This window comes from Papaver somniferum, unplaced genomic scaffold, assembly GCF_003573695.1.
Source record: "Papaver somniferum cultivar HN1 unplaced genomic scaffold, ASM357369v1 unplaced-scaffold_128, whole genome shotgun sequence".
Lineage (NCBI taxonomy): Eukaryota > Viridiplantae > Streptophyta > Magnoliopsida > Ranunculales > Papaveraceae > Papaver > Papaver somniferum.
Genome location: NW_020621936.1, coordinates 2191553 through 2263641, shown reverse-complemented (window position 1 = coordinate 2263641; position 72089 = coordinate 2191553). Strand labels below are relative to the sequence as shown.

At 36.2% G+C, this 72089-nt stretch overlaps 6 protein-coding genes across 10 annotated transcripts; 2 read left to right on the top strand and 4 right to left on the bottom strand.

Moving 5' to 3' along the window:
* Positions 1 to 15134: 15134 nt before the first annotated feature.
* Positions 15135 to 19610, bottom strand: LOC113332109. The gene is made up of 16 exons (XM_026578783.1): positions 19423 to 19610; positions 19183 to 19236; positions 19006 to 19024; positions 18814 to 18878; positions 18582 to 18588; positions 18407 to 18468; positions 18160 to 18262; positions 17526 to 17579; positions 17310 to 17416; positions 17067 to 17226; positions 16885 to 16944; positions 16088 to 16807; positions 15855 to 15944; positions 15637 to 15756; positions 15272 to 15384; positions 15135 to 15144 (listed from the first exon to the last, which is right to left on the bottom strand). Exons 1-16 carry the CDS (start codon positions 19608 to 19610, stop codon positions 15135 to 15137), a joined length of 1932 nt encoding a protein of 643 aa, XP_026434568.1.
* Positions 19611 to 40905: 21295 nt separating this feature from the next.
* LOC113332108 lies at positions 40906 to 42204 on the top strand. Its single transcript, XM_026578782.1, has one exon. The coding sequence runs from the start codon at positions 40906 to 40908 to the stop codon at positions 42202 to 42204; it is 1299 nt and encodes a 432-aa protein (XP_026434567.1).
* A 12402-nt stretch (positions 42205 to 54606) lies between these two features.
* Positions 54607 to 57806, bottom strand: LOC113332056 (agamous-like MADS-box protein AGL104). Of its 5 annotated transcripts, none has more exons than XM_026578728.1 (11): positions 57573 to 57806; positions 57161 to 57214; positions 57036 to 57054; positions 56865 to 56926; positions 56724 to 56751; positions 56549 to 56610; positions 56363 to 56468; positions 56213 to 56269; positions 55996 to 56123; positions 55319 to 55502; positions 54607 to 55036 (listed from the first exon to the last, which is right to left on the bottom strand). In XM_026578728.1, exons 1-11 carry the CDS (start codon positions 57755 to 57757, stop codon positions 54881 to 54883), a joined length of 1041 nt encoding a protein of 346 aa, XP_026434513.1. In that variant the 5' UTR covers positions 57758 to 57806; the 3' UTR covers positions 54607 to 54880. The 5 variants fall into 5 exon arrangements, with proteins under 5 accessions (XP_026434513.1, XP_026434512.1, XP_026434515.1 ...); XM_026578727.1 differs by having other exon boundaries at positions 55996 to 56129; positions 57573 to 57805; XM_026578730.1 differs by having other exon boundaries at positions 55996 to 56129; positions 57036 to 57079; positions 57573 to 57715.
* A 1867-nt stretch (positions 57807 to 59673) lies between these two features.
* On the bottom strand, positions 59674 to 62499 carry LOC113332121 (protein gamma response 1-like). Its single transcript, XM_026578797.1, has 3 exons — positions 62381 to 62499; positions 60780 to 61652; positions 59674 to 60588 (listed from the first exon to the last, which is right to left on the bottom strand). The coding sequence occupies exons 2-3, from the start codon at positions 61630 to 61632 to the stop codon at positions 59882 to 59884; spliced, it is 1560 nt and encodes a 519-aa protein (XP_026434582.1). The 5' UTR covers positions 61633 to 61652; positions 62381 to 62499; the 3' UTR covers positions 59674 to 59881.
* A 158-nt stretch (positions 62500 to 62657) lies between these two features.
* Positions 62658 to 65664, top strand: LOC113332020 (sm-like protein LSM7). The gene is made up of 6 exons (XM_026578683.1): positions 62658 to 62761; positions 62913 to 62968; positions 63086 to 63167; positions 64066 to 64137; positions 65116 to 65168; positions 65366 to 65664. Exons 2-6 carry the CDS (start codon positions 62966 to 62968, stop codon positions 65453 to 65455), a joined length of 300 nt encoding a protein of 99 aa, XP_026434468.1. The 5' UTR covers positions 62658 to 62761; positions 62913 to 62965; the 3' UTR covers positions 65456 to 65664.
* Positions 65665 to 67033: 1369 nt separating this feature from the next.
* On the bottom strand, positions 67034 to 67948 carry LOC113332039 (heavy metal-associated isoprenylated plant protein 23-like). Its single transcript, XM_026578706.1, has 2 exons — positions 67545 to 67948; positions 67034 to 67449 (listed from the first exon to the last, which is right to left on the bottom strand). The coding sequence occupies exons 1-2, from the start codon at positions 67699 to 67701 to the stop codon at positions 67145 to 67147; spliced, it is 462 nt and encodes a 153-aa protein (XP_026434491.1). The 5' UTR covers positions 67702 to 67948; the 3' UTR covers positions 67034 to 67144.
* Between the last annotated feature and the right edge of the window lie 4141 nt (positions 67949 to 72089).

Sequence of the window (72089 nt, the reverse complement as noted above, 5' to 3'; positions counted from 1 at the left end):
ATGTAACTCGCACAAGTGATAAAAATAAGACAGTTCAAGAAGACAAAGCTAGATAAGAAGCTCAAGCTTCAATATTAATTTCAGTAGCAGGAGATAACAGAAATTCTTCACCAATATTCTCGCAAGCCTCTCCTTCATTTCGGTTTTGATCTTCGCCTTGACTAGCATCTTGATTATCGCCAGCAATTACTTCTTCAGGAGAAATTTCTTTCTCATTTTGATTAACACCAGCAGATGCTTCTTTAGAAGGAATCTCTTCTTCATCTTCCAAGAAATTATCCTCTGCACCGCTTTCGTAATCATAATCACTATCAGCAGGACGAGGAACTTCATCATCATCTACTTCTAAAGGATCAATTGATGTAGGAGGAAGAGATTTGGACAATAAAATGTCATTTACAAGGACTTCATCCCGGAGATGAACTTGACGAAGAAGTGCTCTCTGATGATTCCTATCTTGAATATCCTTAAAATAAGCAAGATAATCAAGTTTTCTTTCTGCTCGGTCGCGAAAACCAGTAAGAGCAGAGACGAGCAATGCATTTTCTTTGTGAATTTTGGCATATTTAGCCTCCAAAACAGAAATGGAAGAATGAAGATTCTTCTCAGACTCTGCGAAAGATAGAATACAAAATTTCATTAAGATGAAGAATTCAGAAAGATATGACAAAGAAAAGATAAATAAGGCAGTCAAACTATTATGACTACCTTCCTTTTGCGAAATAAGGTGTTGAATCAAGGACAGACAACTATTCTCCCAACGGTCCATTGCGTCATCAAATTTATCTCCAACTAAACCTTTAAGTCGAGACTGAAGATTTTTCTCTTTAGAAATAAGAAAGGCATTTTTCTTCGCAAGAGAAGAGTAAGATTCTTATAATTTGGAATATTGTTCTTTAAGCTGATTCGCCTTTACACTTAAAGCTATTCTACCTTGAATGAGTGTATCTCTTTCAGCGATATATGACTCTGTTACTTCTTTAAGTTCATTTCTCAAAGAGCGAAGAGATTGCTCTTGGTCATCACATAATTTTTGAAGAATGCTAAGTTGTTGCGAAGATATCGCCATCTTGTTTAAATAAGTTTGTTTCTCTTGAGATAAGGTTTTATTCTCATCTGATAAAGTTTCCATCCCCAAATTAGCTTTAGTTAAAGAATAAGAAAGACGAGATACTTCATTACTTAATAAATCTTGTCTTTGAACTAATTGGGTATTTTCATTGGTAAGATTATTTATATGATCAAGAGAATATGAATAGAGTTTATCTAATTGGTTATATTGATCCATCAAGATTTCTTTATCAACACGGGCTTCTTCAACGGCAGATTCAAATTGATATCTCTCCATTATTCGTTTCTGGTTTAAAGTTTAACATGTGAAAGAGGGATTTCAAGGATAATTAAATATGGGAAGGATAAAACCATTAAAAAGGCAAATTAAAGACACGGATAAGAAAATCATACCTCTAAATTCATCATTCTTCTTGCGAAGATTATCACGATCCAGCAAAACATTCTGAAGCTTCTGATTTTCGAGACGAAGAGCATTACATTCTTTTTCCAAAGCTGTCTGCGAAGCAGCTCTGTCAGAACCCAAATGCTTGCTCGGAATTTCGCAAACATTAGACTTGATAGGATCAATAGAATACTTCTTGACATCATCGAGAACTTCATATAAAACTTTGAAGGCAATATCTATCTCTTCCACGGTTTCTTTCGAAAGAGGAAGAGACTTAGGTAGAGAACTGGTAGAAATAGAAGGTTGAGAAACATTCTCAATGGGAAGAGAAGAGGTTTCATTCACAGAAGGATCAACAAGGGGGGTTTCAATCATTGAAAGGTCAGCTGAAGAAATGAAGTCTGAGGCAGCTTTTTCGCGAATTGGAGATAAAGGTTTATCTTGCGAAGATGTCGCAGGATATTTAGAAGAGATGAGTAAGTGGTAGAGATGGAAGGTTGAGAAACATTCTCAATGGGAAGAGAAGAGGTTTCATTCACAGAAGGATCAACAAGGGGGGTTTCAATCATTGAAATGTCATCTGAAGAAATGAAGTCTGAGGCAGAACTGGTAGAGATAGAAGGTTGAGAAACATTCTCAATGGGAAGAGAAGAGGTTTCATTCACAGAAGGATCACCAAGGGGGGTTTCAATCATTGAAAGGTCAGCTGAAGAAATGAAGTCTGAGGCAGTTTTTTCGCGAATTGGAGATAAAGGTTTATCTTGCGAAGATGTCGCAGGAGATTTAGAAGAGATGAGTAAGTGGAAGGGAACAGAAGTTGGAACAGTTTTAAGGTGGCGAGATTTCTTGAGAGGTTTATTAACATCTTTATCACCCTGCGAATTACAATCCAGATAAGAAACAGAGGCAACAATATTGTTATTAGAAAAGGATAGTGTTTCTTACTACCTTCTCATTTGCATACTTTCTTTTATGCGCAACAACCTTATGCTGCGATTTGGGAATGTTAGGGTTCTGAACTGTAAATCTAGTGTTGGAGGCGCTTTTGCTGAAATAACAAGAGTATGGGAATCACATAAACAACATCAAATAAGGCAATAAACAAGATCAATTCCAGCAAAACTCATAAAGAAGAAAAAAGAAAACTAACCTTGATGAATCCATGGAAAACAATAGCAGGGAGATTGTTTCGAAGAAAATTACGAACTGTGAAGATCTGCAGAAGAAATAATATGAAGATGAAGAAGAACTTAAAAATATTGAAGAAGAAAGAAGAAAAGTTGCAATAATGGAATTTGCAGAAGAACGATGAAGTTGCAGAGAAAATAAAAAGAAAGAAAAAGAGACTGAGAAGGAATATATATATATAGAGAGGGAATTTCTCCTCGAGAAAATAAACACGGTTAATACGGAAAGATATAAGCGGTTAAAAAGCAACGGTTATAAAATATGTGTCGAGAAATAGATGGAAGAAAGAATACGTGTGATAAATGCAGAATATGAAGAGGGGAACAGCTGCGGCATTTCTCACATCATTCTCTACTTCACAGAAAAGATATGAGAAGAGGCAAGATGTAGGATCAGAATCTCGCAACGACAATATTTCAGCGAAATTATCAACAACACAATACAACAGCGTCGCAGAACAATTTCAAGAAGAATATAATAAATGACGTCAGCTAAGATCACGAGAAAGATGTGATAGTCCTGCGAAAATTAGAGAGCTTGCGAAATTAATATTTGTAAGGTTGCGAGAATGTCGCAGATCATACCCGAAAATAAAGGACAAATTAGCTGTCATCCACTATGTGTTTCCCTATAAATAGTCGTTCAAGTTGTAAAGAAAGGAGAGAGATCTTTTTTGGGTAAGAAACAAGTAAATAGGAGGGAGAAAGTCTAGAGCAGAGATCATTCTTGATTTCTTTATCTTTTCTAGTAAGAATATTCAAAGGTTGATCAATAAAATTAAGAGTGTAAACCTAAAAATGAGTTGATTAATAATGAAATCATATGAGGGGTGTAGTGTAGGATTTCCTGAACTACATATTTAGTCCATATATTTCTCCCCCTTTTTGTCACAAAATGACAAAAAAACGAAAAAATAAAGGACAACATGAAAAGAATCTTACAAATCTCAAAATAGACTTGGAATCTGTAGAGTTAGGCACGAGGGTTCCACACACCATGTTATGATAACCAATATCAAAAACTGAAACTACAAGTAGTTTTCTTTTGATATGTTACCAAGGAAACAATTGTCCGAAACAATTTTTCCATTTTAGTTTAGCAAACCAAAAATCAACTAAGTACCTTAGTCCCTTTGCTAAACCGATTCTACGAAAACAATCGCTTAATTCGATAAGACCAAAATAAAGATAACTCTATTTTTCTCATCAGGTTCTAATTATCCATAAACTTAGACCTTTCAATTTTAAACAAGACAACTACTAGGTTAGTTAACTAGAATTTCTTGTTAAGGCATTTGATTAGACTTGAATAACCGAAACCTCACTTCGATAAGTCTAACTAAGATCAGAATTAACTTAGTTTCTCTTATCCGGAATCGAATTGGACTAAACAACTCATCCCGTAAACCTTTTATTTCGTTAATCCATAAATAATTCATACAAACCAAATAAATCAACTTGCACAATTATTCACCTCAACCGGAAGCAATTGAAACAACATAGACATTAATAGCACCGCAGTTGCACCGAAATTTTGTAAGCCTAAACAATTGATACCACACAATAAAGCAAGATAACAATAGTTTTTCTTAACCGGAACCAATTGAATCACACATACATCCACACACACATCATGGAATAAACATCAATTGAACTGAAAATTTGTTAAGCAAAAGCAATAAATATATATGAAATAAACTCAGGCTTTTCTTAAACAGGAAAACAATTAACTAACAAGATTGTTACCTCAAATTTCGCATCCACTTCTCCAATATGATTGCATCTTCTTCCAGGAGAATTGATATCGAAATATCATCATATTGTCATCCTTATGCAAAAACAAAAGAATAACAACAACCAACCTTTACCAAAGAAAGGTTGAAAATCGGTTTTAACAATTGCAAGCAAAAGTTTAAAACCATCGAAACACATATTCTTTTATGCTAAACCAAAACCGATTCAATATATTGTGACTTTTTCACATATTGTTTCTACTAGAACCCCTCATGATTCTTTGATAAAGCCTACTAACATGGGCTAAAACTTAATCATGCTAAATCAAAAATTCACCCAAACCATAAGGGTTCACAACTTATGAGATCGAATATTAAGGTAGTAAAACCTAAATCAAACATCCCATAAACATACATGGCAATAATATAGGAGCATTCAAGCACAGGCTATGTAAACCGAAAACTGTCACAAGAAAAATTATAAATCAAATAATTTTATTCATAATAGACCAATACAATCAATGAAAGAAATCAAAAATTGATGTCTATTTTTTCTGGATTTCAGAATCCTTCAAAATCTTGAGACCTCTTGCGCTTGATAAGGATGATTCTCCTGATTCCCTGAAGCGATCCTTTTGTTGAAGACTAATTCCTCAACCTTGTGGAAGTTGGGTCCCTCCTCGTTTACTCTTTTGGTGAGTAATCTAGTTGCTTGAGAGTTTGAGCTTGAACTAGTAAGGAATTTTCAAGACTACGTTTTAACATCAGAACTTCCAACTTGGTTTCTGCACAAGTTCGAGCCAACTTGTAAAACTCCTTTTCATAATATCGCCTTTTTTTTTCTTTTTGTTTATGAGGTCTCTCTCCCGGTCTCCAATCTATGAATATGAGTCACTCTGTTCACCAGTTACCGTAGTTGAGCACGTCTTTTCGACAGATCAGACGATGGGCAAAGAGAATGGTATTAAGCCTATCTATCTTTCTTGAGTATGTCTCTGCCTGAAGTGTCTCGTGTCAGATCTCGATCACACAAGATGAAAGATTCATATTCATATAGGAAGCGGATCCGTTTCCATTGAAATTTAGATGACCGAAAGAGTCACTAGCCAGTTTTTCAGCATACCTTTCTGAAACTTTTGAAGAAAGCTTTGCATACAAATCTGATTTTTCCATGATTCCTGGTTTCAGGTAGACGACCGAAACACTCATATATTACCGAAACTTATACACTAATGGTTACTAAAAACTTGTTCATTGATTATGGAAATCAAATATTCTTCCCTTAATAAAAAAATCGAATTTTTTTAATATTAAGGATTTTTTGGAAAGTGCATCCCAGTGAATATTTTCATAATTCTCGTAAGTTTTGAACCATTCGATAATATAAACTAAACTCATCAAATCAAGTTTGAGCACTTTATGAGTCAGTGTATTTTTCCCAGATACTAAGTATCTGAATGGGACAGATTAAGTTTTTCACGGTTATCAGGAAATTTCTTCTTACCTGATTTATTAGGAACATTGATACTTTCTGACGATAAACAGAATTTATCATAGAAATTACTATCATCAAGATATTTAGGAATTACCTTTAGAGTTGATAATCTAGAAACATCCCCAACTTCTTCTTTCTGTAGTTTCATGATCTTCTTTGGCATCCACTTCATGGAATTTGTAGCCTTCCGATCTTTCTTCCCTCTGTGATGCACTGTTGAAGAATTCTTTCGAGAATCCCTTGATCCGAGAAGATCATGTTTGTATATGGCTTATTTAAATGATGTTATCATGTTAAGCCTTGGACTGGAGTTCAATAAACGTTGACAGTCCCTAATTACATGACCTTTGTTTCCACAATAAAAACATCGTCTATGATGTTTAAGATGAAGTGAAGATCTCTGACGAGAGTAGTTCACTTTTTTATTTCCTGGGAATGCCATGTCCTTTTTACAGGAAGGATCCTCCTTTTGAATGCCCTTATGGTTTACATTCTTCTTTCCTCCTGGAGGATGGTACAATCCAGACTTCTTGGATTTTGGGAAGGAAGTATCCAACTGATTATCAGACATTAATGAACACATATCATCCTTTAGCCTGTTGAATGTTTGGTGACAGTCTTTATCTCAGAGTCATATGAGATTTTTAAAGCATTGTATTCATCTTCTGCTGTTTTTCTTAAGAGTTCAGTTTTCTTTACTTGATCAATACATTTCTTTAGCTTGGTTTCTAAGAAATTGATCTTTGAGGAGGAACTGACTTTACAGTATTCTAAGTCAGTTTTACATGATGACAAATCACATTTGAGCTGAACATTTTCAGCTTTCATATGACCTAAGTCTTTAAGAAGTTCTCCTTCTCTTCTTAATGCAAGTGTGAGCTCAGTTGCACAAGAAAAAAATTCTTTCTTTAGTTTATCAAGTCGATATTTTCTTATGTTCACATAATCAACATATTCTTTATCATCAAGTGACTCAGAATCAGACTCATCGACTATGAGTATAGGACTTAACTTAACCTCTTCTTGAGAACATAAAGACATATTTTCTGAAGAGCAAGAGGAGCTTATAGAAGACATCCCTTCTAAGCATTTTCAGAAGTTAAATCCAGGACGAGTTTTTCTCACTTGTGGCACATTAATAGAATCAACCATTGGATTCAATTTTTATAGGTTGGATCGCACCAAACACAGATTGTTAGATCTTTTCGTGTTTTCCTGCTCTGATACCAATTGAAAAGGCGAGGGTACCCAAATATACCTCAAGCTAAAACTTTTCCTACCTATAAGTCCTTTCTCCGGAAGTGATTGTCTATGGACGGAGTCGAGACAATGCAACTATTCGGTTCACACTTCGTGTGATCGTCTATGGATATGAGATCAAGAAAATACAACAACGAAGTATGTTACTTGATAAAAAGGTTCGGACTTAACCAAACACAATAGGATTCACTTATCAAGTAAATAGGAATTAACGTCTGTGTGATTTACTTTAATTATAATAAAACAATTATAATGCGGAAATATAAAGTAAATGACACAAAAAGATTTTGTTAACGAGGAAACCGCAAATGCAGAAAAACCCCGGGACCTTGTCCAGAATTGAATACTCTCAGGATTAAGACGCTACACAAAATTACACCTAACTTCGTATAGTTGAGACCAAGCAACTAAACCGATAGTTCACCTAGTTCCGTCTGTATTCCCACGCCTCCGACCTATGAATAAGTCACGTACTTTGAACAATTCCTTTGGTTCGTATTTCAAACAGTAAAGGAACAACAAATCTGTTTGGTATCAACTCTATTCAACCAAGTGATATGAGTTGGACAAAGGCTCTTCTGTTTATCTTAACATAAACTCCTTCGCCAGGTCCTTAGATCTATCTTATGTTCAATTACCGAAGTAATCGTTTAATATTAAGCCAACAATGCTATTAATCCAAAGAATTGTGTTGATGCCGATCTACTCAATTAATCAATCCAATCTATCACAAGGATAAACCGATTATTAATTGGATCCTCTTTTACCGAAACAAGTATTGTGCACACCAAAGATTATGAACCCATAAATCAGAAATCTTCAATATCTTCTTCGTCTTCAAATCTTCTTATATCTTCAATAAACACATGCACACAATCACTTGAATCTCTTGTCAACAATCACGCACAGAACGGAGTCTGTTAACAATGTATTATCACAAGATCGTCTTTAAAACTAACAACAGTCTAAAGATACCTGTCGAAACTCTAAATTAGTTTGAGTGAATCTTATATCAGAAGAGAAGATTCTCAAGCATAAGCAAACTAGGTGCAATCAAAGTTCAACCACCGTTAGTCAATCAAATCAATGAAACCAAAAGATAAACCACAATTATCTAGTTTCCCACCAACAGTACTCGTAGAGCTTCTCAATCCCAAAGAAGACTTTAAACTGAGCGGTCGTAAGAGATTTCGCCTAATTAGGTTACTCTCCTCTCCGAACAGGCGGCTACACCAGTAACAACACAACAAAGAAGAAGTTTGTTGTTACGAAGGATTAGTTTGCAAGAAAGGCAAACTTCAAGTATTTATAGACAAGGAAGTTTGGACACCAAGGAATTTCCAAAACCGAAAATATTCTTAAGATATTCATTAAAGCACAAATTCGGTTTCCATAATTCCTAGAAATGCTCTGTCCAAAAATAATGATCGAAATCTCTCAGAAAATCTCTAATTAGTAAATGCACATTACTAATTCTTATTTTCCTAAAATGAAGTTAAATACCTGAATTAAAAGAGTCTTAACTTATTTATGTTTCGATCATGGGATTCTCTTCCCTTAGCTATTAAGGAATAACTTTGAACAATTAAATAATAAACATTCATAGTACGTGTTCAAAGTATGTCGACATCTTAACTTTGTAAGTTCTCTTTCACACTTACAACCTTGAAACCGATTTGCCACACTTACGAACAAGTTTAGAATTAGTTCATCTGACTTTCAAGAACTATGCGATTGATCAAATAACATTCAATCACAAATCATGGGTTTAACGGTTCTACCAAAACAAGTTTCGGTCTACCTTTCATGTGAGTAATGTGCATAGTCACACTAGCTTTCCAAAATTCGGTTGACTAGGTACTAGGATCGGTTCCCCACATATATATGGTATCTAACTTATATGTGTTGCACATGTCCATAAGATCGGTTCCCCTTTTCCTAAAAATGTGTTGCACATGTTCATAGGATCGGTTCCCCTTTCTGCTATAAACCTTGTTGCACCTCATACAAGGATCGGTTCCCTTTGTGATGTACTGCACCTCTTACTAGGATCGGTTCCCCTTTCCCATATTTGGTCAGATATAAAATCACAAACCCGATCATACCATCTTAGGTGATTACTTAAGATCGGTTTCACTAATAAAAGTCATACCAATATATAAGTCAGGCCTTTGTGAATAGTTCTACCAAGAACACAAACAAGTCGTGAATGGTTATACTCAATCACACATATTGGTTGTTCATAAGATATGCAATGAATAACAAAACCAATAACGCCTGGCGATTTCCTTTTCGATTCACAAACAAGTTTATGAACTTACTTCCTTAGAACACATGTAAAACATTGCTCCCTAGGATGAAATCCTCACCTCATACCCATACATAATCACAATAGCATTCAAATTATTATGGAGATGTCTTATCTACAAAGTTTAATGATTAAGCAATAAACCTCGTATTGTATTCCTTAATACTATGTCTATCTAGAGTTCAAATATGCTTCGCAGTTTTGTTTTCAATGTGCACGACTTGAAATATACGTTAGGGAATGAAACATTTCAAGTCAAATATCACTAACCTCAAGTGGAAGGATAATTGTTGTCGTTGTAGCTCCTTGCTTCTTCACATCTTCTAGTCTTCGCAATACTTGTAAAGTCTCAAATCCTAATACTTTCAAGCTAACCTATACGAAGTTGACTCTAGTACATAATCAAGCGACTCTTAACATGAGTTTTGATCCTCTAAAATATGACAACCAATCTTGACATACCAACGCTTGGTGGGTTCAACCGAGCTATGCTCTAACAATCTTGTTTCACTACCGTACGATTAAGATTATTGTGAGGTTATTGATATTACTAGGCTATTATTCGGAAATATAAGTCCGGTATATCAATTGGTTCCAATTCACCTTGATTTATCAAAATACGGAACAAAACTCATAGGTATATCTGTGGGAGACAGATTTATCTATTCAATAAACTTTTCTGTGTGAGACAGATTAGTTTATCAAGTCGTCGGCTTTGGGCCGTAGTAACTCTTAGTTGTGGGTGAGATCAGCTAAGGGAATCAAGTGCGCAGAGTCCTTCACGGATTCAGAGGCGTAAGGAACGCGACTATACCTTGATCAGTATGAGATTGGTTAGGGCTCAATTGCATTCCAGTCTGAAGTTAACTTGGAGTAGGCTAGTGTCTGAAGCGGCTTAATACAGTGTGGTGTTCAAATCTGGACTAGGTCCCAGGGTTTTTCTGCATTTGCGGTTTCCTCGTTAACAAAATTTCTGGTGTATGTGTTATTTCTTTTTCGCATTATATTTGTTTATATAATTGAAATATCACAGGTTGTGTGTAAGTTCAATCAATTGTGAATCCAACCTTTGGTTGTTGATTATATTGATTGACACTTGGATATTGGTTTTTGATATCGTCCAAGTTATTTCTTATATTCAATCGGGTTCACAAATCCCTATTTGTTTGATTGCAGATTGAATTGAGAAATAGAGATATAACTCTTGGATGTACTTTTCTTAAGATTGAGTCTAACTGTCTAATTGATTCTCTTGTAAGTATATTGGAGTTAGTCCATACAGATTACTAAGCGAAACATTGGGTGTGGTTGTTAGAACCCCGCTTTTTCAACAAGTAATACTAATAGTAGGCTACAAAAGTGACTGCAAATGAAGTTGTCAGACTTCCTCATAATAAGTTTTAAGAAGAACAAATCTCACTATTTATAGACCAAGGTAGTTTGGAAACCAATGAATTTCCATAATCGAAAATATTCTCATGATATGCAATAAACACCTATTTTCAAGTTTGTCTAATTCCAACCAATATCCAATTGTCATACCAAAATACCTCTTGGATTACAACTTCATATTAGTTAGCATACAAGATACTTAACTAATATATCTTTCCAGAGATATGTTTTGCTTGCTGGAAAAATAAAACATATATATTTGAAAATCTTAACAAAAAGATTCTCAAACATTTCGGCTTGGGAGCTCACCTTGGGTATCAAGGAATATCTTTGAACAATAAAATATAAGATTTGTACACATGTTCAAATTACTCACAATGTTGACATCTTCAACTTTCCTATTGATAAGCACGAAAGTGCGACGCATTTTCACCCATAAAAATACATTAGCTGAGACTCATTTTATCACTAATAAACTTGTTTTAGTTGTTTTTTGGAAGAATAAGCTCTTGTGGAGAATTGACTCGAAAAAATCTTATTTGCACCCGGAGGACACGTGTTATTCGGACTCTCAATGTTGGTTAAGGGACACCTCAATTGCTAAGGGGCACCTCAACAGATAAGGGGCACCTTCCTTACTATTTACACCCCATAAGGCAAGTGATAAAGGGACGCCCGTACAGGATTAGGGGAAGGACATCTTCTTCTCAAATTCAAAATCAGAAAATGGCGGGAAAAATGGTGGCAGAATTAGGGTTTGGATTTTGGAAGTGTTCGAGTAAGACTCAATGGCTGAAACTTAATGGGTATCTTCCTATGGATTAAACAGGCTTGGTGAGGTTGTTGGATTGGACCTAATTTGTCTAGAATGGTCGATTTGAAGCAAAACATAAAACATACTTTTGGCGGGAAATAATTACAGCGGAAGAACATAATTAGGGTTTGCAATTTGAGCTCGTTTCAGTGAGATTAAAGGGATGGAATCAACTAGGTTTATCCCTATGGGCTATACATGGATGGTATATGTGATGGTTTCGATTCAGTTTGGCTGGATACTCAAATTCGAACAAAACAGAGAGTTCAAACAAATTGGTTTCTGCGGTATTTGCTGGATTTGGTTTGCATGAATTCTACATGGATTCGGTTGCTGATTTGGTTTGCTATGATCCTGTTGCACTAAAACTGGACTGGTAAGTGACCTGGAATCGAAAAAAGAAAGAAGATATCGTGTCCAAACGATACAACAGGGAAGGAAAGAATATCGAGTATTATTGGATTTTATTTCATTACAGAAGGATTTCGATATATCTTAAACAACGAAAGATATCTTGAGCCAACTCAGTCAACAGGGCACAAAGAGTTTTCCCATTCCAAACTCGATCCAACGGGGTGTGAGATATTCTCGTGTTTACTGTGTAAATGGCATGTGACTGCTCGTGTTTGACTCACTCTGTGACTTACTGGAGTTTGTTTTCTGCGAGAATAATTCGTGTAGAAGAGATTTGACAGCAGCAGAAGCCGTGCAGAAGTAAAGAAGGAAAGAAAATCTCAAGTTTTCCCAAGAGAAATAATGAGAAGATATTTGAATTTAATCGGAGGATTTGAAGGTGTTTTGAGTATAATTAGGCTTCACAGGATTCGTAGAAGGGTCATCGAGTGATATGAGTGAAGAACAGAGGGTTGCAGAGAAGATTTCTCTGCTGCTGCAGAGAAGAAGAAGAAGAAGAATATTTAACGTCCACTGACTGTCGCAGAGAACTGTCATTTATAAACAGTACTCGTAACAATCAGTTTGGCACGCTTATTTTGAATTTGCAACAACTCTTGTAACGGTGACTTCTGTAACGCCAGCACAGCGTTGCAGATTCATTGTATTATTAGTTTTCTTCAATAAAAACACCATTTGAGCTATGAATTATATTTTTGAGTGTGTTTTCATCATGAGAAGCTAAACCCTGATACTGGGTCGACGGAGGAATCTGGATTTCATACATGGGTGAATTTATTTTATTTTCTATATGACTTTTGCACTAATTAAAATAGAATTATGATTTGAATTAATTAGTTATTATTTTATTTGATGGGTCATGCTTGCTTAGATGTTTGATGTCCCATGCTTACGATTTATAACTAATATTTTGAGAATCTACTTTGGCAAAATAAGAGTCGATGTTATTTTATTTATTGAGCGATAATTGTTGAGAATAAATAATTGAGCCCTATGATATGAACTCGGTGGAATCCTAGTCCTAGTAACTCTCGCTTTTTAAATCCTTAAATTTAATCTTCACAAGTCTTAGAGTCGAATCTTATTTACTACAACAACTTTGAAAACACGATCACCTATTTGCAAACCCAACTTTCAAAATCATATAAGCCTTAAAGTGTACGTGAGTTCGGAAATAGGTTTTTCCATGGGGACCAGTTCTGCTAGAGATCCCTAACTGGTAGGGATCGGTTCTGCTAAAGATCCCTAATGCATAGGGATCAGTCCTTATATAGATCCCCAACAGGAATCGGACCACCAATCCATTAATTTCTTTCAACTATGAAACAAGTTTTGTAAGTCTACTTCCTTAGAATCATGTAATCAAACATAGTTTTCTAGGCATGAAATCAATCATAAGTTCATTACACAATCTAGTAACAAGTTACAAAGAATATGTCTATTTCACAATTACGAAATTCAAAAGATAGACGTTATACTTCGTAATTCAATGTACATAAGTTGTAAAAGAGCTTGTATATTCTTCCGTGGCACTTTGATCACAATAAAACGATCAAGTCTCTAGTACTAGAGTTTCATATATACAACTTTGCATGTTATGTTTTCAATATAAACGAATTGAAAGTAACGTATGTATAAATCAAAACAAGTCAAGTCTTGTATTAATAACCTCAAGTAGAAGGATGATGTCTTTGTTGATATCGATACGTCTTCGGAATCTTCAGGTCTTCAGAGTCATACATGTACGTCTCAACATTTCTAGACATCCTAGTCCAACCTAATTAACGAAGTTGACTCTAGTAATATAATCAAGCGACTTTGAGTTTTGATACTAAAATATGACAACCAACCTTGACATACCAATTCTTGGCGGGTTCAAACGAGCAATGGTCCAACAACAATAATTTAAATTAATTTGATACCAAGGAAGTATGAATCTAAGTTTATACTACGATGTTAGTGATTTCAAGGTGATTATTTTTGCAAAATTAAAAACATAATATGGTAGCCTTACTTTTGAAAGTTATTTACATGTAAGAGTCAAATTTATAAAGTGACTACTATATAGTTAGCATAATCTCTTTTATTTTCAATCTTATGAGTAAATTTTATCAAATAAAATTTGAGTGTAAAATTTATTTTTTGCACGCCTCACCCAGGGTCATCTAAATATCATAGCCAGAGCTGGAAAAACAATAACAAAAACCTTGCTCTAAATACCTAATTGTTCTCTTTGTAAAGGATTAGTTTTACATTAATCAAGATAACCTAATAGTTAAAAAAAAATTCAAAGAGAATAAACTATAGAACATCATATTCATCATTTCCACATTTAGATGTAAATAAATGCTTATAATCACCATCATTGACACAAATATTCAAGTCAAATTAGAAATAACGATCCAAAATTTGGACTTTGTATTGATATGCATGAGTTTTTATTTTCTCATTAGTTATAGCATGCATCACCAAGTAAAATATCCACCAACTAAGGAATTTTATGGATATATTTTCCATATAAATTTAAAAAATATCCCTCCCACACCCGGGATGGAATTGTCATGAACTACTTGGAGTTAATTATCAGATTGTCTGTTGACGCTACTTCTGTCATTAAGTTAGCCTCTTATCTGAATCATTTAGGACCTGTTTCCAAAAATTAATTTATAGTTAACCATATGTTTTATCAAGTAGCTCAACTAATGAAACTATTTGAAAATGGCAAAATTTATTTTTCTACACGCAGGAGGAAAATGTCATCTATAAGTAAATTACCGGATGCGTGATGCATTTGGTGCCGTTGTTTCCTTTATGAAGGAAAACTGTTGTTGCATTATATATGGCTTATTTAGCGTGTCTTATTCTAATAAAAACAATTTTGAATTTAGTTTATGTATTATGTTTAAAATTCAAAGTAGAAAAAAATAAAGTACAAAAGATATGCGTTAACCAATTATCTAACTACCTTCAATAAGGAAAGTTCATTGCTTTTTTGGAACAAATTATTTGAAAAATATGTTTCCGATTCTTCATTTACGTATGCAGCGTCTTGTTGATGAGTATTTGGATCAATTAGTAAGCCCTGTTATGTAAACAAAAATAATTTAAAGTACACTATACAAAACACAAACAAAAAAAAAATCTTTTTTCTATTTTTATTTTATCGAATTTGTGTCTTTGTATTCATACACAGAACAAAAAAAATATACGAAAAAACATGGCTAACATGGACAAATACCTGCAAAAAGGAAAGATCATCATCTGTCGGGAATGAATGACTAGACGGAATTGTGGTTGATGCTCTGTTCGCGTTGCCAGTTTCCTGTTTAATAGCATCTGGATCATTTAGTAGGTCTTATTGCAATTAAAAACATCAGAGAGAATATTTGAGATGGACGATTTGTAGTAATTATTTATTTTAGATTTTCACGATTTGGTAAGGTTGGAATGTCTTTAACTTCGCGAAACCAAATAAGAGTAAAGTATGTTAAATTATATTTTATTTTAATCTATGTATTTCGATTTACATATATGGCCTAAGTTGATAAAAATTATGATTGGAGTAGACATCCACCTGTAGGAAGGAAAGATCATCATCTATTTGGTGCAAATCAATGGACAGACTTTTCGTCGATGCTTCTTCATTCACATAAGTAATCTCTAGCTGACTAATTTTTGAATCATTTAACAAGTCCTGTTATAAAGACAGGAAAAAAAAATCACATTTAATTTAATGAGTTTTGTTTTTCTTTACCCGTTTATATGCATAAAATAAGATTGATATCGAAGTACCTGCATGAATGAAAGCTCATTATCCATTAGGAGAAAATCATCAGAAAAAGTTGGTATCGATGCTTCATTCATGAGGGTCGTAGTTGTACCCTGCTGAATAATTTCAGAATCATTTAACATGCTCTGTAGAAATGATAAAAATAATTTAAAATAGCAATGTGATGGATTGTTTTTTATGAATTCTGCACATTGCGAATACAAGTGCAACGAACATGGTTGATGTGGATGTGTACCTTCGAAATTCCAATGTCATCATCTACATGTTGTAGATCATCAGACGCATTTTCCGGTGATGTTTGATTGTTATAAAGTATAACATCTTGGTTTGATACATCTTCATAATTTTGAATTTGGGACCCACGAATATCTAGTTCTTTTGTTGCATATGCTTGAGGTCGAGGGTTAGACCTCGCGTATTCTTGACTCAGCATATCCATTTGTTTCTCTTTTCCTTTGTTGTTATTGCATAGTAAAAATGGATTAACATACGAACTTGTATCCATGGGGTTGCAGCAATACACTTGACTTGACATGAATCGAACAATCGTTGGAGTCTTTTCTCGGTTATTGTTGTTTTCCATGTACGTTCGACGAAATGCGTCAACATGCAAGCATGTGCCTGTTGGGTTGTGGAAGTATTTTCCATGCAAGCATGTGCATATCGGGTTGTAGTATTCTCCATGCAACATGTTCATTTGATTATCTCCTCCGTTGGTGGTGTTGTTGTTTTTGCTATCCTTTTCTAATTGAAGAAGTGAGTCACCTTGCAAACTCATGCCCACTAGATTATCGAGTTCTTGATTCAGTATGTTCATTTGATATTTTTCTACGTTCTTGTTCTTCTTTTTATTATCCTTGTATAACTGAATAAAGGAGTCAGCATGCATACCCATACCTATTGGGTTATAAAATACTTGATTTTGTTCCCCATCATTGTCATTGTAGTTGTTATCCTTGTATAATCGAAGAAACATGTCAACATTCAATATCATATGCAAAATATTGATTAGTTTTACACTTTTATACGCACCGTAGATGAATTTCCTGTAAATAACACGGTTGGTGCACTGCCTACCATAAGCTTGGAATCCTGGTTCGGTACCAACGACTTAAATGGTTACATCATCAATCACAAATTCATTCACAACTGCCACTATATCATATTCGGAAAAACTAAAAAAGAAACAAAGCACAATGTAATACGTTTTTTACCTGACTCAGTTCAACTTGAGATCTGCATTGGTTGTTCAGAAATGAGGATTTTGAGCCTAATGGCATGTCCATACGTTGAACTTGGTAATTATTAACCCGTAAACCAGTTGACTTCTTAGGTGACAAAACCATGGATGATTTTCCATTATTACTGAAAGAACTATAAATGAATTTTCCATTAAAATGATTTGCACACATTATTGTACATAATAAATTTGAATGGCAGAGATAAAAAATACTAACCTACCATGGAGCATTCCATTAGCTTCACTACCATTTACCAGTAATCCATTAGGTTGACTACCATCCACAAAAAGATGATTGTACAAATTTTTTTGATCCACATCCACCTGAATCATTGTCAACATATGTGATTGATCATATAGAAGTTTTTTTAAAAAAAATAGTAACACAGCGATATACAATATTTTTATGGTCCCATGTTGGCTTAATCCTTACCAGATAACCAATGGGTGGATCCTCGTTCATTAGAGACCCTTGAATTAAAATTTCCTGCTACAAAAGACAAAACCTTTATTATTGGTGTTGCGGCAGTGCATAATGCTGAATAGACAATGTCTTCTTTCATGTAACTGGGAGAGAAACATTGTGTTTGTTTTTTGTCCACTCGGCGTTTGGATCTGGCTCAGACCCTGACTCAAACCTAATCTTTGACTCGGACCCGTTCGAGTCAGTTGCCCCTGACTCATGTGATCGATCCACTGATTCACATATTTCAGATTCAGTTGAGTCAGATGATCTGACTAAAAAACAAACATGTTGAGTCCGATTCAGGTGAGTCAGGTGATTTTAGTCAGATTCAAATGAGTCAAATCCAAAATAATAAATAAAAAAAAGCATGATGGAAGTTTCGCTCAATCCCTTAGGTTTTTCTGCATTACTAATCTGGCTCGAGCTTATACAAGTTAGGTCCTCAAAAATTTTGGTTATCCAAACCATTCAAACTTGATATATATCATAATACACAACATCAAGACGATAAGTTAGACTTTTTTTAATTCAAAAATTATTTGTATTCTCAAATGACACTGATATAAGAAGCAAAAAAAAAAAAAAGGCAGATGATAATTACTTTTCTCTGCCTAACTTGATTTAGCATGTCCGTAAGGAATTTTCTTTGCCATCTGATTTTAGTTAAGCTAGTAGCATGCTTAGGCAGGCTTTTGTCGAAACACCTAGAAGATCCTCGGAAAATATTAAAACATTACTAAATTATTAGAATCAACCGTCAAAAAAAAACTTCTTAAAATTGAAAGGTAAAATTATTTGTAAGGATTTAATAAAATATCTTAAATTTTACTTATCATCACTTCCCATACCTTAATTTATTCTCGTTCATATGTAGTTCCAGCTCCGCCACTGCCTTTAGTTGCTCGTAACGCTGGAAAATACAAAAATAAATTTATAAAGTTATTTACAGAATTTGCAATTAGACATTTTTTTTAATTAGAATATTAATTAGGAAAAAAATAAAAAGAATGGAGCTATACTTACTTTGATCCTGGATCATCAAAGGACATAAAAAGAGTTACATGGCATGTTTGATACAAAGGAGCAAAGATTAATTAGTAGACAAATTTGAATTAAAATTATTTCCAAATCTAAAATAAATCAGAAACATTTTCTTTTCCGAATTAAAGTTGTAACAAACATTTAAGATCTGCCTAAATAAAAAAGATAAGTAAATGGATGAAATCTCAAACAACAAGAGATAAAGAAATCTGACTCGCGATTAACTACGATAATTTTGTCGCCGTCATCCGTAATGTGGTCAAGCTTATTAAGATGAAACTGTATAACAATGAACAATATTCATTACTTGATACATATTAAGAAAAAATCGTATAATAAAAGCTCAAAACTAAAAGGAATATTATAAAAAAATATGAGGATAATTTGCATTAAATAAAATAACTACCTTTGGATCATCTACGTCACTGCTTCCCCAAGTTCACAAAAAAAAACGTATTTATTAAGAAATCCATCAATAAGCATAATAATATATTTAAATAAAATCCTTACTATTAGTCATAAACGAATTATATTTCAAGTGAAACCAAAGAAAAAAAAAACTATAGATATGCTGGTCTCGTACTAGTCTCTATCAAGAATTGGAAGATAAACGTAGCGATTCAGCGTCTTCATAAACCTGAAAAAATAATAATACGAAGAAACTAAATCAAGATGAATAAAAGGACTATATCGTGCACACTATGAACTTAGCAACGCGAAGATAACGATTTTTAGAATAAAACCAGAAACAAAATGTTATTATTCTCGTATAATTATAAAAAAAAACTAAAGAATATAAAAGATATGGGATTAGGATTTTCACTTCTTATTATCACTTGGGTACTGACTAACGCGTCCGGAAGGTGAGAAGGCTACAAGAGCTACATCAACATCACAAAGAGTTGACAGTTCATGAATCTTTTTAATCAAACCATTTCTACGTTTGGAGAACGTTATTTGACTCCTTGTTGCATCTTCTATCTTCTTGATAGTGACTTTATGACGTCCCATTACTATAACTGCTTAGTAAGGCTTGCTGATCAAGAACTTCTGGAAAAATAAAAAAAGGTTTGGCAAAAATGAAACGAATACTTAGTATATATTATCAATAAGATCCACTGAGTATATATAGACCTAGGGATATGAATAAGAAAACCAGTCATCATAACAAAAACAATAAATTTTAATTAGAGAGAGAAGATAATTTAATGTGGATTCCTTAATAAATTGGTTTTAATACGGTGAAAATGTTACGTGTCATAGTTACCTCGTAATGGTGGATTGTTTTACCAGTAATGATTTCGGTTTGACCTCACAATTAAGATGGCAACTGTTTTTGTTTTTCTTCTTTTTTTTTCTCAATCTGATTCATCATAAATTACCATATTAACTGAATATATTTACTATGCAAGTTCTTTATGAATCATTATTTTTATTGAGATGAATCAAAAAATGGTATTTTCAAGTATATAAAAGCATTCATAATTTAGCAATGGCATGTTTTTTAAATTAGGATTTACTTACACATTTAGTTCTTATCGGGTAAATTGAAAATATAATGAATACATGTCAAAATATCAAAATGATTGATTTTTTTTAGGGAAATGTATAAAACAGTCCTACTATTAAGACCCAATTTACAAAATGGTCATACAGTTACAAATAATTAACAAACCAATCACACTTCCGTTAAATCCATGGTTAAGTCGCGTGGTCCCACAAAGTCAGAATTAAATGGACTGGTAAATTTACCAGTCTGTCCTTAACCTAACTATATCATATCTGTAGCCATATATCGGGTTAATATCAATCTCGATGATAGATTAGATGGTCAAGATTAGTAAGGTTAGGTAAAATTACATTTCTATCCATTAGATCTATATCCATAGATTGTTGAAATGGTACACCTCGTGGATCGCTTTAACAGACACGATTAGTCAAAACTATCATTGATCTATAAGATATTAGGGTTTTCATTTCTGAATCATTTTTCTTCAGCCGCTTCTCTTTCTCTGCGAAAACGGCGGTTCACCGAATAAGAGATTTCGAGTGAGAGAAATCGCAAATAGATCCTTATAAGATTATATAGTTTGTTAATCCTCATATGGTGTTTTTGTGAAGATATTGGAGCTAAGACTAGTATTTGGTTGCTGAATATGGTGGTTTTCTTACAAGAGTTAACACAATATTCGCAAAAATAACGAGGCTGGTAATCACAAACCCATATTGTGAATTTCATATTATTTTCAGAAACCCTAATTTTACGATTTTAGAGATTTTTTTCATAAAGCCTAATTAGGGAAAATTGGGTATTTTATCTGTACGGTTGATGGTTGTGTTTCTAATGATTATGTATTGTATTTTGTTATGTGTCTGTGCAGGAAATATGTGAAGAATCCAATTAGAAGTTTTAGGGTTTGAGTATCAGGCCCATTTTACTACTATTGGAGATTGGGTTTTTGCTGTTGTTGGTGATTGATTGAGAGCTCAGTGGAATATACAGTTAGGGTTTGATTTGATGCTTACTGAAATTGAAACAAAGATGGAGATAGTGATTGAAGTCGGATCGAGAATAAGATGGTAGAGAAATTGATATATGTGGTAAGATAATTAATGGGTTATATGAGTTAAGGATCTGAGTGAAGTTTAATTTGGACAGTCCTGAAAGCTCGTGTGTACAACATGACACCCTACATGAACTTTCATCCTGGAGGTATGTACTCTTGTATGCAATTTTCTAATTTACTTGTGTATAGGCCGTAGTTGTCTAGTAACTTGCGTTGTTAAGATCAATGGTGCTATACTTGGAACTTGGAAAGTTACTGGCGTAGGAGTGCTCCTAAAAATTAGTTCAACATGGGTTGTCAATCTCGTTTTAGTTCATCAGTACGGACAAAATTGGTTTAGGCACGTATCAGGCCCAAAATCTATAGAAAATTCTATCGTAAACAATAAGATTGAGTTTATGAATGGACTATTTCAGTAACATCAGTTGCATTCTTTGGTGTTCTTCCTATTTGTTCAAATGTAATCCAGTTCTTACACTAAATTGGCTCTACTAACGCTCGTTGCGATATCCGATTGGAAGAATTTGTGATGCTTTGTTCACAGGTTAATTGAATGTTGCTTTCTTGTGAGATCAGAAAGGTTGGAGAACAAAGCAGCTATTAGGTCCCTTAGCGGCTTCAAGATTTGTAAGTTTCTATGTAGTATCTCGTTACAATGATTTAAGTTGGATGAACTTAGGAACTTTGTATTATCTATGAACTGAACTTAGGAACTTACTAGTTTTTATGAACTTAGGAACTTAGTAAGTTTCTATGTCTTCCTTCAGAATTTAATTCTTAGCAAAAAAGAATTTGGTACTGTAGATGGTGGATTTTCGACAAGGGATAAAATCGTGAACTCATAATTATACGAAGCTTTGATCCAGTAATCAGACGTGAGTATTGAGACACGGATCTCTCATCAAATTCTCAACGGAGAGTACTTTCTCTCAGAGTACATGTAGATATGTAGTCTCACAACTGGACAACGGCATATCTCATGAACACTCAACACTTTCAGTGATTATTTCTATATAGTATCACGAGATGGACGGCTCCTAGACAGCTTGCTCTGCTAGTATAGAGCGATAACGTCTTCAGGAACAAACAACGAGTTTACCCTGACTATATAAAGGATATGACTTACCGACAAGCTCATATCGGGATAATTAATGCTCCTAGACAGCTTGTTCTTCTAGTGTAGAGCCGCAAAGTTAATTATTCCTAATTAAGATTAATTCTGCCGTGACATTCACTACTGAATTCCCAGAATAATCTATTATTGCTCTTATTCCATGGTCGAATCCACGACTGGTCCCATGGAATGGCAATAACAATTGCTCCTATTCCATGGTCGAATCCACGACTGGTCCCATGGAATGGCAATAAACAATTATTCTGATTCTATGATCGAATCCACGGCTTGATCTCATAGAATAGCAATAACTATATTATCTCATTACTCTGATTTCATAATCGAATCCACAACTAGTCTCATAAATGGTAATAGATAAATCTTAATTACTCCGATTCTATGGTCGAATCTACGATCCAAGGAATGGTAATGCTCACTTTATTATTCTGAATTCGTAGTCAAATCCTCAGCTGATCCTATGAATTAATAATAAACATCTTATTACTCAGTTTTGTGAATTATTATCCACTGAATTCCACAATTAGTAATAAATAATCAACAACCGAGCGTCTGAGCTACCTCTAAGTAAGCCCCGATTTATATGGTGAAAGTGTATTCAACGACAATGCACTAACAGTCACCGCACGAACGAGTATTTCAAAATACAACGAAACGATGAACCTATGCAAAATAGGGAAGAAAATAATAAATAATTAAAAATATTGACCAGGGTGCTAGGAGCACGGACACACGACCAACCGACCGTGTCGTGGTCAATCCCACGCCAGTTTTATATTTTAATGCATTTTTATTATTTTCCATGATTCGATGAAAATTCTCTCGTTTTATCAAATCTCCTTCGTCTCGAGGAAACTCCTCGGCTTCATGGTGTTTTCATAAACCCATGAAAATAATATAAAATTAAGGAAAAATAGTGTGGGGCGTGACCATTGGCCAACCAGCCATGCCTTGGTCTCAGCCGGCCCCACACCTTATGGTTCCTTATTATTTTATTATTATTATTATTATTTCTCTGATTTCATGAAAAAACTCCTTGATTTCATGGTATTTTGCAAAAATTAGGAAATAAATAATATAAAATTATGAAAAACTTGTGGGACCGGGCCCTAGCCGGCCAGCCATGCCCTAGCCGGTCCCACATGCCCCTTTATTTTATTATTATTTATTTTATCTTCCTTGAATTTATCAAATTCCTTGATTTCATGGTATTTCTCTCAAATTAGGAAAAATTCCCTCAAATCATGAAAAAATACCTAAAAATTATTAAAAATTATGAAAACTTATGGGACCGGGCCCTTGCCGGCCGGCCATGCCTCTCACGGCCCCACACACCCTTGTTTTTATTATTTTAATATTTTTGGCTTCCTTGAACTCATGAAACTTCTTCACTTCAGGGAAACTCCCTAAATTCATCAAGACTCTTTAAATCCATGATATTTTTCATAAAATCATCAAAATATTATAAAATTAAGGAAAAGGCACCACGGGACCTTGGCCATGACAGGCCGACCATGCCTTGGCCTCGGCGGTCCCACGCCTCCTTATTCCTTATTTTATAATTATTTTCCATCATCTCATGGTGTTTTCCTCAATTTCGTCGAAACCCTAATTTTGGCATATTTTCTCGAATGGATGCTCAATTGCATGCCAGAAAATATCAAAATTCTCAGGACTGAGACGCCTTGGGGACACGAGCACGCTATCTTGACCGACCAAGATTGGCTTTTGTCTTACAGAAGCCGGTCCCATCAAGTTTTACAATTTTGACCTAATTTGCACAATTGCACGTATTTGGCCCAAGACTCTTCCAACCACTTTGGATTTTCATGAAGTGATCATCAGGCGGTCACGTGACTACCTAGGGCCGGTATCATGTCCCCATGGTCGGTCCCTCACTCCGTCATAATTAATTAGGTTTTCTCACCTAAGGCTCAGATGAGCATTTTCGAATAAATGATTAAACCAGCATTTAATCATTCTTTCACCAACAAATCGTCAACTCTTCAGGAGTTCTTTTTATTTGCTCACGTGAGCATATGTACACTACATGGTTGATCCACGGTCCCATGTAGTCGCTCCCTCCTTCGTCCCATGGTTAAAATTCTGACGAACCATGAATTAATCATCAATTGATCAAATTAGGGTTTCTGAATCCAAGGATCATCATTCCAGATTCCAACCTTAATCATTTTACGACGAACTTATGATCATTAATTTTATTAATTATGCTCGGTTCAACAACCAGTATTCTAATTAATATTTTTGGTACGCTGCCAATAATCCACCAGATGAGCAACACATGCTCATACGATCAAATATTCAACAATTCATCACATGAACAACACTTGCTCGGATGATAAATATTTTCTCAAACCAAGGAATATTGGTTCAACAATCAATATTCAACGATCCATCGAATGAGCAATACTTTCTCGCTTCATCGTAAGAACTATACCTCTGTCTCATGACATGTTCAACTCATGAGTTTCAGAACATCATGTTCAACTCAGAAACTACATGGACTCATCGTCCCATCAAACCACAAAGTCATCAATTGACTAACATACCACGAGACGTCAATCGTGTCACTTTGGGGGATATCACTTAGGGTTTTGATCTGGCGGTCTACGACACGTGTGTTCAAACACACGATGGAATGTGAGAAAGTCGTGCAATCAGTTGAAGGAATTCACGAGGTAGTGGGTGGAAAATCGACCAAGTCTCCACACGTTAAGCAACTGGTTTCAAACACGATCTCCACTTCCCCACTCCTTGATTCCATCAACTGTCACACTTCATGGGATCATGGTGTCTAAAATTCTAGCAATATAAATAAGTCTCTGAAGCATGATTGAATCATCGGCATCAACAGTATCATCAATCTCACGTCTCATCGACAACACGAGATCATCAACTCATCAATTGAGAAACTACTCTCAATTGAGCAATTTCAATCATTCAGAGCTTATCATATTCAGAATTCATACACCCACAATCTTTGATTACCATTGATTCCACACATTTCCCAGCTTCCCTCCTACAGATCAACCCATCCTCTCTTGTGACTGAATTTACTCTGGAACGGTCATTGTCTTGATTTAGGACGGAGTACTACAGATTGATCTCTCGAATCTAAAGCACCCCCTTTGTAGCACATTTCGCTTGGTTCTAGGAGTCTCCTCCGTACAGTCGTCTCCTCTAGTCCTTAAAAACCAGCAAATCGTTTTTCCCCATCTACAGATTGGCGACCACGGTGGGAGATCATTCTCTCGGTTACAATCTCACAATTCCACAAGATGGTTGGTCTTTGGACTAATTCAACTAATTCAGATCAGAATATTTCAAACGGCAACATTCCTCATGTTACACCTGTCGGCATGGAAGGCAGAGGGATCCCGACTTTGGCAGAGTTAGCTCAAATCCTAGAGGTTCATACCAGGAACATGGACCTGATGAAGGAAATGATAAACCACATCCTCGACTTTCTCATCAGATTAACATCCGAGTTAGGCGGTATCTCCGCTCTAGAAGCCTCAATACCGGGGACTGAAGCGTCATCTGACCCTCAAATCAACAGCTTCACCACATACGAGAAGCCGGTGGAACAAGAGGTCACACATTTGATTGAAAATCTATGTGAAATCCTACACTTCTCCAGGGATCAGCGCACAGATACATTTTCAGCACTCAACCAGATATCATCCAGCGTGCAAATAACGCCACCAACACCATCAGTTGAAGAAGTCTCCCTAGTGCCTGGGCATTCGATCGACAACATCTCTTTTGGAGAAGAAGATCGCATGACGGATGAAGGACACAACCGAGCATTGTATGTTACTGGTTTCATCAAAGGTACCGAATTTAGAAGAGCTCTTGTCGACACCGGTGCTTCCACCAATATTGTCACTATGAAGACTCTCAGGATGGCCAGATTCCCACAAGATAAAATCGTTCGCTATCCCATCTTAATGACAAGATTTGAAGGAAGTCAAAGTCATACATATGGATATGCATACATAGATTTGAGGGTTGGGCCGATTCGATCGAAAGCAAAGTTTCATGTGATCGAGTAAGAACCTGACTACCACATAATACTGGGACGCCCATGGATCCATGATAACAAGGTGGTTCCTTCAACCTACCATCAATGCATGAAGGCTCTGCTCGACAACAAGATCATTAGCATTCCGGCTTCATCATCTCCTTATGCTCCCGTCTATGATACTAAGTCCCTTGAATCTCAAAAAGGCGTCCCGGAACCTCCAAGCAGGATTCGCAGTACTCCACTTCCAAGATGGAAGACTATCGAGAAGGCTGATAACGATCTGTCATCCTCAGCTGCTAAAATAATCAAGTTACCTACCACACCGACTAAACGCCATAATGATCAAGTCTCAACTCCAGGGTCAAACTTCACGACCGATCGATATGTAGAAGGGAGAGTCGTTTATCGCCGATGGAAAGATTAGCAATTAATCGGGGAAAACGATGAAAAGTCTCCCCACCATGAAGAATCGTGTCAGAGTGAGGTATCACTTGAAGAAGAAGTCCAGGATGCCCCGCGACAACTACAGGACGGCTGACTCTACCATTGACGATCTTGAAACAATCAACATTGGGACTGAAGACGATCCAAGGCCAATCCTGATCAGTTCATCACTATCACCAGAGGAGCGAACCGAGCTGATAAAATTATTGAAAGAATATCAAGATGTCTTCGCCTGGACGTACGAAAAAATGCCGGGTCTGGATGACAAACTCGTCACCCATCACCTGCACATCGTACCTGGTTCCAAAGCTGTCAAAAAACTGCCCAAACAATTTAGACACGAAGTCGAGGAGCAAATCAAGGTCGAAATCCAGAAACTGTTGGCAGCAGGGTTCATCAAGCCTATTCTTCATCCAACGTGGCTAGCAAATGTGGTACCTGTTAAGAAGAAAAATGGTCAAATCAGATGTTGTGTCAACTTCAGGAACTTGAATAAATGTTGTCCGAATGATGATTTTCCTCTACCCAACATTGACATGCTCGTCGATGCAACCAGTGGACACGGTATGTTCTCATTCATGGACGGTTATAATGGGTACAACCAGATCAAGATATATGAACATGACGCTAACAAGACTGCGTTCCGTACTCCCATTGGGAATTTTCACTACACTGTGATGCCCTTTGGATTAAAGAATGCTGGTGCCACCTGTCCATGAGCCATGACTGCCATATTCCACGACATGATGCACAAGCAAGTAGAAGACTATGTTGATGATGTGGTGGTAAAATCGAAGACTCGAGCATCTCATCTCGAAGTTCTATGGCAGGTGTTTGAAAGATGCAGAGAATACAAATTAAAAATGAATCCTTTAAAGTGCGCATTTGGAGTTTCTTCCGGAAAATTCTTAGGATTCCTGGTCACGGCTGAAGGGATCAAAGTCGACCCAGACAAGGCAAAAGCTATTACCACCATGCCTCCTCCACGAACCGTGAAGGAACTACAGAGCTTTATGGGCAAGGTAAATTATATTCGACGCTTCATTCCTGGATTAGCTCAACTCATTGCTTCGTTCACACCTCTGCTGAAAAAAGGAGCAAGCTTCACCTGGACAGCTGTTCAACAAGAAGCTTTCCATAAAATACAACAGATATTATTGTTACCGGACGTCATGAGGTCTCCAGTGCAGGGACGACCTCTGATTCTTTACACAGCCTCCAGTAACGTCGTCATCGGCGCACTCCTCGCTCAAGAAGACGACGAAGGCGTCGAACGACCTATTTACTACTTCAGCCGCACAATGAGAGATGCTCAACTCTGATATCCAAAGACCGAAAGGGCATGCCTGACATTGGTACATGCAATCCAGAAGTTCAGACATTACTTACTATCTAACAGGGTCGTACTCATCTCCAAAGCTGATCCCATAAAGTTCTTGCTATCAAAGCCATCCTTGATAGGGAGACCAACGAAGTGGCTACTCCAGATGTCAGAATTTGACATAGCTTGCACGCTACCTAAAGCCATCAAAGGTCAAGCGGTCGCAGACTTGCTCGCTTCTTTTCCAGGGGAAGACACAACAACACTACATGAAGAAGTGCCCGACGAATTCCCAGACATCTTGGTCATCAAGGAAGAAACAGGGATTCTATACTTTGATGGATCTTCCACCCCTAGTAGTGACACCGGAGGAGCGGGCATAGTACTGGTGTCTCCATCTGGTGAAGTTTTCTCATATTCATTCAAGTTAGATTTTCACTGAACCAATAACTCAGCAGAATATGAAGCCTTCATATTATGATTATCCTTGGCCAAGAAAGAAGGAGCAACACACCTTGAGATAAGGGGGGATTCAAAATTATTGGTCAACCAGATGAATGGAACGTATTCTCTCAAGGAAATCACACTTGCTTCATTCAGAACTGAAGCTCAGGGAATGTTGACCTGTTTTGCTAACGCAACGATCGTCCATACTGGAGGGACTAACAATAGGCATGCTGATTGCCTAGCAACTCTCGCCTCCAAGATGCAATTTGAAGGAGCAGAGAAAACGATCACTGTACATAGGCGTACCGTATCTTCAACTTGTCTCACTCAGATAGAAGACATTCCAACAAACGATTGGCGAGCACCCATCATTTATGAATTGAGCAGCTCTGTTTCAGAAGGCCAAGTCAGCCTCAAAGAATTGAAGAACTACTTTTTGCTCCATAGAGGACTATACTATCGAAACCCTGATGGATCTCTATCACGATGTCTTGGGATCAACGAAGCGGAAGAACAACTCAAGCGCATACATGAAGAAATCTGCGGGCAAACGTTAGTGGTAACACTTTACAGAAATCTTCAAAGAATGGGATACTACTGGCCATCCATGGAAATTCAGTCAAGAGCTTTACAAGGATCTTGTCCTGATTGCCAAACACCTCCTCATCACCTGGAGATTTTGACAGTCCACCGCATCGGGGACTGGAAGGAGCCTTACATCAAATACCTCCGGGATAACGAACTACCACTGGAAAAGAAGCAAGCAGTCAAACTCATTCAGAAAGCTAAGAGATTCGTCTATCTCGATGGGATCTTATACCGCAAAAGCTTTGGTGGGAATTTACTGAGGTGCTTAGCCGAACACCAAATCCCTACAATCCTGAAAGAAGTACATGATGGAGAACATCAAGGAAAGAGGAAACTATTTCTTCAAATTCATGAGAAATATTATTGGCCAACCATGGAAGATGATGCATCCGCACACGTTCAGAGGTGTCACCAATGCCAAACCCATGGTAATCTCATCCATACTTCTTGTCTCCCGTTGAATTTTGTGAATAGTCCGTGGCCTTTCTATAGCTGGGGACTAGATATCATTGGGAAGATAAATCCAGCATCTTCAAAACAACATGAATACATCATCACTGCGACAAAGTATTTCACCAAGTGGGTCGAAGCTATTCCTCTTCGAAGCACCACTGGAGTTACGATTGCCGCCTTCATTAAAGAGCACATAATATGCAGATTCAGAGTTCCTAAGCATATCATCACAGATAACGGAACTCCTTTTGCCAGTCAAGATGTTGAGAAGTTGCTCAATAAATATGGGATCAAACAAATCTTCTCCACACCTTACTATCCACAAGGAAATGGTCAAGCAAAAAGTACCAACAAGACTTTGATCAGGATTATCAGTCGGACGATTCATGACAATCCTCGATCATGGCATGAGAAATTACCCATGGCTCTATGGGCTTACAGAACTGCACCAAGGAGCTCGATCGGTACTTCGCCATATTCCCTTTTCTATGGAGCCGACGCCATACTTCCAGCAGAAATCAAAGTTCCCTCATCCAGGATTGCAGCATCCAGTGGTGTACAATGGGATGAGGCTGAAATCTCCAGATCAAGGATCACTGAGCTAGATACGCTTGAATCAAGGAGAACCAAGGTGGAAAAATATTTGGAAGCTTACAAACAGAGAATCTCCAGAGCATACAACAAAATGGTAAGACCTCGAACATTTCAAGTAGGAGATTTGGTATTAAAGACGACAAAGCACATTTAACAAGACATGTCTGCTCCTAAGTTCTCTCCTAAATGGGAAGGGCCGTATGTTGTTATCAAAGCAGTATCTAGCGGATACTACAAAATTTTAGCAATCAATGGAGGAAAGTAAGGAAACATCATCAATGGAAAATGGCTCAAAGCTTATTATGCCTGATCTACGAAAAAAACTACCTCTTCATCATTTCAAGCATTTTCAAAAATGTAATTTCATTCTTCTAAAGAGCATACGAATGCTCCTTTGTTCATTAAACATTTCATAAATGAGAAAAATTCATTCATACCATGATCAACTGTTTCACCTAACTAGAAACTCAGATTTATTCAAAAAACAACAACCACAAATGCTCACTCAGAGCAAACCATCCAGCAACGGATAATCCCTGTAAAAAGCCTCGTCAAGCTTCTTCTGAAAAATCTTAGTCTTTGCCTTCAAGTCTTCGACCGCTTTCTCAACCCTTGCTGACTCCAGATCCAGTATCCTCTCCTCATCCAGTAAAGCGGCATTCATGAAAATTTCATCGGCAGCCTCTGCCGCCTTATGAACCTTGATTATCTCAAGACGACGACGGAGCCAGCTTACATTGAATCGCAATATCTCATAATTCGAGATCATTTCATCCCATTTGTGCAGTTCATGGTTTTTGACGTCTCGCAAATGCATCTGGTTCATTTCCTCGATGATCGGCAATAGCTCCGCTACCGTGGTTAAAAGAGTTGGAAGAAAACCTTTCCACACTTCTGTGGTAGCAATGTGATCATACCTCTTCCAAATCTTGGTGTACAGAGGCGCATGACATTTGGGAATCACGAATCCACCGACCACTTCATTGTCTGGGAAGGTGTTAATCAATGGAGCTTCGAATAAGAGTCCAGCGATTGGGTATTCACGAACGTGGACACTGTCTCCAGTCTCCACGGATCCTGCAGAATCTTCACATGCCTGGTTGCTTCTTTCCTCGACCTCAACCACGGTCACGGACTTTCCAATCTTTCTTCGTCTAGCATCGACGACGACACGGACATCCGCCTATGATGAAATGAAGGAGTGTTAATCCCGGGACTCAGTACAATCTCAAGAGTCATAGTTTTACTTACAGACGATCCAACTTCAGCACGAGCCGATCCATACCGGGCAGGAGATCTAACAGTCCGCTTAGGCCTTGCATTATGAGGAGTAGTATTCTTCTTACAGTCCTACGACAAATCATTCTCTTGTGACCAACAATCTCGATCGAACGGGACAAGAAAGGAGAAGAAGAAGAAGTGTACAACTTACTGAGATAGACGTTGCTATTTCACGCTTCGACTGAAGATCATCTTGAGAAGAAATGCTATTGATCGACATGACGACAAGGAGGTAGGATCAAAACTCCTCTGCACGATGAAACTGACTCAGGAATGGAAGAAATATTTGCGTGGATCATAGATTTGGAGTCTTGAAGATATATATATATATATAAGGCGATAATCTACACTCGCGAATAGTCAACTCAGTTACAAGTTTCACTGAAACCCTAGGCTTCAAACGATGCTGAAGACGCGGAGGAAAATAATGGGACTGAACATCACGGGTCAAAGGATAGGCCACGCGGCCTTGTACACGTCATGAATTCTCAGCCGTGTGTTATGTTACTTCTCATGAAAATCGACAAGTCATGATGAATTTAGATGTATGGACATTGGTCCATGTCATGGATTAGAAGAAATCGACGTTAACAAAATGTTCATCATTCAGAAGAAAAGTCTAATTGAAGTAAAGTCATTTAAACAGTCAATAGAAACATATCCACTATGAAGACTAAAAGGGAATTCTCTAACGTCTAAAGAAGATGGAAGTAAAACTACTCGTCGGACTCATCCGAATTGTCAGATTCATCGTCACTATCCTTCTCGGAATCATCTTATTCAGAGTCACTGTCAGAATCATTGGTGAAGTCCGGTGGACGGAAGATAATATCATCATCATCTGAACCCGAGTCATCTTCTGCTGCAGCTTCAACTTCAATTTTCTTCATCATCCTCTGATGCTCTCTTTCATATCGATCAGGCTTGATGTAACGCTCGGATGGTTCCCATGTAATCTCTTCTTCAGAAGCATCAACATCAGAATCAGAAGGCACTCCATCTAAGAATCGATGCTTCTCCTCAACCCTCTGTCTCTTACGCCGGGTGCGATCTTTCTCACGTTGACGGGCATCCTCCTTTTTGTCTTCAGCTCCTCTTTTCTTGAGTTCAGCAAAAGAGAATCTTCGCTCACCCGAGGGAACATTAGGCTTCGCCCCTTCATGGGTAACCCTAGCCTTTGATTTCGATACAGGAACGTTGGAATCCTCATCAGAAGAGCCAGAGGAAGAAGAGGAATACCAGTAATCCTAATTGTTGTTATTGTTGGTCGACATTTTCTGGAACCGGAAGATCAAAGATTACTACTATGTAAACAAACCAACATCAAAAAAAGGGTAACTCTCAACTCTTACCTCTTTACAATTCTACGAATGATAGTAGTTATGCCGTAAGAGTTAACACCTCAAAATCGTTCTCCTCTTCGAAAACTGCAAAAACGAACGAAACTTTATTTAATTTCCGAAACTGATTTTTCATGAAATCACGGAGACAATTTTCATAATGTGAGCATTCACAAAACTGACCTATAAAGTTTATAGCAATAAAATATTTCATCATAAATATATCGTCTATCTTCGAAGGTTCCACAAAACACACACTTTGATTTTTCGAAAAAAGCAGCAATTAATGCAACTTGCATACATAAATTCTCAAGGATTTTTATCTAATGAAAACAAATTCATGCAAATAAAATATACCATCATATTTTGCACCAGTATATGTTACGGCTGCATATATAAAAAAAAAAATTCCTTCGAATCGTCGTTATTTGTCTTTAAAACGAAGGATTATTTCAAAAATATTGTGAAAGCTCACATCTCATACATATGATAAAGTTTTGTATTTACATGAAAGATCATAAGCAAAATTTTATCACTGGACACAAGTTCATCATATGAATTTTCCTTCGAGCCGTCGTAATTTGTCTTTAAAACGAAGGATTATTTCGATTTCGTGAAAATTTACTCCTTTTATGATAAAACTGTGGCACACATGAAATCTCATACACTAAGTTTTATCACTGGACCTAGGTTTATATACTAAAAAAAATCTCTCCTAGGTCAGGGATTATAGTTAGTTTTAAAAATTAACGATCGAACGAACATACGTTTTCAAAAACGAGGGTTTTTCATAAAACTCACACTAATATACACACATGTATATAACTTCATCATGATCAAATCATGAAGAACCCGTGATACTCATGGACATCAGCAAAAAAAAAAAAAAACGCACCTGAGCGAGTCGGCCGGAAGTTGGCCGGCGGCAACGGCGGCGAAGCTCCGACAAATTTTTTTCCTCCACTCGCTGCTGACGTAAAGGTGATGAAGGTGCTGGCCGTGTGTGTGTGAAGGAGAAATAAATAAAAAAAAAGGATTAATTCCTTTTATACCAAATTTTATTTCCAAAACCTAATTTCACAAGGATTTCCTTATTGGACCCGGCCCGCAAATCCTAAACGACCAAGGTTCCGTCGTCCAAACCAGCGGTTCAACACCAATTTATGCTCACCAAACGACACTCCAATCATGACATTGAAGCCTTTATCAAGTCGTGGTCTGCCCATGCTCTCTAAATCCGGTAACGTCTCAACTTACGACTAAGTTCAATTACTAGTATTGTTATTTATGGCCTGAAAAATCACCATTTAATGCTGACTGAGGAACACTGCTTTCCTCAGTAAGCATGGGACTTAATGTATATGGTGGATTTTCGACAAGGGCTAAAATCTTGAACTCATAATTATACGAAGCTCTGATCTAGCAATCAGACGTGAGTATTCAGACATGGGTCTCTCATCGAATTCTCAACGGAGAGTACTTTCTCTCAGAGTACATGTAGATATGTAGTCTCACGACTGGACAACGACATATCTCATGAATACTGAACACTTTTAGTGATTATTTCTATATAATATCACGAGACGGACGGCTTCTAGACAGCTTTCTCTGCTAGTATAGAGCGATAACGTCTTCAGGAACAAACAACGAGTTTACCCTGACTATATAAAGGATATGACTTACCGACAAGCTCATATCGGGATAATTAATGCTCCTAGATAGCTTGCTCTTCTAGTATAGAGTCACAAAGTTAATTATTCCTAATTAAGATTAATTCTGCCGTGACATTCACTACTGAATTCCCAGAATAATCTATTATTGCTCCTATTCCATGGACGAATCCACGACTGGTCCCATGGAATGGCAATAACAATTGCTCATATTCCATGGTCGAATCCACGACTGGTCCCATGGAATGGCAATAAACAATTGTTCTGATTCTATGATCGAATCCACAGCTTGATCTCATAGAATAGCAATAACTATATTATCTCATTAATCCGATTTCATGATCGAATCCACAACTGGTCTCATAAATGGTACTAGATAAATCTTAATTACTCCGATTCTATGGTCGAATCTACGATCCCATGGAATGGTAATACTCACTTTATTATTCCGAATTCGTAGTCAAATCCTCAGCTGATCCTATGAATTAATAATAAACATCCTATTACTCAGTTTTGTGAATTATTATCCACTGAATTCCACAATTAATAATAGATAATCAACAACCGGGCGTCTGAGCTACCTCTAAGTAAGCCCCGATTTATATGGTGAAAGTGTATTCAACGACAATGCACTAACAGTCACCGCACCAACGAGTATTTCAAAATACAACGAAACGATGAACATATGCAAAATAGGGAAAAAGTAATAAATAATTACAAAAATTGACCAGGGTGCTAGGAGTATGGACACACGACCAACCGTCCGTGTCGTGGTCAATCCCACGCTAGTTTTATATTTTTAATGCATTTTTATTATTTTCCATTATTTGATGAAAATTCTCTCGTTTTATCAAATCTCCTTCGTCTCGAGGAAACTCCTCGGCTTCATGGTGTTTTCATAAACCCATGAAAATAATATAAATTAAGAAAAAATAGTGTGGGGCGTGACCATTGGCCAACCGGCCATGCCTTGGTCCCAGCCGGCCCCACACCTTATGGTTCCTCATTATTTTTTATTATTTTTTTATTATTATTTCTCTGATTTCATGAAAAAACTCAATGATTTCATGGTATTTTGCAAAAATTAGGAAATAAATAATATAAAATTATGAAAAACTTGTGGGACCGGGCCCTAGCCTGCCCGCCATGCCCTAGCCGGTCCCACATGCCCTTTTATTTTATTATTATTTATTTTATATACCTTGAATTTATCAAATTCCTTGATTTCATGGTATTTCTCTCAAATTAGGAAAAATTCCCTCAAATCATGAAAAAATACCTAAAAAATATTAAAAATTATGAAAACTTGTGGGACCGGGCCCTAGCCGGCCGACCATGCCTCCCACGGCCCCAACGCCCTTGTTTTTATTATTTTAATATTTTTGGCTTCCTTGAACTCATGAAACTCCTTCACTTCAGGGAAACTCCCTAAATTCATCAAAACTCTTTAAATCCATGATATTTTTCATAAAATCATCAAAATATTATAAAATTAAGGAAAAGGCACCACGAGACCTTGACCACGACAGGCCGACCATGCCTTGGCCTCGGCGGTCCCACGCCTCCTTATTCCTTATTTTATAATTATTTTCCATCATCTCATGGTGTTTTCCTCAGTTTCGTCGAAACCATAATTTTGGCATATTTTCTCGAATGGATGCTCAATTGCATGCCAGAAAATATCAAAATTCTCAGGACTGAGACGCGGACGCCTTGGGGACACGAGCACGCTATCTTGAACGACCAAGATTGTCTCTTTGGCTTATAGAAGCCGGTCCCATCAAGTTTCACAATTTTGACCTAATTTGCACAATTGCACGTATTAGGTCCAAGACTCTTCCAAACACTTTGGATTTTCATGAAGTGATCATCAGGCGGTCACGTGACTACCCAGGGCCGGTTTCATGACCCAATGGTCGGTCCCTCACTCCGTCATAATTAATTAGGTTTTCTCACCCAAGGCTCAGATGAGCATTTTCGAATAAATGATTAAACCAGCATTTAATCATTATTTCACCAACAAATCATCAACTCTTCAGGAGTTCTTTGTATTTGCTCACGTGAGCATATGGACACTACATGGTTGATCCACGGTCCCATGTAGTCGCTCCCTCCTTCGTCCCATGGTTAAAATTCTGACGAACCATGAATTGATCATCAATTGATCAAATTAGGGTTTCTGAATCCAAGGATCATCATTCCAGATTCCAACCTTAATCATTTTACGATGAACTTATGGTCATTAATTTTATTAATTATGCTCGGTTCAACGACCAATATTCTAATTAATATTTTTGGTACGCTGCCAATAATCCACCAGATGAGCAACACATGCTCATACGATCAAATATTCAACAATTCATCACATGAACAACACTTGCTCAGATGATAAACATTTGCTCAAACCAAGGAATATTGGTTCAACAATCAATATTCAACGATCCATCGAATGAGCAATACTTGCTCGCTTCATAGTAAGAACTATACCTCTGTCTCATGACATGTTCAACTCATGAGTTTCAGAACATCATGTTCAACTCAGCAACTACATGGACTCATCGTCCCATCAAACCACGAAGTCATCAATTGACTAACATACCACGAGACGTCAATCGTGTCACTTTGGGGGATATCACTTAGGGTTTTGGTATAGCGGTCTACGGCACGTGTGTTCAAACACACAATGGAATGTGAGCAAGTTTTGCAATCAGTTGAAGGAATTCACGAGGTAGTGGGTGGAAAATCGACCAAGTCTCCACACGTTTTGCAACTGGTTTCAAACACGATATCCACTTCCCCACTCTTTGATTCCATCAACTGTCACACTTCATGGGATCATGGTGTCTAAAATTCCAGCAATATAAATAAGTCTCTGAATCATGATTGAATCATCGACATTAACAGTATTATCAATCTCACGTTTCATCGACAACACGAGATCATCAACTCATCAATTGAGCAACTACTCTCTATTGAGCAATTTCAATCATTCAGAGGTTATCATATTCAGAATTCATACACCCACAATCTTTGATTACCATTGATCCCATACATTTCCCAGCTTCCCTCCTACAGATCAACCCATCCTCCCTTGTGACCGAATTTACTATAGAACGGTCATTGTCTTGATTTAGGCCGGAGTACTACAGATTGATATCTCGAATCTAAAGCACCCCCTTTGCAGCGGTGCATCTGTGTGAGGTTTAACATTTCTCTCGGTTCGAGGAGTCTTCTCCGTACGTTCGTCTCCTCAATTCCTTAAAAACCAGCAAATCGTTTTTCCCCATCTACAGATACTTAGAAGAATTTGTAAGTTTTGTAAATTGAAAAAATGTGGATATGATATGAATTGATTGAAGAAACTATTGTTGAACGTGGATTATGAATCGAAGAAAGATTTATGCAGGTTATTTCCGGCAGAAAATGAACTGCCAGTCAACATTGTCCTGGTCAAAATCGATCAACATTGACTAGTTTTGACCAGGTCAATGATTGACTGGCGGTAATTTTTTTGATGTTACAAAAAAATTCGTAACAGTTTTAAGCTGTTTCAATATAACATATTGTAACTGCTTTAAGATGTTTCAAAAAGACACGTAGTAACAGCAGCCTTCTATTACAACCTTCCAGTTGTAAAAAATTCGTAACAGCTGACCCATGTTACGAAATGACACGTAGTACCAGCTTGCCGCTGTTATATCCGTTGTTACAACCCAGAATTCATACCATCTAGTGAGATGTTATAAAAAAAAATGTAACGCCTCGATTCGAAACAGAACATAGCTGTTACGACCCCAGTTTGTAACAAGTACATTCTGTTTCAAATACGGAAAAATGGTGTAGCGCCTCAGTCGTCTGCCTCATTAATTTCCTAAGTTCTTCCTCTTTTCTAACATGATCCTTCAATTCTTTTTGCATGTCATGTAAAGTTGCCCGCGCAAGTGGTGTGTCCTCGGGCGCCTGCTGTTTGTCTTTCCATTGCGGAGCCTCCGTTCTTATTCCATGCACAACCAGACTCTTCACTATTGAAAAATCAGGGGTATAACAACAACACCCAATGATTCGTTTGGAAATCTGTATGGACTAACTCTAATATATTTACGAGAGCACCAGCTTATAAAAGATATCAAAGAGTTATATCTCAATTTCTCAATACAATTTGTAATCGAACAGATAGAAATCTGTGAGCCTGATTGATATGAGAAATAACTTGCACAACACCAAAGACCAATGCCCAAGTGCCAATCAATTATTATCCAACAATCAAGGTCGAATTTACCAATTGATTGATCTACGCATAACCTGTGATATTTCAATTATATAAAAAAATATAATGCGAAAAAGAAATAACACAGACACCAGAAGTTTTGTTAACGAGGAAACCGCAAATGCAGAAAAACCACGGGACCTAGTCCAGTTTTGAAGACCACACTGCATTACGCCGCTACAAACACTATCCTACTACAAGCTAACTTCATACTGGAATGTAGTTGAGACCTAACCAAGTCTCACACCGATTAAGGTGAAGCCGCGTTCCTTACGCCTCTTGAACCACGCCGGATTCTGCGCACTTGATTCCCTTAAATAATCTCACCCACAACTAAGAGTTTCTACGACCCAAAGTCGAAGACTTATAAACAAATTTGTCTCCCACAGATAAGTCTATTTTGATAGATAAATCTGTCTCCACATAAGTACCTATGAAGTTTTGTTCTGTTTTTTGATAAATCAAGGTGAATAGGAACCAATTGATAATCCGGTCTTATACTCCCGAAGAGCCGCCTGGAAATATCAATCACCTCACAATAACTTAACAATATAATAGTAGAAGAAGTTATTGTGGAATTACAAAGAATAAGACGAAGAATTTTGTGATTACTTTTTATATCTTACCTATCGGAGATAAATCTCGAGCAAATCTTAGAGAAGATAAAACTCAATACGATAGAACAAGTAAGATCAGAACACGCAACTACAGAGAAAATAGTTGGGTCTGGATTCACGAATCCCAAATAAAGTCTTCAAGTCGTTAACCTATAATGGTTTTGGAAAAACCTAGGTTAAAGGAGAATCGACTCTAGTCGCAACTAGGACACAGGAAAGTGTCGGGATTAGGTTTTCCAGTTGCTAGAGTTCTCCCTTATATAGTCTTTCAAATCAGGGTTTGCTTTCAATCAAAGCTAAGATAGCGTAGTAACAAAGCATTCAATATTCACCGTTAAGTCTGCTTAAAACCAAAGCAACATATCTCCATTGTTAGATGGTCTTAGCTTGTTACACACAAATGAAATATACCTTCATTTAGATATGGGTAACCGTACCTAAACGTGTATATTGAGTTGGCTCAATAATAGTTAACGAAGTTAGCCATATGAACACTTTTGTCTTAACCACATTCATCTAACACTTGTAGATCAACTATGATGATCAATCAATCATAAAAGATAATCAGTTGAATCTAACTGTGTTCCAAATAGAGTTGTTCAATTGTTCATTATTTCAAAGAAATATACATGAACCAATTGAATCAAAATCGGATTGATTCATAAGAATCAATTCATGAACATTAGGCCACGAATTGCAAATATTGGATCCCCTAATTCATAAATGTATTTGTTCATGAGTATGAAAAACATACTTAACCAATTTTAGAACTTTAACTACTAAGTTTGCAAACAGGTACGCAAACTATAGCTTCCGGACTTTGGTCTTGTTCAGCAGTTTGCAAACGGGTATGCATACTGCTGTCCCGGACCTTAACTCGGGTAGAACCGTTCGCACACTGGTATGCAAACATGGTTCCCGGACTTTAACAGTTAAAACCATTCGCATACTAGGTATGCAAGCAAGGTTCCCGGACCTGAATCATACCAAAACAGTTTGCATACTAGGTACACATACTGTGCGGTATCCAGACAAAGGTTTTTGTTCTAAACTCCCATTTTAATCATTGAAACATCCTTAGCAGACGAAAACAGCTGTATCATACATACAATTAGTTTATAAGTAATTTTCAAGTGATCGAATGATAAATACGAAACTTTCCGAGTCGACATCAAATGATTGTCTCACACAAATCATGTAAGATGTTTCAAGGCAATTATCACATGATTATCTTTTGAATTATTATTTAGTTTCCAACAAATAAATTGTTTCCAACTAAACTCATCAAGAATATGATGAACGTAGCTAAAGCAAAAATCTTGACAAAAGTTTTTTACTCTTGTGAGACTGAGTCAACCGATTCAAGCTCTGAGGATCGGCGATCAACTCAGCTGAAAATTTTCGTTTCTTCTTCGATTTCAGTGCATCAAAGTATTAATTCAGGTGAATTTTCAGGTGATTTCTAATGATTGGTGTTTTATCTAATAGTTGTTAGTATTTTTCTTCTTTATTTCTGGATAGAATTAGAGTTTCTTCAATGGATAAAAATTCAAATCCAGAAATAGGTCATTCAGTTGTCGATTTAACAAATTCTCCAGTTGAGATTACATCCATTGATTTGATTAATAACATAGAAGAACGTTGTGATGCTTGGAAATTCTCATTAATTGGTCGTTTGGATTTAGCTCGATTAAAATTTTCTGAAGCTGTTCTAGATCTAAAAAATCATTGGAAGCTTAAAGGTCAATGTAAAATGATTCCACTAGGCAAAGGTTTTTTCACTATCAAACTTGATAATGATCATGACAGGATGACTATCAAAGCAGGAAAATGGGAAGTTTATAATCAAGTTTTATGGATTCGGAATTGGACTCCACATTTTAGACCAGAGAATCATAGAACTTCACAGGCAATGATTTGGGTACATCTCCCAGGTCTAAGTTTGGAATATTGGGATGAAGCAACTCTTTTCACAATCTCTAAAGCTCTTGGAACACCAGTAAAGGTTGATGAAGCTACACTTAACTTTGATAATGGGTATTATGCAAGAATTCTGGTTAATATTGATTTAGCAGCTAAAATTCCTAATAAGTTATGGATTAAAACAAAGTTTGGAGGATTTATGCAGAATGTGATTCTAACAAAACCCCCAAAATTTTGTGATCACTGTAAGATTGTGGGGCACTTACAGATTGAATGCAGAGCAAAAACCTCTTCTCCACATGAAGTTACTAAGTCAACTGTGAATGCAACACCAAAGAGCACTAATCAATCTCATGGTATGAAGTTTGATATATGTGATCCATTATTTTGTTCTGGAAATCAACACAAAGGTTCTTCTCCTAACAATTCTGCCAGTGAGGTTGAGAATTGTGAAACTCCAATTATATCTGTTGGAGTGGGTCATCATGTGAATCCTGTAAACATTTCAGCAGGTATGTTTGGTTCTTTACAAAATTCTTCCGAGGAGGAAAATATAATTGAAATGCATGAAGATAGTGTGAATAAGCAAATAGTGTACAAGAAGGATACATCTCTACAGGGTAATGAAATTCTATCTCCAGCAATAATACAACAAGTAGCAGAGGATAATGCAGTTGAAAAGAGTGTGATTAACTTCATTAATGGCAAAGATGGATCAATGTCAGAGGAAAGAATTCCAAATACTTCTTGGTCAAAAATTATTCAAAAACCTTCATCTTCAAAAACAAAGCCAGTTCCAGTACAACAAAAGGAGGCTCCAGCAAAAAATAAAGTTCAACAAGTTAACAACAAATATAACTTCAAAAAGAATCAAGGAAAGGGAGGTAATAATGACCTTCAATCCTTACAATGAGAGTTTTCTTTTGGAATCTCAGGGGCCTGAGAAAACCTAGGGCTCAAGAGAAATTAAGGTCTTTAATAAATAAATTTCAACCCTCATTAGTTTTTATAGAAGAACCTAAAATAAGTTGCAATGCAACATTTTGCAATAAGTTGAATCTTCCTGGGATGCAGAACATGGTGATTCACAATTCAGTTTTAAATAAGAAGGGTAACATTTGGTTGTTTTGGAATAAGCATCTTCCTACACCAACTGTTATTTCAATGTCAACCCAAATGATCACAGTAAATATTGGAGGTAATTTGATATATAGAATTCATGCTCATGTTGGAGTTTTTCAAAGAAGAAATTTATGGTATGAGATGCAGGTAATTAGTGATTTAAAGCTCCCTTGGTTAGCTATTGGAGACTTTAATTCATTCCTTACAGCTGAAGAAAAATTGGGAGGAAGAGCACCTAATACGAGGAATATGCTTGAATTTAGCAATTGTCTTGACAAATGTGATCTTATGCAAGCTTTAAAATCTGGTTGTGAGTATAGTTGGTTTAATTGCCAGCATGGTGCTAAAAGAATATTATGCAACCTGGATAGAGCAGTGATTAATAGCTTGTGGATTCAAAAGTATGAAGGATGGAGTTATAAAGTTGGTTTGAGAATAGCATCTGACCATTCTCCTCTTTTAGGTGGTTGTGTGAGTTGTCCTAAACTAAAGAATGTACCTCAAAAGTTTCAAAAAATTTGGATTGAACATCCAAACTTCATGGAAGTTGTAAAGAATTGCTGGTCTGAAATAGTTCAGGGAGATCCAGCTTTTGTTTTTCAAAGTAAACTCAAGAAGCTTAAAAAGGTGTTAGTAGACTGGAACTGGAGAGTGTTTGGAAATGTGCATGATCAAATCAAGGAGGCTACAAAAGAAGTTCAAGAAGCAATGAAATTATCAGATGAAAATCCTTCCAATGAGGAGTTATTGGAAAATTTAGTTAAAGCTGAAAATTTAGTTAAATTCAAAAGAAGTACAGTTAAGCACAATGTACAAGTTAAAAGCTAGAACAAAGTGGGTAAAAGAAGGTTCAGCAAATACTAATTTTTTTCATACTAAACTCAAGGTAAGGCAGGCAAGAAACTCAATCTGTGAATTGGAGGACATCAATAATGACATCATTACAGATCAAAGTAAAATTGCAGAGGTGCTCATAAAATCTTTTTGAAGAAAAATTCAAATTTAAAGAAGTAAACATTTTAGATTCTCTACTTGATGTAATTCTAAGTTTAATAACATCTGAAGATCAAGAGATGTTGGATGCTATTCCATCAAGAGAAGAAATTAAAAACATTGTTTTTGAAATGGATCCAGACAGCTCCCCTGGTCTAGATGGTTTCTCTGGCAGCTTTTACAGAGCTTGATGGATGATAATTCAGGATGATGTGGTCAATGCAGTTCAATTCTGCTGGAAAAGAAAATTTATACCAAAGGGCTTAAATTCCAACTTCCTGGTATTACTTCCAAAGGTTGAAGGTGCAAAATCTCCTCAGCAGTATAGACCAATTGGTCTTAGCAATGTAAGTTACAAAATCTTCACTAAGATTATTGCATCAAGAATGTCTAGTCTCATGCATAAGTTAGTCTCTCCACAGCAAGCTGCATATATTAAAGGAAGAAATATACAAGATCAAATTATCTTAGCTTCTGAAATGGTGAATGAGATGAAAAAGAAAAGAAGAAATGGCAACATTGGTCTTAAATTGGATATATCTCAAGCTTATGACTCAGTAAGCTGGAATTTTCTGTTTCAAGTTCTAAAGAAATATGGTTTTTCAGATTCTTGGTGCAAGTGGCTAAGTATTCTGTTTGAGTCTGCTAGAATATCAATCATGATTAATGGTGGACCAAATGGCTTCTTTTCTGTGGGAAGGGGGTTAAGGCAAGGAGACCCATTATCTCCATTACTCTTTATGCTAATGGAGGATGTGCTTAGTAGAAACATCACAAAGCTGGTAATGGAAGGTAAAATAAGTTTAATGGTTATAAGAAATGGGATTCACCCTAATCATATGTTTTTTGCAGATGATGTGTTTGTATTCTGCAATGGTGCTAAAAAAAGTATTCAAAATTTGATGAAACTTCTGGAAGTATATCAAGATAGTTCAAGTCAGGTGATTAACAAAAGTAAAAGCAAACTGTTTGTGAATGGAACTACAGCTGCTAGAAAGTTACTAATTAAGGAAATAATGCAAATGGAGATAAATAGTCTGACTGACAAATACTTGGGAGTTATCTTACATGCTGGTAGAGTTAAAATTGCCACTGTTTGGCCTATGGTGGAGTTAATGCAAAAGAAGTTGGCTAGCTGAAAGGGTAAACTAGTGGCTTTTCATGACAGACTTGTTCTCATCAAATGAGTGCTCTGCAGTATTCCAATTTACAACATGTCAATCTATCTGTGGCCAAAGTCAGTGATCAAAATATGTGAGAAAATCATCAGAAATTTCTTGTGGACTGGAGATGGAGAAAGTAGAAAATATGGTACTCTTTCATGGAAAAAAAGTATGTTCTCCTTACAGTGAAGGGGGGCTTGGTATTCAAAGATTGGAAATCATTAATAAAGCATTGCTCATGAAAATTTTATGGAGGATAATAAATTCAGAAGCTGAATGGGCCTTATTCATTAAAGCAAAATTTCAAGATAAACACCACCAATGGAAGAGTAATTGGCAAATGTCATCTATTTGGCCAGGTCTAAAAGGTGCTTGGAATCATTTGAAAGAAAACATCAGATGGTGTCTTGGAAATGGAAAGAAAATATCATTTTGGTTTGATTCATGGCTTGGTAATACTACTTTGTTTGAGAAAGTGGGTCTTACAGAGTATGTAAAGGAGAATATGAATTTAAAAGTCTCAGATTTAATTCATGAAGGGGAATGGAGAGTACCTGAGGAGATAAAACAAATTCTTACAAACTATACTCTACCTGAAATTGGTGTTGGTGATGATTTTTTGGTATGGAAAGGAGATATTAAAGGCAATTTCTCTACTTCATCTGCTGTTAATCTAATAACATACAAGGAGCAGCCTCTGCAACACTATACAAAAATCTGGAATTCATATTTACATCCAACTATTGCAAGTAATATATGGAAGCTCATTCAAGGTGTTTATGTAGATGACTCTGTGATGGTTGAGAAGGGTTATGAGTTAGATTCAATATGTTGTATATGTGAAGAAGAGCAAGATATCATGCAACATTTTTTATGGGAATGTAAGTTTAGTAAACAGATTTGGCTGTGGATTTGCTCAGTTTTCAGGTTTCAAATACCAAATTCATTTGAAGATGTGTGGAGAAGAGCTAAAAGTAAAAGCCCTTTCATAAAAGAATGTTGGATCATTGCTGCCTGTGCAATCTTAAGAGACCTCTAGTTTCAAAAGAATAGAATGTAGTTTGAGCAGATAAAACCTAATATCCAAAGCTTCAAGGCTATAATCAAGAAGACTATCTATGAAGGAAGTCTCGTAATAAAGAGCAACAAATGGAATTCTGATATTGATACTCATGTAATCCTTTATTTCAATCTTGAGCCAAGAAGAATCAAATTTCAAAGTATAAAAATGTGTCATTGGATACCTCCAAGTCTTGGTTTTATCATGTTTTGTTGTGATGGAGCATCAGTTGGAAATCCAGGTTGTGCTGGTTTTGGAGTAGTAATTAGAGATCATTTGTGTCAGGTTTTAGGAGTTATAACTGGTGGTATTGGTGTTGCTACAAATTACTTGGCAGAAGTATATGCAGTTATAAATGCAATAGAACTGGCAGTTAGCTGGGGACTGCAAAAGATCATAATATGCTCTGATTCCAAAACAGTAATAACAGAGTTCGAAAACAATAAGGTTCCCTGGTTTGTGAGAATGAGATGGAATAAGGAAAGAAATCAAATTCAGGAGATTCATTTTTTACACAATTACAGAGAAATTAACTTTGTTGCTGACACTGCAGCTAAGAAAGGAGCAAAAATGAGTGCAGGGCAAAGGCTGGTTTACACTGGAAGGCCTTCTTTTTTGACTAGAGTTGAATATTCAAATGTGGATTACTATAGGATCTGTTAGTCATTGTTTTTGATCAAATCCTATGTAGTTGGATTCTTTGTTGATTTTTCCCTTTTTGATTTGTAACTTTCACTTCCTTTTTTCAATTAATAAATATGTGATTCAGAAAAGAAAAAAAAAATCTTCCAACACATTTCGAGAAATAGATAACCAAGTTAAACCCAGCTCGAAATATCAAATATGTATAATTTAAAAGTCTATATAGCATAGAATATAATAGACTTTTCAGTGATAGATAAGTTTTAGTCTCCACATACCTTTTGTCGATGAAGTTCCTCCAAACTCTCCTCAGTAGATCTTCATTTTCAATCGATGAATGCCGTGAAGTTTGAAGCTCAACTACACATTCTATCCTAATATGAGATATAGATATAAGTAGAATATAAATCAAGACTTATAGTTTTGATCAACTAAACTTGATAAACAAGCTTGAGATAGCAACGCTTGCGAGTTATACCGAGAAATTCTCTAACAATCTCCCCCTTTGTCAATTTTAGTGACAAAACTATCAATACATATGGATTACAAAATAGATAAAATTTGTAGCTTCTCATAGATCATGCTTGATTTCCTTGGTTCTTCAACATTCCTTGAATTTTTCGCCACTCCAAATACTCCAGTTATTTTGAACATGTTCAAATTAGCATCATTGTTCTTGAAGATCCGTAGCCATACCAATAAGAAAACATATGAAAAACATTTGTTCTCAATCATTGTTATACAATGTCATAATATTATTACACAACATCAAAGTCCGATTGTATCACAACTTTGACAATAATACTACGGTGATATGTATCACTCCCCCTTAGTCAATACTTCCATCTTACAATGAAAACCACTCCCCCTTACATAATGATCTGTAAACCATGTGTATATAGTGTGAACTACCAAATAATTCTCCCCCTTTTTGTCAATATAAATTGGTAAAGATACGAAGATTACGAGATCATAATGAAATTCTCAAAGAGATAATTCATGACTAAAAGAGAACATATCAACTTTGTTTCACTGAATTCACATAATCGAAACTTAGTGTATTCATCAAGGAGTTGATGAAGATACAAGATAACTCCTACAATATTCCACAACCGCACTCCCCACAAAGATTTTGGAAATTAAGCACAAGTTCAATTAAGAACTCTCCCCCATAATATGTCATTCTCGAAAGAAAAACAAGAGCGACCTTAATTTTACAAGAAAAGAAGGATTTATTTGGACATTAACAAATTACATGAAACATGAATTTGTATCCAGAAAACTCGAATAAATTAATCACAAGTAGGCCTAATAAATTAATTTAGTCGGAAATGCTCAACATAAGAAAACTTACGGAGCCATACAGTACTTTCACATAAAAGTGGATCATGGAAAGTTCAATACTGCAGAATATTCAAAAGTTCATACTATCTTTTATCAATATTTGCATAAAGACATAATAGACTTAACTTTTGAGCATATATGGGATAATCATAGTTCACAGACGTAATCACACATATCCCATTAAATATTTTTCCAATATATAAAACCAATAAAGATTAATACTGCAAAATCATCTTCCAAATAACTTAGAATTTAAATAAATAAATCTAAAAACATTGCAAGATGAAAATCGTTGGCAATAGCTATGTGTAATCACAAAATTTGCTATCCCAAACCCTAGTTATCCTTCTTAAACACAAGAATAAATTCTCATAAGAAGTTTCCTAGAAATCAAAACAAAGAGATAAACTTGTAAGAAACAAACTCGTAAAGATCATACAAGATGATTTGCCCTTAAAAGGTAGAATCAATCTTTTCGCACGTATTTATACCAAGAATGCTACCAAAGGCGTATAAAAATATTTTCTTAACAAAGAAGAAAATACAAAGTCATTAACGACCATGCACCGTAGTTCACATAAGATGATTGTGAACATTCAGGAATCCCAGAGAAACGCGTACTACTACCCATTCTTGAACTTCATTCTTTGTGTTTCACAAAAAATATTCTTAAAATATTTAAAACTGATCTTAGAAGAGAAGTACTCCAAGAATCCAAGTGCCCAAGTCCAAGAGAAGTGGCACAAGTGCGACGAAACAGAGCAAAACACTCAAAAACAAGAGACGGGATAAAGAACAATCTTAAATCATCCAAATTCATGATTTCTAATCACCATTTTGAAGATAATTCAAATAGGAAGAGAATGCAAAAAGAATGAGGGCATTCCGAGTTCGGACGAAGAAGTTACGGCCAAAACAAGTTTACCGAATATCAACGTCTACAGGCCAGTTCGCAAACGGATTTCGTGAATTGCAGCTGTTTGCAAACCAGTATGCGAATTGAAGTCCCTGGATTTTAATTTTAAATGATGGTATATATACCTGGTATGTGTACCATGAATGCCAACATCCCGAACTACTATTTTCAAACCTAAACATTTAAGAACCTTAAACATAAATCAAGTTAGGTAGACATGAACGATACACAAGGTACATGGATCATGATAAGAACTTTAAGAAAATAATAAAATCATAAATCTTTCTCAAGTTTATAGACATACCTTTTTATAAGAATCCAATCGAACTCTGCAGTCTTACCAAAAATTCAAAATCTTACCCAACATAATATGTGCGCCCCAATTCTTGTGTTTCCCTCACCGTATACATAGCAGGGCATTCCTTGGTGAGGATGCACTTCCAACACAATCAATTTGTGTTGAGGTGAATAATGTCTTTCTCACCGCAGGTGACAGAAACCGACTTTTCCGTAAATATTGATTTTTCACAATTTATAGTCTTTGGCTTACTTCGTTTCTTCTTCCACCAATTCTTGTGTTTCACTTTTGGATAATCATGAAAGAGATCTCTTTTAGAACATTTCATATCCATATTTACAAAGAACTCTTTAACTTCCAACATCATGGATACTGCCTTCTCCATAGTCATGGAATTTTCTGGGAGATCATTCCTTTTCACACTCAAAGCATCATTGGTTTTCTTTGGTACCCACTTCTGAGTGCGTTTAGGAGCAATAGGAAGCTTCTCCCCATTACTCTCTTCTAGATTTATCGGAAGAGAATTGGATTGACTATTCTTTTGCAAGTTAGTCTTTCTCCAATTGGGAGCATCGGATCATATCTTCGTCTTTACGAAGTTATCCTTTTGATAACTATTACGATTGTGAAAAGGATTCGTATGACGTTTATAGGAAAATCTAGGTTTATCACATCAATGATTCCTTTACCTAAAGGTTGGATAGTTACAACCTGTAATGTGAAGGGGATTAGCCTTAACATATGATCTTGGTTTCACAACTTCTTGTGATACCCAAACAAGAACATCATGAAGTTTCTCATTGTTTATACGAAAACGACATCTCCTTTCGAGGTGACCTTTATTTCCACAACAATGACAAATATAAGGAATGCTCTTACCCGGATTTGTATGTGATGTTTTTGGAGGTTAGTATACTTTGATCTTTTGAACCTTAACGGCCAGTGAAGGTATTTCACTTTTTCCATCAGTGGAAACCTTTTGTTGAGAAGAATCAATAGCCTTGACAAATTTTACCTCTTTGCTAGTACTTGGAGCATTTATTCCCTTATAGCCCAATCCTCGTGTATCACGATGATTTTTACTTGCTCCTAACATTGTGGTTAATTTGTTTGAACTAGTATTGGACTTTTTCAAGTCCTCTTCCAACATCTTGATTTTATCAAGAGCAACAGTTAAATCTGCCTCAAGTTGCTTTTCTCGAGAGAGAAAAACACTTTCTCTGTCTTTGAAACAGCTTTGTTGAGATTTAATCCTTGCTTCAGATTCTGCAATTTTCTCTTCCAACAAGAAGTATTTTTGATAAACATTATCACATCCAAGTGACTCTCTACTCAGTTTTTCCTCAGAATCTTTGAGGATCGATTCGCAAGAGCGATTCGAAACATAAAGACCTCCGTAAATCCTTTTTAATTTCTTGTTTTCTCGACAGAGAGGAGTCACAAGAGGTGTGACATGAGAATTTATCATCTTCTTCTTTTCCAACGAATCCAATAGCTTAACATACTCTGAGACTTCCTCATCAACATCTCTATCAATATTTGAATCACCTTCATCAGAAAGTTCATCCAACTGTTCTTCTAGGCGTGTTTCCCAATCAATAGTTTTTTTTATCAAGAGAATGTATAGAAATGGACTTAGATGTGACAGTTCTCTCAGGTGAATCCAAGCTTTGAAAATCATCTGGTAATTTCTGACTTGGTACGTTATTAGAGATAGACTTGTCCATAATAATCAGATTGCTTCAAACACAGACTTATGGGGTCTTAGCGTGTTTTCCTTCTCCGATACCAATTGAAAAAGCGGGGGTATAACAACCACACCCAATGATTCGTTCGACAATCTGTATGGACTAAATCTAATATATTTCTGAGAGCACCGGCTTATAAGTGAGATCGACCAAGAAAGATATCAAAGAGTTATATCTCAATTTCTCAATACAATCTGCAATCGAACAGATAAAAATATGTGAGCCCGATTGATATGAGAAATAACTTGGATGGTACCAAAGACCAACGCCCAAGTGCCAATCAATTACTATCCAACAATCAAGGTCGGATTTACCAATTGATTAATCTATGCACAATTTTTGATATTTCAATTATACAAAAAAAATATAATAAGAAACTGAAATAACACAGACACCATAAGTTTTGTTAACGAGGAAACCTCAAATACAGAAAAACCCGGGGACACTAGTCCAGTTTTGAACACCACACTGTATTAAGCCGCTACATACACTAGCCTACTACAAGTTAACTTCGGACTGGAATGTAGTTGAGCCCTAACCAAGTCACACACCGATTAAGGTACAGTCGCGTTCCTTACACCTGTTAAACTACGCCGGATTTTGCGCACTTGATTACCTTAGCTGATCTCACCCACAACTAAGAGTTGATACGACCCAAAGTCGGAGACTTATAAACAAATCTTTATCCCACAAATAAGTCTATTCTCATAGATAAATCTGTCTCCCACATAAGTACCTATGATGTTTTTGTTCCGTCTTTTGATAAATAAAGGTGAACATGAACCAATTGATAATCTGGTCTTATACTCCTGAAGAGCAGCCTAGAAATATCAATCACCTCACAATAACTTAATTATATTGTAGTAGAAGAAGTTATTGTGGAATCAAAAAGAATGAGACAAAGAGCTTTGTGATTACTTTTTATATTTTACCTATCGGAGATAAATCTCGAGCAAATCTTAGAGAAGATATGACTCAATACGATAGAGAAAGTAAGATCAGAACACGCAACTACAGAAAAAATAGTTGGGTCTGGCTTCACGAATCCCAAATGAAGTCTTCAAGTCGTTAACCTATAATGGTTTTGGAAAAACCTAGGTTAAAGGAGAATCGACTCTAGCCGCAACTAGGATATAAGAAAGTGTTAGGATTAGGTTTTCCAGTTGCTAGAGTTCTCCCTTATATTGTCTTCCAAATCAGGGTTTGCTTTCAATCAAAGATAAGATATCTTAGTAACAAAGCATTCAATATTCACCGTTAGATGGAGACCTCATTTAAGATTCAAGCTAAGTCTGCTTAAAACCAAAGAAATATATCTCCACCGTTAGATGATCTTAGCTTGTTACACACAAATGGAATATACCTTCATTTAGATATGGGTAACCGTACCTGAACGTGTATATTGAGTTGGCTCAATAATAGTTAACCGAAGTTAGCCATATGAACACTTTTTTCTGAACCACATTCATCTAACACTTCTAGATCAACTATGATGATCAATCAATCATGAAAGATAACCAATTTAATCTAATTATGTTCTAAATACAATTGTTCACTATTTCACAGAAATATATATGAACCAATTGAATCAAAATCGGATTGATTCATAAGAATCAGTTCATGAACATTAAGCCACGGTTTACAAAGATTGCATTCCTTAATTCATAAATGTATTTGTTCATGAGTATGAAAAATATATTTCCTAGTAAACTGAATGGACTTTTATTTTAGAAAGAATATAGTAATATGGACCTCGAAAGACTTTTCAGTTTTACTACCCACCTCACTGTTCAAGCCTCCAAGTCAAACAACAATAGATGGATTTTATGGTCTAACTAAGTAAATTATATTTAGACTCTAATGTAGCACTTGAAGGAATCTAAAAACGTCTCTTTCGCTAAAAAAGTGAATCAAGCTCTTCTTTGGTCTTTTTCACTATCTTGATTTCCTTCCATGACGGAATTTGTTGATGGTGAATGATTTCCCAAAGGGACCGGTACTATCTAGCTCTCGCCTAAACTGAGCTCAAGTCAATGTGTAAAGAAAATGAATACTCAACCGCAGGAAATGACCGACTACGGTAAAGCTATTCAAACAATTTCTAATATGTGTTTGTCAATGTCTAACATATGCAAGAACTTTCCAACTGCAAAATTAGTACCAGACAAAAACCAAAAAAATACCATTTGAAACCAATAAATAGTCGACCTGAAGAACCAGTATCAACTTACGATTGTTCACACATGCTCTTGCAAGATCATGACTACCAACATATATAAAAAAAAATCCAAGACAAGAAGAATATAAAGTAGATCCAATTTACAATGTCCAGTACAGCTCCAGCATCCATACCAAACCTCTCACCTTCAACCAAAGCACCACTACTAACTCCAAATCCAAATTATCCTGCAAACCTAATCCAGTACCACCACCATCACTGCCTCCTCATCCTCCTCCAAAACCTACACCTCCACCACCAACACCAGCACAAATTCTTTAATCAAACTGCATAACCAAGACTCAAGATAAGCAAACTAAAATCAAAGTTCATACATATTTAACCTACCTGTCCTACAAGTTTTATTCATCAATCTCATGAATCATAAAAAAAAAACTCAAAGAAACTTATCTTATTTCACTGATTTTTTATCGAAATAGTTGTTGAAGTTGCTTAGATTCAACCGTATGCTTCCAGTTATCGTTATCGATTAAGATTTCATCTTCAAGATAAGGTACTGAATGTAGCAAATATAAATTGAACTTGAAACAATCTGCCCAGAACAAAATCCATTAAAGATGAGCTCAAATCGGTTCAAAAATTAAAGTAAATGAAATTCATATCAACTAGATGGGTAAAACGGATAATGATTCACATATTTCGAATATGAAAACCGATTTTCGATCGAGATGAGAAATTAAAAGATATATCGAATTCTGTTCAAGAACCCTAGAAATTTTTCTTTGAAAATTCTTTGAAAATTTTCTCTCAAAAGTAAAATTGAGGTTAGATTATAACAGATCTAACTCAGATTATGATTTATGTAACAGATTTGAACTGAAATCAAACTATTGAAGTTTCCCAAATGATTTTTCAAAAAATAAAAATTCGAAATCTCAGAATAAATCAACCAATTCAATTGAAATGTTAAAGATGAGTATGCTTATCTGTTCGATTTGATTTTGTAGGCGAATCTTCAGATTCATTTGTTGTTGATGATGATGATGATTATCACTTCTTTTCCGTTAATTTTCACTGAATCTTCCAAGAACAAGTGATGATAATGTTGAATTAGGTTTAGATAATCAGGATCCTGTGTTTGTAAAGATTAGATCTAGGTTTTGAAATCATTTTTTCACTGAAAATTTCGATTAGAAATTGTGTCTTCTCGGCCGGATTTTTCTTCCAGGATAGAGCAAAAGAAAATGAGAGAGAGAGAGAGTAAAAAAGCAAAGGAAACAGAAAATAAAATCTAAACCTAGTTTTATTACCTATATATACTAAAGGGTAGTTTTGGTATTATTAGATTTATTATGGATAATATTCTTATTATTAAGCCCTGAATTCTAAAATTTTGGGCCTAAAAATATCAAAATGTGAAAGAACGGAGTTGATAGTGAAGGATCCATTTTGTTAGATTTCTAAATGTTGAACCCATATTAGGAGGGGGTTTACAATAGTATTCACTAATCACATTTCGGTGTGGATCCAAAAAAAATTCAAATTCAAATTCAAAGGCACCAGTAACACTTTTATTAAAACATGGATTGATCTCTAGAAAATCTATTTTGTGGAGTTTTTTAGTTATTGTATGACGTTGGTGGTAATTTGCACTTTGTTGATGCGCTAAACGCACGTAGATAGAAATAAGTAACTTTGGCAATTGATTAAGTTAAAAAGCACACCAAGTCCAGCTATGATAATGATACAAGCAGAATTGGAAAAATAGTTATCCATGTCCACTATGTTTCTTTTTGATATCCAGATATAACATGTAATTGCTTCAAAAAAAAAAAACATGTAATATAAAATTATAGTATAAATGATTTATATTTCTCTTCTCTTTTTTCTAGTTGCAAAATTTCAACAAATACAAAAGAATGTCATATGAGAAAAAAGAACATTGCGCCCGTTTCACTGCAATAGCATCCCATCCCATGCCTAGGTGATACAAAAGCACGTTGTAGAAATTCAGAGCGAAACGTATGTACATAGATGCCTCATAGCAATCTGATTGAAAATAAATTGGATACGCGACTAAGGAACACCTTGATGCATGCTTGGACGCGAGTCAACATTGGTAAACTATTGCTGGCCAATGTTTTCATAATCAACACAATGGTTATTTGTTTGTGGTGGCTGTGGTTGGTGCATATGTGAACAGTTTTGTTGAGACTCTAGTTGCTCGCGCGACAGCATCTGTGACATACCTTGTTGCATGTTGGATCCAACCATTTCATGCTGTAATCATGATTAACATAAATAAAATAGTCAAAATCATTTGAGAACAAACATTTTTTAAATTTGTTAAGTTCACTTTCTTTCTTTCTTTTTTTTTTTATTTTTTTTTATCGATAGCTTAAGCTCTATGTCTGAATATCAAAAATTTGGAACTAAAATCTACATTTTTTTTTTGCTTATTCTAATTATGGTCTCATTTTTTGCATAATAGCTTGAAGTGGAAACAGGTCAACTAACAATATGTTTAGAATGCAAGTAGTTTAAGGACTAAGCTAACCGTACAGGGAAAGAGGTTGATGGCATGAGAGCAGAGAGGAAATCGGTAGAAGGGAACGTCTGATTCCACGTCTGAAGGTCTCCATCGCTGGGGTTGCTTACGTGGCACTCTCCCATGTTGCGAGGATCTACATGTAAGCTTGTTGAGCCATGCTGTAGTTGATGATCATACACACTAGACGAGTGATCCCTGAAATTCCAAACAAATAAACTTCAAGAGTTATAGTCTGTTCTTTTAATGTGCATTTTGCTTTCTGAAAAGAGTGATGAAAATTGGCAGCTGTAGTGCAAGCATACATGAAGGGGATTAAATGACAGGGCTGGTATAAAACGTAACTGTCTGTTTATGTCTAGCCAAAAGTGAGACAACCCACAAGGCAACCCTAAGCTTATCTAGTTGTCTTAGTATTTCGTGATCTATTGAAATACCAGTAGTAAATCAACTTTTTCTTTCCTGTTACGGCATGATTCACTACCCTGCACAATGCAGTTCAGCATGGTCGCCAAGTCCCCTACAGAAGACTGACTGCACAATGAAGTTCAGCATGGTCGCTAAGTCCCCTACAGAAGAGTTTTGTGTTGGCCATATGTCTGGTATCTGGGACACGTATAGAATGTACTTCTGGTGCCTCCTTGGCATATTAACTTGTGAATAAATTTGTGAATCCAAAAAATATATATACCTGAGGGACATCAAAGGGTCAGATCCAAAGTTAATCTGGATAGGGTGGTTGTGTTGGTTTTCTGGCATCCAATTAGCAACATCATTTCCAAATGAAGTTGGTATTCCTTCTTGTGAATTCAAAAACATCTGCATCTGAATTCAATCAATTACATTTACCATATATCCAACCAAGATAAATTGAACTGCTTTTGGTTTGTTAATTTTATTATAGTTACCTGTATGCTTGAAGAAGGATCATAAGAATTTAATTGTTGATTATGCGCCAAATATTCCTGCATAAGATTTATTTATGACCAAACAATGAAGTGTTAATAATTGATAAGATGAACTAGGACTACGGCAACATTTTAGTAAGTGTTAACCACCTTTCTTTTTGTGATACAGTCTAACGTTTTCTGTAAGTTACGCTCACACGAATCAACTTCACCCATTGTCATTGATGACATATTTACTGGGTCCGGATCAAAATTCCTGATTATAATGTTCAACAGTTATCATTAGTAACATATTTTCAAACTCAAAAAACTTTTTCTACAATATTACGAACACACCTTAGTTCTGCTTCAATCATCTGGATTTGTTGTTGAAAACTACTGATTTCTTGCTGGAGATCCTGAAAAACTTAAACATCTTAACTGAATTTAGATAAAGTAAATGGTGATTAGAGTGCAAAGAGGAAAACTAAGGGCTAATTAACTAATTTATATTCAAGTAAAATTCAATTACCTCAATATTGGAATTAACAGCTGCAGGACTGGTCCAGAGAAAAAAGAATAAAAGTTTAATAAGAGGTCTGCAAGATACATACCACCTTCTCTATAAAGCACGAAACTCAACGATAATTCAAAGAGGGGGATTGTATCATACTTAGCTAGTTGAAGTGCCATATCACTTTGGCCCTTAAGGTTCTTTAAAGTTAATATCAGTGACTGCAAAGAAAACAAACAAACAAAAATTCAAATACTAAGTTTCTTATGAGTAGAAATGTAAACAGTATTGAAAAGAAAGATTGATATGATTTTCTTTTTGTGACCGTACCTCTCGGTTTTGAATGGCACTGCACCAAAAAAGAAAAAGAAAACCTAAAATAAGAAAAAGAATGAATGTGAAAGAACCAAAAGATGATGTAATCTGACAAATGATAAAAGAGAATTTGATTTTACCCTCCTCGATCATGTTCCGGAAGATTTATGTACCGAGTAAGTACATCTTCAATCCTATACAAAGAGAATAGCAGATAATTAAATCTCAAAGACAACAATCAAAAATAGAATTAACACAAAAACAAGCTCAATATATATTTTAACAGATCATTACCACAATATAACAATCATCTTATCGTACGTCCTTCTTTTCTAACTAACATCAACATAAGAACATTTTATTGGAAACGATGAATCCCTTAATTCATAAATTTGAGCACTGGACTCTCGAAACAAACAATCTTAGAAGTACGACATTGGTTAAGGCTTGATAAACGCATGCACGTTGGTTAAATCGTCCATTGCAGGTAAAATCCACTGACATTTATTCACTACTACAAATCAATATATTTATTAGGTTCATGGTTTGCACCTTCTCTTGCCGGAAAAATGACTAAGACGTCCAGAAGGAGAAAACATAATAAGGGCGATATCAATATCGCAGAGGATAGAAAGTTCATAAGCCTTCTTAATGAGTCCATTTCGACGCTTTGAAAATGTAACCTGTCGATTAGTATTATTTTCTATTCTCTTAATCTGGAGTTTAACACGACCCATAATTAAGACAAACTATATATATTAAATCTTCTAAGAAAAGATTGTTTTAATTTGCTTTTGTTGTAGAACAAATTTAAAAAAGAAAAAGAAAAATAAAACTGAAACAACTCAAAAATAAACCATAAGATCAGAATGAACCCAAGTTGGAAAAAGAAGAGCTATATTAAGGGAATGAGAGAGATAAAGCAAATTAACGATACAAAAAAGGGAAAAAAACTTCAAAAACAAAACGAAAATATTTTTCAAGAGGAACGCAAGATCGACAAGAAAAGCTAAATTAAGGGAATTGTTAGAGAGAGGGAGGGGAGAAAGGAGTGAGAGAGATGGTTTTTAGAGGGGAAGGGAAGAGGACAGGAGATGCGATTTAACAGGAGATTTTCATGGGTGTGTAAAGAAGGGGTCGAAGAAGTTGAGAGGGTTTTATTTTCTCCTTGATAAATGGATTCCGCGGCATTTTACATGCGACTCATCTATTCAACAGCAAATGACAAATGATTTGTGATAACCTCTTCGGAAAAAGAACAGAACAAACACAAGATTATTCAAAACCATTACAATGGAATACCATAAATCATTTCTATCAATTTTCCAAAGTGGACAGTGAAGATGGATGGACCCGAATGTATAAATAAGTGCCACAATAAACGTGCAGGGGCACAAAAAAAGAAACACATAAATCTGAGACTTCATGGAGATGATGATCTAAGGCTGGCTAAGCAGGAAGCAAAATGCTCAGGGAGCAACTCATTAATGAAGTCATCTTTTCAAAGACAGTGTCAGACAAGAGCAACAAAGACCAGACCAATATCAACAGAAAAATGACGAAGGAAAGATGTACCAAATAAACTTGTTCTCTGCTTGCTTGTTCTTTGTGGCAAATCCTAAAATAGCAGGCTGACCACATGAGATCCGAATTAAAATTATTAGAATCCTATTAACTGTGGCTTGCAAATACAAACTAAAGATTTTTTTACCTCAATAAGGACCCTTCCAAGCTTGAAGCATCATGGCTACAGAGATGTTGTGATAGGTACTGAAAACTTCCAACCTGCAAGAACGCCTGCTGTTTACATCTACAAAGGCAAGTGACCCCAGTTGCACAAAGCTATAAGGTTTCGAAAATATATAAACATGTGTACAGCATTAGCCGCTTCTGACAGACATTTTATTCAGAAACATCGCATAACCAAAGAAACTGAAAACCACCATTGCATTAAAATTATTATCCAATGCCCATTAGAATGAGACAATGTTAAACCATGTTTTAATGCAGAGTCTAGCTTTTCCCCTATTGAAATGTTATTTTGCTCATCAAGAAGAACATAAGCAAGAAGATAAACAGGGTTCAGTTACCTTATTTCTGTAGAAGATCAAAGTAGAAATTTCATACCCGAGTCCTTAACTTCTTCAACCACTTTATAGACCTAAAAGGCAATTCTCTTATGAAGACAGTGTCAGACAAGGGCAGCAAAGACCGGACCAGTATCAATAGAAAAATGACGAAGAAGAGATGTAGCAAATAAGCTGACCACATTAGATCCCAGTTAAAATTATTAGAATCCTATTAAATGTGGCCTGCAAATACGAACTAAAGATTTTTTACCTCAATAAGGACCCTTTCAAGCTTGAAGCATCATGGCTGCAGAGATGTTGTGATAGGTACAGAAAACTTCCAACTTGCAAGAACACCTGCTGTTTACATCTAAAGAGGCAAGTGACCTCAGTTGCACAAAGCTGTCAAGTTTCGAAAATATATAAACACTTGTACAGCATTAGCCGCTTCTGACTCACATTTTTATTCAGAAACAACCCGTCGCATAACCAAAGAAACCAATAAACGAGCAATTTCATTAAAATCCAATACCCATTAGTTCACTCCAAGCTATATAAAAGATAAGCTTTTAACAAGCTAATTATTATTATGAATGCATACTTTGCACTTAAGAATTCTGACAACATTTTTGCTAAAGATTCACAGAAGAACCTTAACTTTCGTAATTAAGCTTCAGAAAACAAGCTAACTGAAAAGATTTTACCTAGGGCCACATCTCAAATCACACTACTTGGTTATTTATGGACCTAACGCAAATAAAAAACTTAATGACAATTCAACTTGAAGAAAAATTACATTTCAGAATCAAAACCTATATTCCAGAATCCTTCAGGAGTTGAGGGAGGAATAAACCTATATCGATGTCTAGAAACACCATCATGATGCTCGCAACGCAAATTATTGTTGTTCTTGTCTCCACCAGGAAGAACAGCATCATAGAATTTCTTGCATTGCTTGCACTCAATTCCTTTCAAGTTCTCTCTATCAGCCTTCTTCCTTACGGGTTCTACATATTTAAAACCTCTGTCATTAGGTGGCTTCATGATTGAGATTTTCTGCTTTTGTGGAGCAGGCTCTCCATTCAGATCTTGTGTTTCATCATCTGAATTGTCCAAATCCATGACCTTCGGAGGAAGAACCGGGAAATCATGGGTTTCTTCTCTTAGAAGACCCCTGGTAATATTATCCTGTATGTTCTCCAAGGGAGTGTCGAGAAAATCATCATGTGGATCTGCTCCTCCTGGTTCTTGACGTGAGCGAGTAGCTCTCCAATTAGGTAGTGGCTGCTTCTGTATGCCAGAGAGTGGCTCAGACTTCATATTAGCAGGGCAGTTAAAAGGCTGAGATGAGCTGGAAGTAGAAGGGACTTTGGTGGTTGTATCATAGCTTGAGAATTGCATTTTGTTATTGTCCAGTTTTTCTGGCAAACTGATCTCATCCTTTTGTTTATTTGTCTTTAGCGCAACTCTAGATGTTTCTGGATCTCTACCTTCAGGACCTATAAATTTGATACAATATTAACACAGATTTCACAAGTTCTAGGGTGCTGCAGTCATCTTAGAAAAATGGCTATAGAGCACAAAATAAACAGTTTATGCAGCAAGTGTTTCTAATATTTATGATTCTAATGGTGATGACCTTATCTGAAGAAAAACATGAAAGAAATATAAAGAAGATTAAATAGCTTACTAGTTGGGATCCTTGGATTCTGATAATTTCTTGATGAATTTCTGTTGTCCTCCACCAAATTGCAAGGGATCATATTATCTGTGCTAAGACCACACTTACTACGGAGAAAGTTGTGCTGTGATTTCAAACGTTTAAAGGAGTCGACTATATTTCTGTTCCTTTTCTTCTCGAGAATCATCTCATAATCTTTCAATTCAATCTGTTGTCGTAATTTTTCATGCAATCTCTTTTCCTCAGCCAGATCCTCATTCATCCACTTCACCTGACGTTGGAGCTCAGCAACGTCTTCCTTCTTCTCTAGACTTTCTACTTTGGCCAAAAGCAGTTTTTTTTCGTTTTGGAGGTCATCCAGTAACTGGCTATTACACCTTAAATATGTCTTTTCCTGTTCAAGAGAAGCAACTAGATTCCTTTTTTCTTCAATTATCTTTTGCTTTTCAAGCTCAAGCACATCTATGTGGTGTCTAAGACTATATTCTTCACTTCTCCATTCATCCTCTTTAGCTTTCATTTTTTGCTTTATTAATTTTTCCTTCTCTTCCTCAAAAGAAGCAATCAAGCGCTCTCTTTCTTCAAGATTGTGTTTCTGCTCAAGACGAAGCTCGTCTATTTCTCCTCTTAGGCAACTTTCCTTCTCTTCAGCAGCTTTCTTGGCTTCAATATATCTTTTGTGGAGGCTTTTAGTTCTAGCTTTGTAACCTGGGAAGAGCTGACTACAGAAAATAAATTCAATCTGAGACACTCGGTCTTTCACTTCTTGAATTGTAGCTACTAAAACAGTGCTGAGCTGAGAGTAAGACTTTCCATCATCGTCACCAATTACATTTGGAGATATCTCCAAGTTATATTCCATTTGCTGAGTGAATATAACAACTGAAAATAATAATAAACAAATAAAACATATCAACATCACCGGCATCACAATATCTAATGAACACAAAAAATGAGTTGCAAAATCAACATCCGGGATTCTAGCATTATCCTAAAATGGGTATGGACTTTATTTTCAACTGTTCAATTTGAAATATTTGTCAATTCTAATGATGACGCTTTTCCAACAACAACTAGTATCGCGTTTCTTTACAGCTCAAACTTCAATTGTCAGATGATTAGAAAGGAAGATTTTGATTTTTTTTTACAGCAAAATGTTTGATCTACTAGCATAATCCAACAATACCAGTTTAAAGTTAAATTGGTGCACTACAAAGGAGACAAATCAAACAATCACGAGAACATTCATAATCAATCAAAACTAAGAATGAAAATATGTAATCGATCTGATAAAACTGTAAAACAAATCAATTTCGCCATACACAAAGTTAACATATTCTCTTCATTTTTAATTAAAAACCTAATAATTTTTTTTACTCAATACCCTAAATTCTACCTAAAACTCGATCGAAAGAAGTACTGATTTCACTAATCGAGAAATCCTAGGTTCTATTTTCTCTGATCTATTCATCTATTCAAATCAAAACCAAATATAAATCTATAACAATGAGGAATCTCAGATCGCTAAAGAGGTTATAAAACCAAATAAAAATGAAAAACCTCACAAATCAAAATACGAATTAAAAGACTGTAAAAGGATTAAATCTCACCTTTGGAAACCCTAATTACCTCAGATTCGCGCGAATATGAAAAGGAGAGTGAATTTTGCAGAGAGAGAAGTAATAAAAGTAGTAATTAAATGTAGCGAGGAAGCTTTGTGTTTCAAGTTTCCCTCCCTCTCTATTTTAAGCGGGATATTGAAAAGATAAATCGGACCCACGTGAGTCGTGACAGTGAAAAACGTTTCATAAATAAAACCCGAAACGATACATTTCCAGATAAATCGTTGAGCCGATATAACGCACTCTCTTATAAAGATCTTTCCGTCTCTCATCAGTCTGTCTCAGCAGAAAAGAAGTGGGAAAACCAAATCGAGTTAGAAGGCGAACAAACTTGTATCACTGTGTAGTCACCGCTGAAGAAACTGCAAAGTAAGTATGTTATACGGTGAACCATTGGCTATCTTTTGCTATTATTATGTTAAAATCACTTGAGTTTGTGCAAGGACATACCTGGCTTAGGGTTTTTCTAGGGTTTCTTGAGCTTAAATTGACTTTTGATGAGTTTGATCTTTTCTTGTAGGTACTGATATTGAAGTGAAACTGGAATACTAGCTGCAAAGAGATACTCAAGCTATGGTAATCTTATTCTAAAATAATAATTCATTGATTGGGTTTTTAGGGTTGTTCTTTAGGTGTTAATGGGTTTGTGTGTTCTTAATTTTTTCTTTTTTTTTACGATGTTATTTGTTTCAGTCAGGAAGGAAAGAAACTGTATTAGATCTCGCCAAGTTTGTTGATAAGGGTGTTCAAGTGAAACTTACTGGGGGAAGACAGGGTGAGACATTATTGTATTCTACATTATTTCTTCAAACATAAACTCATAACCTTCGTCGCAACTTGTTCTGTGTGTTTTGCGAAGGTTGTCATTTTTAAAGTTTAAAAAAATTAAAGGAATTTAGTAAACATAACTGGATGGCGTGTTAGCAGCATGTTATGGCTCTTCTCTTGTTGTTCTTCAGAAAAGGGTGCACTGTTTTCCTTGCTTAATTAGTAAAAAGGGTTAACGAAATCATTATGGTAGATTCAATGAGAATTTTGATGAATATGAGTTTTAGGGTAGAAACTCATTTAGACTCGAAAGTCATTTGTATTAAGAATCAAAAACTGAATAATCTCTACCACATAGAACTCCTTGTATACACAACTCCCTCCAGAGTCCCAGACAAAATAATTGTGCTTAACTAAGATAATTACCTAATAACCTCCCTAACCTAGAAATTCTAGATAGTTCTGCAATTCCCTTGAATGTCCAAAATGCATTACAAACCTCCCTTCGTTAGAGAAAATTTGACCACAAATTTTTCTAATGTAGTTCTTCTTATGTTTTTCCTGCGTCAAGGTTTATAACATCCTCTCCAGTACTTTTCTGCTTAGTTTATGAAGAGGAGACATGAAAGTAATTGCTCAAAAACTTGCTTAGTATATTTTTTAAATTATGCTAAAATGCTGGTTGTATAAGGATTCCAAACTTCCAACAGTGCCTGAGTGTTTAAATGGGAACCCCATTCTTCTGCTGTTCTGTATTTATCACTCTACCGACTTATTGGTTATAAAAATTAGCATGGGGTTTCTGGTCATGATGCACTGTGGAGGTTCATGATGCACATGACCTGTTATAATGTCAATAAAGTATCGTTTTACCTGCCTGTTAACTTGGTTCTTTTTTCCTGTAGTCACTGGAACTTTGAAAGGATACGATCAGTTGCTGAACCTTGTCCTGGACGAAGCCGTTGAATTCCTAAGAGGTATGACTCAGACACTCTAGAGTCAAGACTCGTAAAAACGCTGCTAAATTGTCACAAAATGGATAGTGATCTTTTTTATATGTTCCTTCCTATCTTTTATTATGTTTTTCTCACAGCCCCGCACTTATACTTTTCGCTTTAACGGTGGTAAAACATGGTGTCTTTACATCCCATTCGAATCTGAGGAAGTTGTTTTTGTTGTTGATGGTTTTCACCTGTGTTACAACGATACGTCTAAAAAAAAAAATCAGCCGTATCGATACGTATTTACACGGATACGCGTACTGATACTCCCAATACTTCAAGATACAACTCAGTTAGAAAACTTTGACTAAATATTAGAAAATTTAGATATTTTACTAGATTCTATGAGAAGTTTTAACTATAGTGATAAAATATTAGTTCTGAATCTGTCCACTGATCTTGCTCTAGACTTTCTTCCGTCTTATCCAGACTTTTTCTCTCTTCAGTGAGGTTAATCATACAGATTATATTTTAATCATGCAAACACATGTATGTATTTTGTTAAGTTTCTATCTTATATATAGTATATTTATGTTAAACTACTGATCAATATTGGGTATGCCGTATCGCCGTATTTTAGTTTTTCAAGTTGGTGTATCATAGTAGCGTATTGGTATCTTGTATCTGATACCGTATCCGTATCGTTGCAACACAGGTTTCACTCTTCGAGTTATCTACCTATGCCATTTCGTTGACCTATTAATTACATTTTTTATGTACTGAATTTCAAATATCCAATATATGGCCCATTCACTAGAACATACTCTTGTCGGACACAGTAGACATGGCAACAGCTCTGTGAGCTGTTGAATTTTAGTTTTTGAAAGCTTGAATTTATTGAACAAGAAACTATGTTCAGTACAATTGTTTTACTTTTGGTGGTGAAAGCTAGGTACTCTGATGAAAGCTCAAAACCAATGTATTGATTATGATTTTGTTGTTTTTGTATTGTAGATTCTGATGATCCATTGAAGACCACAGATCAAACGAGGAGCCTTGGTCTGATAGTATGCTTCTTTTTCTTTATACAGTTTCTCATATTGTTTCTCATTGTCATTAGACGGTTGTTTTTTCTTTTTCGTACCCGCATCTTAGTATTCTACTGATTAAAAGTGGGTGAATACTGTAACTGATTACATATCCTGAGCGTATCTGGGTTACTTTTATCTTAATCCTAATGAAAATCAGTTTGAATCTGATGTAGGTCTGCCGAGGGACTGCAGTTATGCTTGTATCACCAACTGATGGGACAGATGAGATTGCTAACCCCTTTCTCCAACCAAATGGGGCTTAGTTATCCCCCTAAATATCTCTTCGATTTAGCTTGCATTTGTGTGAAGTAAAATTCTATGGGTATGTTTTTATCACCCAATCAAGAACACCTTAATTATCATCAATATCGATGTACAAGTGATGAAATTCGACCATCTATGGAGTAAAATGGTGCTTATCAACTCAGTATTTAGTAATACAACTGTACCTAAGGTTCTGTGTTCTTATGAATTTTATGAATAGTAATTAGTAGGAATACGGTGGACATACAACTGCAGTTAGGTTTTGAAAAGTTGCACACAAACCCGAAAGAGGATCACCTCTTGCTCTGCTATATTAGGGTGTATCTTATGATGCTTCTGAAATTTTATGAAATGATTAGAAGAAGGGGGACTTCTAATTAAATCCTCAACTGTTAGATGGGGAAACTTGACCATGACCCTGAAACCGCATGCTACTACATAGACTGAGCACACAGAGGGTTAGGCAGCTAAGAAAAAGACTACGTCTCTTAATTCTTTGTCACACCTGTAGGAGGGGGCACTGTGATTGTGTGAACGCATGTACTACCTCCATCAAATCGTTATTCTCTTATTAGAATAGAATAGCCCCCAGTTATAGAACTGATGGAAAACCAAGCTTAAGCTACTGAGCATCAGACGGCCATTGCATCTGAAGCAGTCCACTCTTAGTGGATCATCCAAACATGCGCCAGAGATGACACTAAATATTGATCTGAAAAAATGATAGTCTGATTGCAATAACAATGGCTTGTTGCATCTATTCAGTGCTTCCGCATGCTGGGAACCTAGGGAGGCCTTGTTCAGTTCATATTTTTCATAACTATGGATTCTTGTGATTTGCTTCCAGACTACTGGTAAAAAACTTTCTTCAAAAATTTGCTTCACCTAGAGACTATATTATTATCATCAATTTTTACTTTTAACTTTCCTTGCTTCTGTTACATCCAACTATCTTTTTTTCATAGAACAATAAAATCTCTCAGAAGTGGTGCTTCCACTTGACGCTTCTCTGTCAATATCAGTCTACAAACCTAAGCTACTAAATGCATCAGATATAGCCTGTAGGGTCTTTTCAAGGATGCCTAAAAACATGCAAATACCGCCATGTATTGTAGGGGGCTAATGGAAAAACGAGGATGAGCTGTGTGATATTTCTTGTAAAGCTAAAGTTTATGGTGTGTCATACCAGACGACATAAAAGGAAGCAAAGCAACATAAACATCACACAATAAATTAAAGTATGAAAACACCTAAACACATTAGCTGTCTCATACCAACCAAACCAACTCTAATTCAAATTTCCATCACAAACTCCTAAGACAGAAACAAAACCACCAAATTACTCTTAAAAAATCATTATATGATTCTTCAACACCTAAGATGCAGATAGAGAGAAAGAGAAGTACAAAATCCAGATGGTTTGTAGGTTTGGGCTTTGTTTTTTTTACTGTTTGATGGGGCTAGATAAAGTAACAGATAATGTAAAAGATTCATTCAGAAATCAAAAACTACAAAATTTTCTTCAGGGTTTTAATGTCTAAACCTCCAATTCCATCAACATGATAATACCCAAAAAAGAAAAACAAATTCTAACAGCACTATAATTCCCAAAACCCTGCTCATTTAGATAGATCAGTAATCAGACAAAAGATAAAACCCGTTAAGTATAATGTTCCTTCTATATGGATCTACATGATAGAACAAGCATTTGGATTATCATCACTGAACATGGTAGTATACTGGTTATCTTCATGCCTGGCCATGTTAGTGGTAACAGTAGAGGTAATCTCCACATTTCTAACGTAACCAGGAGGAGCTTTTTTGTCATAAGCTTGAGCAGTATAAGGATGAAGCACAAGATTGTACGGAACATATGGCCAAATCTCAACTTTCTTCCCTGTTGATTTAGCTTTCTTCACAACCTTATTTGCTTCAACATATCCGGTTACTGTCACTTTGTGTTGCTTCCTGTTGATTTCCACAGATTTCACTCCTGCAAACAAAACCACATTTATAAGTTTTAACTCAAAACCCATTTCAAAACAAGAGCAAAAAGGCCAAGTAGAAAGAAAGATCCAGAGAACATACCACTCATGGAAGAAAGAGCATTCTTGACTTTAAGTTCACAACCATCACAATCCATTTTAATCTTGAGCTCAACAGTTTGCATTTGCTTCCTTTTCTTGTGTCTATTAGTACTACTCATTAAATCAGACAAGTATTCCATTGTTCCACTAACACCCATTTTGTGTTTTTGAGAGAAGTTTTTTTTTTTTTGTAGTGCAGAAGTTTTTAAGGAAAGAAAGGGTGCATGCAAGAGAAAAGCTTAATGGAGAAGATGTGCCAGGAGCCTTTGATGAGAAAGGATGAGTTCACTCTGGATGAATATATATATAAGCAAAGACGATGAGAGAGAGGGGGGGAGGGGGAGAGAAAGAGGTGATTTATTTATTTATTTAAAACACAAAAAAAATTAAGAAGGAAATTTCCTGGCACATAAAATGGATTCGTTTCCTGTCACAGACCATGGCCGTCAAAGCCACAGCTATGTATATGTATCACTGCTTGGTTAAGACTCTTTATTTCCTGAGATGCCTACTAATGCATATAAAAGTGAAACTAAAGAAGAGAGAAAGCAAGGAAAAAGATAATGGACCCCTACTACTAAAAGGGAAACACCAACCCAAGTTAGCTAGAAAAGTTGATTGTATGTGTACATGATAGATGATTACTTGGTTTACGAGTACAATACAGGGTTCAATACTTAAATCTGTAAATTTGAAATTAGAGAAGACAAATACTTCCTCCGTCCCTAATTAGATGACCTGGTTGTAGTTTGCATAATATTTAAGACAAGAATGTTATTAAAATTTAGAAATGATTTATTTCTTAAACTATATCACGGTTTTTCGTAAACTTTATACCGTTGAAAAACATTTTAAAACACATACGTAACGAGTATAAACATAACTATCAAATTATTCATATTTCTTATAGTAACAAAAATAAGTCATCTATTTACGGGACAAAACTTAAAACCAAATAAGTCATCTAATTAGGGACGGAGGGAGTATTTGGGTGCGACAAAAGGTTTACCAGTATAAGAAAGTGTGTTCAATCCATTTCTAGGTTGGACCAAATAAACAAACATCCATATAGATTCCGTGAATTTTTTTTTAGTTGATCACAAGTATCACCTGTATTATTACCGTAAGGCCTAAGTTATGCTTTTAACATTTTTGCTGATAGTCTATTCAGTCACTACACTATAAGTACTGGGTCTGAGCGAGCAGTAATTGTTTTGACCAAAATTATGAGGTGTGGAAAGGAAAAATTACTATCTACTCGATTTGACCGTACGTGTTAAAGGCTGGAGTGGAGCACCATCTGGGTTACAGATGCTTAAAATGGTTATAAAGCAGGGTTGTCTGATGTGATTTTGTGTGTAAACTTAGACCATCAGAGAAACTCTCAACTTTGGGCGCAAGTAAGACAGTAAAAGGAGTGGAAGTTTGAAAGAGACATGATAGTTGAATTAGTCAGGTCTGCTAGCTCTTAGACCAATGAAATCATCACAAATAAGAGCAAACTCAGCGTGCTTAAGTAACAACACGAGATACAATGGTTTAACTTAAATATCTTCATGAGTCATGACATCAGTTTTCTGTTTAATATCTTTACTTGCTACCACTGGCAAAATTACAGCAGGGTACCGCCTATGTGGCAATTTCATAGCCAGGGGAGCAGGTACATTATGTGGGTTCTTTATATTTTTGCAATTGAGGTGTCTTCTTATGGTGGGTGACGATTATGAGATGTTTTCCTTTGATTGGTTTGTTAGAAAATTTTAAAAAACAGACAGAAAGAGGGAAGAAGAAGAAGAAGGAGACGCGTTTAGGATATTTTGGTTAGGATTGTGGTGGCAATTTGGCATAGCAAGCTAGCAGCTTGTGAGCACACAAACCTGCGAGGGGGTCCGAACGCTCACAATCAATCATTATCATCTAAAGAGATTGTGATGATGATATCCTGGTGTTGATTCATTGGCTCAAAACCTTCGGGTTTATCATGGCCTCATTTAACAACTCCATGCGAGGCGTTTGCGCATGGGATATAAGTATTAAGGAAAACAAAACATATAAGTAAACATCCATGGAGCTAAATAAATGTAAAGTGCTGAAATGTAAATAAGACCAAGGTTTACGTGGTTCAGCACTAAGGCCTACATCCACGGGGTTTGTTGTTTTTCTATGTTCTTCACGGTTACACGAATAGTCGAATGATTTTTGGGTTTACATGTTTCTCTCTTCTAAGTGATTAACTTACCCTTGCAATCTCTCTCTCTCTCTCTCTCTCTCTCTCCTTCTCTTCCTGATTTTTTCCGATCCCCCTTCCTCTTGGTGGAGATGGGGTATTTATAAGGTTAGAATGTGGGACCCATCTCTGAAGACCGTTGGAACCTTATCTTCTTGTGTCCTTGCGTCCATCACGTGGAGGTCTGCGTTTGCCCCTTGATCCCGCAGAGGCATCCTCGCTCGTTCCACAGGTTGGTCGACACGTACACTGCTCAGAGTGTTTAATGCGGGTAGTTGAGGGGTCTGCTCGTGTCAGACAAGTGTCTTCTGCCCCTGTCAGTTCGTGTCAGCTAACTTTCTCTCCACCGTTGATCTTAGCTTCTCTTTTGGGGATGAGATAAAGTAACTCCTCGGGGTTTATTTGGTGTTTCGTGACGCATCATGTTTTGATGTTTTGGCCTGCATGCTTTCCACGTATCTTTTTATATACACGTGTCTGATAGTGAGATATATGTGTACACAATTTGCCCCTTTTCTTCGGGCTTGAATGACTAATGGGTGTCTTGAAGAAAAACTATCGTCGCATATTCTTCTCACTCCTAATAACTTCTCCTGGATACTTGGGCACGTCTTTTATTCGTGCATTAACTGCTTATGTAACGGGCACGTTTCCCATTCCTCCCTTAATTTCCTTCTCTTTCTTTCGGGTATTTTAAGGATAGAAAGAAAATTTAATTTCATTCTTCCTAAACGCTCTCTCAGTTTTCATTCTTTTTTCAGCCCTTAAATTCTCTGTCTGTCTTCATTGAACCTGTGACCTTAAATTCTCTGTCAGTCTTCATTAAACCTATGATCTTAAATTCTCTGTCAGTCTTCATTGAACCTATGATCTTAAATTCTCTCCACCTTAGCATTAATCACGCCCGCTTCCCCTGTTTGTTTCTTCTACTGCTGTTTTTGCCGGTAAGTTTTTCTTTTCTTTATTTCCACTGTTTCACGCTGTGTCGATTTGTAAATTCTCTGCTACTGTTGTTCCTTGTTTGTGATGAAGAACTTCTTCTGATGCTTGCATACTAGTTTGCCCCTGTTCTTCATCTTAAATTAAGGAGGCCACTATTTCGAGGGTATGAATTTTATGAAATTTTGAGCATGTATACTAATTTTAGGGTTTCTGCGTTATTGTGTGTGTATTGCTATGGATGTGGTTTTTTGATCTTTGGTAATGTTTTTGATTGTGTGTAACTTGTTCTTGATTTTAATCTTTTCGCAGCCATGTCTGACCGTCCGCGGCTTACTTATCAGACTCCTGATTCTGGGCTATCGAGATCTCCTCCGCGTAGAGAGTCTCAAGATGATGTTCGTCGGAGTCGAGTTTCTTCTGGAGCGAATGCCTCGTCCTCTAGGGAAGAGATTCCTCCGACAATTCCGTCTGGTTCCCGAAGAGTTTTCGATCGCGCAGCGGCTCGTCCTCGTGATGATACTAGGAGTACGCAGGCTCCGCCTCGTGCTGTTGCTTTTGACATTCCTCCTCTACGTTCGTTAGTGCCCGAGCATCATCTGTGGTCTCCTCCAACTTTTAAAGGGAAGAATACGAAGGGTGTAGCTCCGAGGGCTGAATCTTCAAAGAATCCCCCTGTGAAGAGAAAAGCTTCTGAAGCGTTCATTAGTTCATCCGGCCCCGCCGAGGAGGATGAGACTGCCCCCTTGATACGCAGTGTCTCGGTTAGTAGGAAAAAAGTAACCTTCAAGCATATTGATCTCGAAATATTCAAGGAAAAGCATGAGCTTCAAGCCTTCGGGGTTCGTTTCTATGCCCCTGAGGATGATATTACTTATGAGCTTATCTCAAAGTATGAGTTCGATGAATTTCATTTGTTAACGACGGTTGGAGCATTCGAAGCTGGTCTTATGCTGACGTTGTACAAATCAGGGGATTCCTTCTACTATGACGTGCTCGCTAGTCGTGAAGGCTCTTCCACCAACACTCACAGCCGTTCCGTATCCCAACTATCGGGGAATTATCTCCGCGCCCTGAAGGAATGCTATCTGCGGAGTAAGGGGGAAACGTCGATGACTTGCTACGTCCCCAATCCCATGGAGAAGGAATGGTATACTCCTGTGAATTTCAATAACTCCTTCGGTGATTACGTCAATAGTAGGAATCGCAAGCCGTGGAGTGTCAGCCTTCGGAATCTCCCTGCTCCTCGGGGCGAGATTCGTCTGTTAAATGAGGTCAGCGATGCCAAGCTGAAGTATGTTCCTGGCACGGAGGGGTCTAGTCGTCGGAAACTCTTCCCCGCGCGAGAGAGGATCAAGCGCGATCATGACTACGAGTGGC

What these genes read in the sequence shown, in the direction of transcription:
- LOC113332039 (XM_026578706.1), bottom strand. Translation starts at nt 67,701, where the DNA reads ATGGGTGTTAGTGGAACAATGGAATACTTGTCTGATTTAATGAGTAGT. An exon ending in TGCTCTTTCTTCCATGAGTG is followed by an intron (nt 67,450 to 67,544) that starts GTATGTTCTCTG and finishes TTTTGTTTGCAG; the next exon opens with GAGTGAAATCTGTGGAAATC.
- LOC113332108 (XM_026578782.1), top strand. Translation starts at nt 40,906, where the DNA reads ATGGATAAAAATTCAAATCCAGAAATAGGTCATTCAGTTGTCGATTTA.
- LOC113332056 (XM_026578727.1), bottom strand. Translation starts at nt 57,757, where the DNA reads ATGGGTCGTGTTAAACTCCAGATTAAGAGAATAGAAAATAATACTAAT. An exon ending in CTGTTAATTCCAATATTGAG is followed by an intron (nt 56,611 to 56,723) that starts GTAATTGAATTT and finishes TAAGTTTTTCAG; the next exon opens with GATCTCCAGCAAGAAATCAG. An exon ending in ACTGTATCACAAAAAGAAAG is followed by an intron (nt 56,270 to 56,362) that starts GTGGTTAACACT and finishes AATCTTATGCAG; the next exon opens with GAATATTTGGCGCATAATCA.
- LOC113332020 (XM_026578683.1), top strand. An exon ending in AGCCGTTGAATTCCTAAGAG is followed by an intron (nt 64,138 to 65,115) that starts GTATGACTCAGA and finishes TTTGTATTGTAG; the next exon opens with ATTCTGATGATCCATTGAAG. An exon ending in CGAGGAGCCTTGGTCTGATA is followed by an intron (nt 65,169 to 65,365) that starts GTATGCTTCTTT and finishes AATCTGATGTAG; the next exon opens with GTCTGCCGAGGGACTGCAGT.
- LOC113332121 (XM_026578797.1), bottom strand. Translation starts at nt 61,632, where the DNA reads ATGGAATATAACTTGGAGATATCTCCAAATGTAATTGGTGACGATGAT. An exon ending in GAATCCAAGGATCCCAACTA is followed by an intron (nt 60,589 to 60,779) that starts GTAAGCTATTTA and finishes TCAAATTTATAG; the next exon opens with GTCCTGAAGGTAGAGATCCA.
- LOC113332109 (XM_026578783.1), bottom strand. Translation starts at nt 19,610, where the DNA reads ATGGGACGTCATAAAGTCACTATCAAGAAGATAGAAGATGCAACAAGG. An exon ending in ATCAAGTTAGGCAGAGAAAA is followed by an intron (nt 17,580 to 18,159) that starts GTAATTATCATC and finishes CTTTTGTAGCAG; the next exon opens with GAAATTTTAATTCAAGGGTC. An exon ending in TTACAGGAAATTCATCTACG is followed by an intron (nt 16,808 to 16,884) that starts GTGCGTATAAAA and finishes CGATTATACAAG; the next exon opens with GATAACAACTACAATGACAA.